The sequence below is a fragment of the Eubalaena glacialis genome, chromosome 18 (assembly GCF_028564815.1).
Source record: "Eubalaena glacialis isolate mEubGla1 chromosome 18, mEubGla1.1.hap2.+ XY, whole genome shotgun sequence".
NCBI lineage: Eukaryota > Metazoa > Chordata > Mammalia > Artiodactyla > Balaenidae > Eubalaena > Eubalaena glacialis.
Genome location: NC_083733.1, coordinates 54,899,264 through 54,968,259, shown reverse-complemented (window position 1 = coordinate 54,968,259; position 68,996 = coordinate 54,899,264). Strand labels below are relative to the sequence as shown.

At 37.3% G+C, this 68,996-nt stretch overlaps 2 protein-coding genes across 4 annotated transcripts; one reads left to right on the top strand and one right to left on the bottom strand.

The window, feature by feature from the left end:
• Positions 1-9,121: 9,121 nt before the first annotated feature.
• On the bottom strand, positions 9,122-30,588 carry LOC133078896 (zinc finger protein 790). The gene is made up of 5 exons (XM_061174099.1): positions 30,272-30,588; positions 22,279-22,358; positions 21,146-21,269; positions 20,796-20,891; positions 9,122-11,014 (listed from the first exon to the last, which is right to left on the bottom strand). The coding sequence occupies exons 2-5, from the start codon at positions 22,285-22,287 to the stop codon at positions 9,336-9,338; spliced, it is 1,908 nt and encodes a 635-aa protein (XP_061030082.1). The 5' UTR covers positions 22,288-22,358; positions 30,272-30,588; the 3' UTR covers positions 9,122-9,335.
• A 6,128-nt stretch (positions 30,589-36,716) lies between these two features.
• LOC133078919 (zinc finger protein 345) lies at positions 36,717-51,759 on the top strand. 3 transcript variants are annotated; one of them, XM_061174136.1, is made up of 3 exons: positions 36,717-36,786; positions 38,021-38,093; positions 50,171-51,759. In XM_061174136.1, the coding sequence occupies exon 3, from the start codon at positions 50,249-50,251 to the stop codon at positions 51,698-51,700; it is 1,452 nt and encodes a 483-aa protein (XP_061030119.1). In that variant the 5' UTR covers positions 36,717-36,786; positions 38,021-38,093; positions 50,171-50,248; the 3' UTR covers positions 51,701-51,759. The 3 variants fall into 3 exon arrangements, 2 of the variants coding, with proteins under 2 accessions (XP_061030119.1, XP_061030118.1); XR_009697973.1 differs by lacking the exons at positions 36,717-36,786; positions 50,171-51,759 and adding exons at positions 37,068-37,172; positions 38,622-38,746; XM_061174135.1 differs by lacking the exon at positions 36,717-36,786 and adding an exon at positions 37,068-37,172.
• Positions 51,760-68,996: the final 17,237 nt, after the last annotated feature.

Genomic DNA, 68,996 nt, shown 5'->3' with positions numbered 1-68,996 from the left:
GGTATATTCAGCTTTTTAAATGCTAACTATTCTAATAGGTGGCATAATATTTACTTATCTGTTTTAATTTGCATTTCTCTAATGACTAATGACGTTGAATATCTTTAGATGCCTTTATTTGACATCTGTAAATGTTCTTTGGTTATATATTTGTTCAAATCTTTTGCTCATTTTTAAATTGGAGTATATTATTGGGTTTTGAAAATTCTTTTCATATTAAAATCCTTTATCAAGTATGACTGGAAAATATTTTTCCCAGTTGGTGGCTAACCTTTTCATTTTCTTAAGTGTCTGTTGAAGAACAGAAATTTTCAATTTTCATGAATTATTATCAAATTGTTCTTTAAATTTCAGTATAATGCCCAAGAAATTTTGGCCTAACCCAAAGTTCTATAAGTTTTATGGTTTTAGGTTTTACATTTTATATCTATGATAAATTTTAGTTATTTTTAATATGGTGTGAGGTATAAACCAAAGCTTTTTTTTGCATATGCATATTAATTTCTTCTAGCACTAATTGTTGAAAAGACCTTTATCCATTAAGCCACCTTTGCACCTTTGCCACAAATCAGTTGTCCATATACATGTTTGAGTCTATTTCTGAACTCTTTTCTGTTCCATTGACCTATTTGTCTATCTTGATTACAATAACACACAATCTTGATTAGTTTAGCTTTATAATAAGTCTCAAAGCCAGGTAGTCCATGTCCTTCAACTTTGTTATTATTTTTCGAAGTTGTTTTGCCTGTTTCATGTCCTTTGCATGTCCATGTGTATTTTAGAATCAGTTTCCACACAAAAAAAAAAAAAAAAAAAAGCTAAAAGCTTCCTGATATTCTGGTTGGAATTTCATTTCATCTACAAGTCAATTTGGAAACAACTGACACCTTAATAGTATGAAGTCTTCCAATCTCTGAACATAGTCTCTCTCTCCCCCCGCTTATTTAGGTCTTCTTTAAGTTCTCTCAGCAGTGTTCTTTAATTTTCATGGTATATACCTTGCACTTTTTCTAGATTTGTCACTAAGTATCTAAGGCTCTTGAAGGTGTTCTAAGTGCCATTTTTAAAATTCAAGTTTCAGATTGTTCATTGCTAGTACATAGAAAATAATTTACGTATACTAATCCTTATCCTGCAACCTCACTGAACTCACTTATTAGTTCTAGTAGCTTTTTTTGTAGATGCCATCAGAGTTTTTTCATATAGACATTCACATTTGTTAATGTAGTTTTATTTCTTCCCTTTCAATCTGGATACTTCCCCCCTCCCCCTGCACTGGCCAGAGCCTCTAATACAATGCGTAGTATAAGTGTTGAGACCAGACATCTTTCTGTTGTTCCTGGTAGTAGGACTTTCACCATTAAGTATGATGTTAGCTGTTGGCTTTTCAGATACTCTTTATTGCTCGAGGAAATTCCTTCTTTTCCTCTTAGCTGAGTTCTCCTCATTAATGGATGTTGGATGCCTTTTTTATTGGATACCAGACATAAATTTTGTCCTGTTAGGTGCTGCATATTTTTGTATACCTATATTTTTTATCTTTGTTTGTGATGCTGTTATTTGATCCTTTTGAGGTACACTTTTAAGCTTTGTCAGGTGGCCTCAGAGTAGGGCTTAGTCTATGGCAAAATTTCCCCACAACTGAAGTAAAATCCTCTGAGTACTCTACTTGATCCTATGTGAAGTCTCAGGTTTTCCACTTTGGCTGTTGAGAGCAGGAATTATTCCCAGACCTCTATGAGCTCTGTGTAAGTTCCCTCCAATTCTTTCAGGTGGTAATTTTTCCCTGGCTTAAGGTAGTTTTTTCACATAAATGTATTGATGAGTACTTAAGGGAAATTCTCTGCAGATCTCTGGAAATCTTTGTGTAATTCTCACCTTTTTGATGTTCTGCCCTGTAAATTCCGATGACATTGGCTTCATTGGACTCCTCATCCCATTTCAACACTAAGAGATCACTGGGCTCCACCTTGGTTACCCCTCCCAGCTATAAACTGTGCAATCATAGGGGTCATCTCATTTCTTCTCTCAGGGATCATCATCCTTCATTGGAATTGAACATTTAAAAATGTTCAATGTCTTGAAAACCATTGTTTCACCTATCTTGTTCACCTTTTTAGTTATTTCAGCTGTACAAGTAAATCTGGCCAATTTTTCCATCTTGGTCAGAAGCAGTCAACTGTTCAGTCTTTTAATGGTGACTGTTGATTAACAGGATTAATAAAATTAATGCAAACACATCACACTTCTCCTTTCTGGTTAAATTTAAAATGTTTTGTTTAGGAACCATACTGTACTCTGTGGTTATGAAACATTCTCAGATGTTGTGTTCTAAAAGTTTTATTTTGTCTTTTGCTTTTAAATCATCAATCCATCTGGAATTCATTTCCATGTATTATTCCATGACTGTTTGATTACATTCTTATATGGATACTCAATTGTTCTAGAACATGTTACTGAAGAGGTGTTCATTCCCCAGAGCTCTGTATTGCCACCTTTATAATTAAGTGGTCCTATAAGAATGGATCTATTTCTGACATCCTTGTTTGGTTCCATTGGTCTGTTTATCCATATGCATGATACCATCCTGTATTACTATCTATACATTTATTTCTTAATATATGATAGAATGTCCTTCCCTGTTGTTCTTATTCTTTAATAGTGTCTTTCTTATTCATGACCCTTTGCATTCCCATATAAATTTTAAATTTAACTGGTTAAGTTTCGAAAAATTCCTGTTGTCATTTTTTTTATTGGGTTTGCTTAAATCTCTAGGTCAATTTTGAGAACAAGCAACTTTACAACATTGATTCTTTAACATATTACTGGGGTAAAGAGCTCATTTTATCCAAGTCTTTGAAATGTTCTCTTAGTATGCTTTCATTGTTTTCTGTAGAGGTCTTTTGTTATACTTATTCCTATCAGTTATTTTTAATGCTATTGTAAATGTGTATTTTTAAATTTTAATTTTCTTTCTTTCCTTAATAGGAGAACCAAAGGAAGAACCCTAGAATTTTGAAGCAAACACAAGACCTCTTCCAGATGCCTAATTTTACCCTAAGAGAGACTGCATGGCTAACCAGAGGACAATACATGACCATACATGTCGAATTATTCACCATGAAGTTGGTATTATTTGTTCTTTCAAGACATCTGGGATGCGTGCAGAAGTCCATCATTAATTTTTGAAGATACAGTTTCACAAGTAATTGGCTCAGACTCCCATGTGGCATCTATTCTCATTGCTACTTCTCCCACAGATAACATCTATAGCCCCATGGGCAACATGATCAGTTGACTAAGGAAGAAAACTTGAGCATGTTATGTTGGCCGAGCCATAGACTTCTGCAGCATTATATTTCTTCATGAGCACAGAGTATGAAGATATTTGTGTGCTATGTGCATGCTCACCAAAGTGCATCCATTTTAGAGAAGACTCCAGAGAAGTAGATAGAATGTCAGTCAATCTCTTTACCCAGCTCCACTACCATTCACTCAGTTGTAATGAATGGCAGGGATGGAGGTTATACATAGGAACATTGACTTCCTTTCAACGAAGCTAATCTGGATACTGCCACTGCTGAGTGCCCAACCTGCAAAAGTTTAAACAGAAGCCTGATGTCACTTTTCTCTAGAAAAGGCCAGTCACCCTTTTGGTGATATACTGACTACACTGGAACACTTTCATAATGGAGGGGGACATGATGGCCATATGGGGTGGGGGAGAAACAGGTGATTAAGGATTTTCTATTACTATCCACCGTTGAGGGACTTACTGAATGTATTATTCACCATCATTATAATCCCATGTAACAGTGGTTCTAAATGAATACATAATTTTAAAGCAAAATAAATAAGGTAGTGGTGACATAACAATGAGATTTACCTGTCTTACCATGGATCCCATCAACCCAAAGTAGTCTGTCTTAATAGAGTGGTAGAATAAGTAATTGTAAACTTAATTATGGTGCCATCTGGCAGGAAAAAACCCTTGTTTAGGTTGGAGTACTGTTCAGGATGTTGCTGTTTCTCAAAAAACCAGAATAGATAGGTCTAGGAAACAAAGAACAGAGAAGGTCCTTTCATTATTACATCTCACCAGGCCCAGTAACTAGTGTTCATACCCAACCACTAATATTTTTGCTTTCCATTCCTATTTTGGGCTTTGCTATTTCTGAGTTCTTAGTTCCAAAGGAACCTTCTGCTAGGGGACAGAATGACTCCAATGACCTTATAACTGAATCTGCCATTTTGCCATTTGGGGCTCTTATAACAGTAACAAAAAGGCAGAGGAAAGATGTCAAAGAATGACATCCACAGAAAATCATCCTGATTATCAAAAAGGAGGCAGGAAAGAGTATATTTGGAACCCAGAGAAATCCTCTGTGGTGTTTCTAGTACTTCCATGTTCACTGGTAAAAATTAATGGATTACAATAGCAACTCCAGAGAGACAGGATGAATAGCTCAGACCCTTCAGGAACAAAGGTGTCAACCCAACAATAACTCCCAGCTGAAAGTACAATAAAATGTTAATGGTAGAGTCTAGGCAGTGGGCATATGAGGTCTACTGTAATATTCTTTCAGTTTTTCTGTATGTTTGAAAATTTTATAATAAAATCTTGGACAAAAAAAGGGATGGAGGGAATATAATCTGCGATGCTGTTAGCAAAGGGAACATGAAATAAGTATCTGAAGGAAATATTAAATATCGATTATAGTCTCAAGACTTGCGAAAAGGAGAATTATAGTAGCTCTATATTTTTTCTTCCCTGATTTGTACTGTGTGTGTGTAAAAATGATAAATGCTTACTTTTGTTCCTTTACTTATCAAAATTTCAGAATAAGCTGGTACTCTGGCAAGCTCCATAAAAGGTTCTATCAAAAAAATTTTCATTTTGAATTTGGAAGCTTTACCTACAATCACTGTTTCAGTCCACTGCAATAGCTTTTACGTGCTCAGATTATCCTACCTTTGGTCAGTTCCTTCAGGTTGACATGATTCTACAGTCTTTGACAGCTTTCTTGCTTTTAGGCATAAAAGATATGTCAGGATAATCATATATATATCTCCTACCCTTGACCTGTTCATATGCCATTTCTCCAAGGAGCCCTTGCTTCTTTTTATAGAAAACAGAATTTAGGAACCACAGATTGTATACATGAAAACATGGTGCTCACTGCTTCCATGTCACTAATGTTTTTAGACTCCTTCATTGGACAGAGGTAGGAAATGCACACTTTCAATTCACATGAAAGCCTACAAGCATTTTACTTCTTTATTTTTAATTTTGCAAAAATTGAATCCTCATGAAATTAAGTTAGGTACTTAATTTTGGACTCACCTACAATAATATCAATATTACCATTAACAAAAGGCTAGTAAAGCAAGCATAGATTTCTTTGTATTTCTCTTTGTCCTTGAGATATAGCTCTCCTACTACGTCAAAATATTTTAACATCATTTGAAATTATTCTTCTTTACATTATGTAATAAGCTGATGGTGAATCAAATTCACTGGTTTTGATATTAGGATTGCTATTTCCCCTTTGACTTCTTCTTTAAAATAAAAGTCAGTATGTAAAGTAACTCCATGGATCCAAAGTAAAAATATAAAACAAGGTTCAACCAAAGATAACTACCTTCCATCCTTGCTCCCGCCCAACTGTTGTTTCACTTTGATTATTTCTTTTTGAAAGTATAGGTATATATAGTATTCCTCTCTTCCTTTCACAAATGTTAGCATAATATACATATTATTTTCCACTTACCTATTTTTTCATTTAACCTATCATGAAGATCACTCCATAGAAGTATACAGCTGCACGATATTCCACTGTTACATAAATATGTTAATTAAACCAGTTTATGCTGGACATCTGGATTGTTTCCAGTCTGCTGCACTTATATATAATATTTAAAAAATTTTTGTGCATACCACATTTTATAATTTTACCAATGTATCTTTAGGATAGAAGCAAGGGTCTGGGTCTTATGGGATATGCATAGAGATTACACATGGACATTGCTCAATTCCCCCCTATAAGAGTTGTACTGTTTTACATTTTCAGCAGCAATGTGAGAGTCCTTGTTTTTCCAGTCTTGCCAATAGAACATTTTAATACCTTGTTGGATTTCTGTCCATCTGATTGGTATGAAGTGGTATCTCAATGTAGTGTTACTTATATTCTCATCTCAACTTTTAGACTCTTTATGGTTATTAGTTCGTGATATAGTTGCAAATATCTCCAATTTGTAATTTTCCTGTATCTTTGTTAATATTGCTTTAGTCCTACAGAAAATTGACTTCTTCCTCCTTATTTCTACTGGATTTTTGATTCATAGTTATTGATATCTCAATTCCAAGGTTATAAAGGAATTCACTCATGTTTTCTCACAGTACTTGTTAAGTTTCTCTTTTTTCCCCCCTTTTGGATATTTAGATCTCTTGATTAGCTGGGAATTTACCCTGCTTTACACTGCCAGGAATGAATCTACTTTTATCCCCTACATTTTATCCAGATGCACTAAGACTAATTATAACAAGTTCTTTTCCAACGTGGTTGTAGTAAAATGGCTCCTGAGAAGAAAGGTGGTTAGGGAAAAACTAAGGGCCTTCTGTCATCTATAAGATAGGCTAGAGAAGACATTATCAATATTCACAAACATATCAATGGAGTGGAGCTCAAGAAGCATGTACCTCAGGCATTCAAGGAAATCCAGAAATTCACCATGAAGGAGATAGGAGCAGTAGATAATACACTCAACAAGGCAGTCCAGGCCAAAGGAAAATGGGATGTCTCATACTTATCTTTATATGGATGTCCAGAAAGTTCTAAATGTTTTCTCAGTGTACTTGTCACCTTAAAAAAAGTTTAGTCAGCATGAATGAAATAGCTTGTTTATTAATAATAAAGCAATGTAACAAAAATTTTTTTCATTTTCCCCATGAGTTGTGAAATTCCATAGAAGACAATAATTTGGAGGGAAGTACTGTTCCCTAATACTGTTTCTTTTTTTTTAAATAAATTTATTTATTTATTTTTGGCTGTGTTGGGTCTTCGTTGCTGTGCGCAGGCTTCCTCTAGTTGCATCGAGCGGGGGCTGCTCTTTGTTCCAGTGTGTGGACTTCTCACTGCGGTGGCTTCTCTTGTTGCAGAGCACGGGCTCCAGGCTTGCAGGTTTCAGTAGTTGTGGCTCGCGGGCTCTAGAGCGCAGGCTCAGTAGTTGTGGCACATGGGCTTAGTTGCTTTGCGGCATGTGGGATCTTCCTGGACCAGGGCTCGAAGCTGTGTCCCCTGCATTGGCAGGCGGATTCTTAACCGCTGCGCCACCAGGGAAGCCCCCCTAATACTGTTTAACTACTGTTAAATAACTGAATTATAAACACGCTAAATATATGTCCATATATTCACTACTCCTTAATTCACGTAATACTAAAAGGTACCAAGAAAATGCACATAGAATAAACTTATTAAGTACTGAACTGAGAAGGTTACATTTTCATCATATTTTGCTGTTGTTTAAACTGTAGAATTACCACCCATCCAGATCAGAGGTTAAACATTCTGAGTAAATATCATTTGACTATCATACTGTTTTTTTTCATGTATGTTCATGAATGAAATTACTCTGGAATATGTTGTTCAAGGGCTACATCTAATTTTATTATCAGAATTATGTTATTTAGTCTTTTAGCATGAGTGAACAATTTTTCCATAGGATTTTCTGTTCCTTCAGGGGGTAGCCTATACAATTATCTGGTCCTCCATTTTCTTTTTTAAAGTTTTCTTCCAATTAGCCCTTTTTATTTACTCTCAAATTTTAATCACTTAAGATAATGTTTTCCTAGAAAATAAACTTTATTTTCTATATTTAAAAATTTGTGTCTAATAGTGTATATATATTTACATGACCTTTAAAAATTTCTCTAAACATATGGTTATATCACATTTCTCCTTTCTTATAATGTGGAGGCATTGCCAAAGTCTAGTAATAATTTTCTTCAAAGAAACATTTTGATTTAAAATAAAAATCCTTCAGTATTGTTCTTTATTCCATGATTTTTGCATTATTTTCATTAAATCTTTCCATCAATTCACTTGGAGGCATTTGCTCTTATTCTAGCTTGTTTGAGTAATCATTATTTAACTTGATAAATATTTGGACCCCACAATATGACAAGCACTGTTCTAAGAGCTGGAGATACAGTGGTGACAAGAAATAAACTGCCTTCAATCTTCTTGGTTTTATACACAGAGCAATTTCCATTGAGAAGTGCTATGGCCACATTCATAGGATTTGATTTACAGGAGTCTCATTATCATTCACATCCAAATTGCCTGTAATTTCACTTTTGATCTACTCATTAATCTGAGAATTGTTTATGTATGTAGCACTAAACTTCCAAGAGGTCAGAATTCATTTGGCTGTTTTCTAATTTCCAAAATTTAATTGTGGAGATAAAATGGATTATGCCATTTGGCTTTGGAAATTTGTTAGAAACAAATCTCTTCCAAATGCCTTAAAAAATGCTGAGCACTCAACAACCCCACTTTCATGAAAACCATAAGGCTTTCTTTATAGTATGAGTTTTTTTATGTAGCAAATGAAATTAATACTGAATCAAAGCTTTCTTTGCTTCATCCGATTTTACCAGTTTTTCTTCAGAATTAACATTCTGCTGTTCAATAAGACATACATACAGATGGCATATTTGTCTATAATCTCTTAAGGTCTTCCTCTCATAGAAATGGTCTAATACTATTATTAATGATGGTCATTAAGTCATTTAAATCCTCAAACTCATTTAACCCTTACAATCTAATAAGTAAGCAAACATAGTATTAAGTTACTTTCCAAAAAATTAGGAGGTAAGAGGTACTGAAACTAAGACATACCAAATAAGTTGTATGACACAGCTTAAGGCTTTTCCAGATTAATTACAAAACACAAATTCACCTTTGGTGTGATTTTGTGGAAGTGCAACAAGATTTAAGTAGTGATGGAAAGTTTCCCTACATGAGTTAGACTTCAGTTCTATGCAGCATAATATCAATGATGTGGAGAATCTTTTGAGAATGATTCAGAAGGGATTCACACTATCATCTTACTTGTAGGACTTTGCCCTGATATTCTATAATTGATAACCAATCAGTAAAGCTTTCCTCTATTAATATAGATTGCACTAGGAATTATTTGCTGTTGAGTGTGTTGCGTGCTCTGTCAAAAGGTCTTCCAATATTGTTTACACTACAGGCTTTCTCAAAAGAAGGAATTAACTGACATCAATTAACAAGTCATGAATAAAGATTTTTCCTGCATTTTTACAGATTTCACAAGAGTGAAATAAAGTGAGAGCCTGGAGAAAATGCCCTCTCAAAATCTTTACGTTCATAGCATTTCTCAAAAGTGTAAATACTCTGGTGTTGAGCAAAGTATGAGTCATGAGTAATGGTGCTCCCATAATCTTTCCATTGATAAAGATTCTCACCACTGTGAATTTTCTGTTTAGCAAAATAAGAATGGTGACTAAAGATCTGGCCACTTTCCTTACATTTATAGGGTTCTGCATCAGTATGAATTTTCCTATGTCGTGTTAGTTGTGAACCCCAGATAAAAGATTTCCCACATTCTTTACATACGTAAGGTTCCTCACCAGTATGTATTCTCTGATGTCGTGTAAGTTGTGAACCCCAGAGAAAGGCTTTTCCACACTCTTCACATTCATATGATCTCTTTCCAGTATGGATTTTCTGATGTCGATTAAGTTCTGAACCACGAAAAAAGGTCTTTCCACATTCCTTACATTCATAGTTTCTCTCACCAGTATGAATTTTCTGATGTCGATTAAACTCTGAACCATGAATAAAGGTCTTTCCACATTCCTTACATTCATATGGTTTTCTCTCATTATGAATTTTCTCATGTTGAGCAAGGTATGAGGCCCATATAAAAGTCTTCCCACATTGCTTACATTCAAAAGGTTTCATACCAGTATGAATTCGCTGATGTCGAGCAAGGTGTGAACTCCAGATATAGGCTTTCCCACATTTCTCACATTCATAGGGTTTCCTACCAACATGAACGTTCTGATGTTGAGCAAGATTTGAACCACGAATAAAGGCTTTTCCACATTCTTTACATTCATGAGATTTCTCACCAGTATGAATTCTCTGATGTTGAGTTAGGTGTGAGCCACGAGTAAAAGCTTTCCCACACTCCTTACATTCATACGGTTTTTCACCAGTGTGAATTCTCTGATGTTTAGTAAGATGTGATCGCTGACTAAAGGCCTTCCTACAGTCATTACATTCATAGGGTTTTTCACCAGTATGAATTCTCTGATGTCGAGTAAGGTCTGAGCCACAACTAAAGGCCTTGCCACATTCCTTACATTCATAAGATTTCTCACCAGTATGAATACGCTTATGGACACTAAGTTGTGAATGAAATCTAAAGGCCTTCCCACATTCCTTACATTTAAAAGGTTTTTCACCAGTATGAATTCTCCTATGACCAGTAAGACTTGAGCGCAAACTAAAAGCCTTCCCACATTCTTTACATTCATATGTTTTCTTAGCAGTGCAATCTGTCTGATATTGAGTAAGTTCTGAATCAGGAAAAAAGGTCTTCTCACATTCCTTACCGTCACAAAATTTTCCACCAGTGTGAATTAATTGATGTTGAATACAGTTTGCGTCAGAACAAAATGTTTTCCTACACCCTTTAAATTCATTCAGTTTCTTTACTGTATTAAGTCTCTGAAGTAGATTAAAAGTTGTGTGCTGGTTAAATGTGGGAATTTTTTCACAGGTGAGTATCATCTGCTTAAAACATTCTTCCTGGTTTTCCTGTTGTGTTTCAAACTGACCTTTGCTTTCCCAATCACCTTTAAAACATAAACATTCAAGGCTATGTTTTTTACAAATTTCCATTATTTCCCATTGAGGTAATCCTCTGTCAAAAATGCCATTTTTTGGTGATGTCTTGGTCTTACACCTGGATTGCATGTCTGAAAAATAAGAAAACAAATTCATACTGGTTTACTGTTCAAAAAGAATTAAAATTTCCAATGTAGATATAAGAAGTAAATCCTAAAATAAATAGAGCAGGGACTTCCCTGGTGACGCAGTGGTTAAGAATCCACCTGCCAATGCAGGGGACACGGGTTTGATCCCTGGTCAGGGAAGATCCCACATGCCGAGGAGCAACTAAGCCCATGCACCACAACTACTCAGCCTGCGCTCTAGAGCCCACAACCACAACTACTGAGCCCATGTGCTGCAACTACTGAAGCCCGTGAGCCTAAAGCCCGTGCTCCGCAACAAGAGAGGCCACCACAATAAGAAGCTGTGCACCGCAACAAAGAGTAGCCCCCACTCGCCACAACTACAGAAAGCCCACGCACAGCAACAAAGCCCCAACGCAACCACAAAACATAAATAAGATAAAATAAAACAGAGCATATGAAATGTGAATGGCTTAACAAATTCTCAAATTCTGGGCAATATGAAAAAAGGGCAAGAAATAAATAGAAATTTAAAGGAAGTAAAAAAGCTGAGGCAGGTGATTAAATATATAAAGTTTTGCTCAGGGACTTCCCTGGCGGTGCAGTGGTTAAGAATCCACCTGCCAATGCAGGGGACGTGGGTTTGAGCCCTGTTCCGGGAAGATCCCACATGCTGCGGTGCAATTAAGCCCATGCACCACAACTACTGAGCTCACATGCCACAACTAGTGAAGCTCACGAGGCTAGAGCCCATGCTCCGCAACAAGAGAAGCCATTGCAATGAGAAGCCCGCGCACCGCAACAAAGGGTAGCCCCCGCTCACCACAACTAGAGAAAGCCCACGTGCAGCAACAAAGACCCAACACAGCCAAAAATAAATAATAAATAAAATTTAAAAATATATATATAAAGTTTTGTTCAGGTCAATTTCATCTGAGGAGTTCAACAACAACAACAAAATAAGTGCAGGTACTACCCCAATCATGGGATATCAATTTAAAGACTTAAGAATGTTTTACCCAGTATGGTAAATCAACACTTAGCACATGTTAGGTATTAAAAAAAATTCTGTAAAAAAAAAATACACTACACGTCAAAAAAAAGGCAAAGGGGGGCGGTTATAGGAGGGAGTAAAGGATAATATTACAAAAATCAGGGATCAGGAAGCACAACTGGCATCACGTGATAGCAATGTAATACACCTCATTGTCTAATCCCTTCCATCTCTACTGAAACGAATACACATAATTCCACATTACTTTCTGTACAGATAAGAGGAAACAAAAGCATATCCATGCTAGCTCAGAGAAGTGGAATCATACCTACTTACTCATTCTTCTATTTGCCTATGCACATTTAAATACTTTGCCCTGCTCATTTTCTCCACTGTGCTTATTAGTCAAGTCATATTTTGTCAGATGATCCCAACCAAGGTGTTTTTGTTTTATTTATTTCTTGAGTTTATAGTATTGCTCATCCATTCGATTTTATGCTTTTAAGCCCTTTCTCAAGTGACCTTTACCAAATCTCCATGGGATATCAAATTTATTGGTAAAATATTTTAGAAGAACAAAGCAAGAAAATACTACAACTGCTACTATTTGAATATGCTGAAGGGCTTATCCAATTTCTACTATTGAAATTGTACTGGGGGGGCTTGGGAGGGAGGCTCAAGAGGGAGGGGATATATGTATACACATAGCTGATTCACTTTGTTCTACAGCAGAAACTAACACAACATTGTAAAGCAATTATATTCCAATAAAAGAAAAAAAGAATTTGTACTGGTATTAGCATTTGGCTTAGAGACTGACAGAACATATGACATGTTCTCAAGGCTAAAGTAACAGAGATTGGTATCTAGGGTCTGTCTACAGGGGGCATCCTAAACATCTCTCATGATGAGTTATAACTGAAGGACCATAACCTAGGAATGTGGGTAAAACAGAGGTAGACCTACACAGGAACTACAGCTCAGTTTCGATTTATCCCAGTGACCAAGGAGGGCAACGGATTGAGATAACAATAAAAATGCTTCAGAACTTGGTAAAAGCAAACAGAAATTCTCTATAAAGGAAGATATCCTAGTGATTAGTTTCACATTTTGCAAACAGTGTCTGGCACGAAATTAAAGAAATAACCAGACAACATGAATATAGAAACTATAGAAACAATAGATAGCAGAAATGCATCTATAAAGATTCTAGATATTGGAGTTATGAGACAGAGTTTAAAAATAACTATGCTCAAGAAGCTAAAACATAAAATTGATCATTTCATCAGAGAACAAGAAACCAATATAGGTCAAAAGAAAAATTCTATGAGAAAAAGATTGGAAAAGTCATGAGAAGCATTATGACATAGAAGATTCAGTTAGGAGATTAAACACAAGTGTTAAGTGGAAACTTACACAGAGAAGAATGGAAGAAGCAGCAATATTTGAAAAGATAATGACTGAGAATCTTAAAAACAATGTCCATGAACAGGCATATGAATAAATAAATTATAGCATACCCATGAACAGAATACTACAGAGAAATAAAAAATAAACTATTGATACACACAACAACATAGATGAATCTGAAAATTATGCTAGCAAAAGAAAAAAGGCCAAAAAGTATACACTGTATAAGTCAATTTATATAAAATTCTAGAACATATAAACTAACTAGAGTTGCAGAGAGCAAGTTAGTGATTTCTTTGGGATGGAGGTGGAAGAAGGGATGGATAACAAAGGGACACAAGGAAATTTGGCAATGACTGAAGTATTTGTTGTCTTGATTATAGTGATAATTTCATGGATATATACACATGTCAAAACAGATCAAATTGTAACTTCAAATATGTGGAGTTTATTATTCTCCAATTATACTTCGATTAAGTTGTAAAATAAAAATTTTAGGACCAAAATAAAAGAAAACTAAAATCCTAAAGAAAACAAGTATCATTTTAGTCACTCTAACTAGGCACTAGTGTATTAGTGTTTTCTTTATGTGAATGCCCATTCACACTAAAAATAAAAAGTATTAAGCCAACAAGTGATACAGATAAATCAAGCACAGAGCAGACAGTTATCGAATAAATATGAGTAGCAAATCAGTAAACAACTCAGGGGAAATATTTGTCCTCACTAGAAATCAATAGCCTTTATCCTATTAAATTATTAGAAGGTTTTAATTAAAAATGACCCATTTTTAGTGAGGCTACACTGAAACTTATTTTGTTCCTGACCTCCATATGAACCAATGCCCTCCAATCCTTAAGAAAACACAAGGATTAATGTCCACAATATACAAAAGCATTCAAGTAGTAGCTACCTCTAGGATGCCCATGTGCTTACCATGAATCAGCTGTTTGCTTCCAAACCTGTTTATACCAACTGTTCCTGATATTTTATTTATATTTTTTAATAACATTATGTAAAGAAATATGAGAGAAAGGTTGTCTGTTTTCATGAAAACTAAGCTGAATGCTCTACAAAAACTCATTCAAGAAGGCTACAAATTTTATGTTAGTAGTTTAGAGACTCAAACATAAAGACTGGAAAAAATTAGGAGGGCAGCTCAAAATGAAAACATAGGAAGATTCTGAACTCACCTCCTCCCACAGACACATCAAATTTAGTTAAATACAGATAACCTCTGAAAAAGACCTGACACTTAACTGAAAAGCTCTTCCACAGCAAAGGATCAAAGGGCCACACTGAGACAGGCAGGAGAGGTAGAGAAATAGTCTTTCCAAAAACCCCACCCCTGGTGTGGCAACTCACAATTGGGAGGGATCTCACAAATACAGAGTTCCCTAAGAGGAGCAAAGGATTCAAGCCCCACATTAGACACCCCAAACCTTAGGGCCTACACTAGAGAGATGAGCCCTCAAAATGCTTGGCTTTGAAAACCAATGGGGCTTATGTCCAGGAAAACCAAAGGGCTATAGGAAATGGGGATTCTGCTCTTAAAGGGCTTGTGCACAGACTTATTCACCCCAAGACCCAGGGAAAAAGCAGAAATTTGCAAAGTGCCTAGACGATATATGGAGATCCTTTTGCTAATATTAAAGTACCTGCTGGGATCTGTTGTAACTGTCTCCAGGGATGGAGGTGCTGGCGGGTGCCACTTTACACTCTCCCTCTACTTTGCTAGCACCAGTGGGATGTGCTCCCCACAGTCCCACCCAAGCTGGTGACTGGGCTTGCCCCAGCCTGGTGTGTCCCCACAGCCACACCCAACCCATTGGGCAGTCTTGTCCCAGCCTGGTGCCCTCTGCAGCCCCACCCAACACAAATCGAGTCAACATGGGGGACGTCCACATACCCAAGCCCACATCCAAGGGGACATCCCTTGAATACCTGGCTCTGAGGGCCAGGGGGGGCTTGTGTTTCTGGGTTCCATGGGACTGAAACAATCAGAGAGTTCTTGGCAGGCTATTACCCCCAGGGTACTGCACAGACAGCAGACTGAAACACAGCCCCAGTTTTCCTATAACCACTCCCTCAAGACTGGGAGAGGTAGCTGTTTCACCTAATACATAGAAACAAAAAAAAAAGAGTCAAGCAAAATGAGGGTAAAAGAAATATGTTCCAAATGAAAAAGCAAAATAAAATCCCAGGAAAAATATCTTAATGAAATGAAGATAAGTAATTTATCTGATAAAGAGTTCAAAGTAATGGTCATAAAAATGCTGAGGAGCATCTGACCTTGGGAGAAGAATGAACACTGAGAGAACTTCAACAAAGATGGAAATATAAAAAAGTACCAAACAGAAGTAACAGAGTTGAAGAATACTGAACTGAAAAATAGACTAGAGGTGTTCAACATCAGACTAGATAAAACAGAAGAAAGGACTGGTGATTAGAAGACAGGGTAGTGAAACTCACCCAAACAGAGAGCAAAAAAAAAAAAAGTTTTTAAAACTGAAGATAGCTTGACAGACCTATGGGACAACATCAAGCAGAACAACATTCACATTATAGGAGTCCCAGGAGAAGAGAGAGAGAGAAAGAAAACTTATTTTGAAAAATAAGGTTGAAAACTTCCATAACCTGGGGAAGGAAACAGACATCCAGATCCAGGAACCCCAGAGAGTTCCAAACAAGATAAACTGAAAGACATCCACACCAAGATGCAATATAATTGAAATGTCAAAAATTAAAGATAATGAGAGAACTTTAAAAGCAGCAAGAGAAAACAATTTGTTACACACAAGGGAACCCCATAAGACAATCAGCAGATTTTTCAGCAGAAACTTTGCAGGCCAGAGGGAGTGGCATGATATATTCAAAATGCTAAAAGCAAAAAACTTACAGTCAAGAATACTCTACCTGGCAATGTTATCATTCAGAATTGAAGAAGAGATAAAGAGTTTACCAGACAAGCAAAGGCTAAAGGAGATCACTACAACTACACCAGCCTTATGAGAAATATTAAAGGGACTTTTGTAAGCTGGGAAAAGGGCACTAATTAGGACACTATAACATATGAAAAAAAACCTCACAGGTGAAGGTAATATCTAGTAAAGGTAGTGGACTAATCACTTATAAAGCTAACATAAAAGTTAAAAGACAAAAGTAATAAAAATAACTATAACTACAATAATTAGTAAAGGGATACACAAAATGAAAAGATGTAAAATATGAAATCAGAAACAAAATGTTGGAGGAGAGGAGTAAAAATGTAGAGTCTTAGAATTCATTTAGAGTCTTAGCATTCAACTTAACTTGCTATCAACTTAAAGTAGACTGTACATATACATACACACACACACACATGCACACACATGGTAACCACAAAGCAAAAATCTATAATAAACACAGAAAAGATGATGAGAATGGAATCTGAAAAAAAAAAACCACTAAAGAAATTCATCAAATCACAAGGGAAGAGAGCAAGAGAAGAAAGAGGAACCACAAAACAGCCAGAAAACAATTAACAAAATGGCAGTAAGTATATCCTATCTATAATTATTTTAAATGTAAATGAATTAAATTCATCATTCAAAAGACGTATAGTGGCTGAATGGATAAAAAAGAAGACCCATCTATATGCTGCCTACGAGAGTCTCACTTCAGGTGTAAGAATACACACACACTAAAAGTGAGGCGATGGAAAGAGTGTTCATGCAAAAGGAAACAACAACAACAAAAAAGCTGGAGGAGCTATACTTATTTCAGACATAATAGATTTTAAAAAAAAGACTATAATATAACACAAAGATGGGCATTGCATAATGATAAACAGGTCAATACAACAAGAAGATATAACACTTGTAGATATCTATGCAACCAACACTGGAGCACCAAAACATATAAAGCAAATATTATCAGACCTAAAGGGAGAAATTGACAGCAATACAATAATAGTAGGGGACTGTAATATCCCACTTACATCAATGGATAAATCATCCAGACAGAAAATCAATATGGAAACATGCGCCTTAAATGACACATTAAACCATATTAACTTAATAGATATATACAGAACATTCCTTCCAAAAGCAGCAGAGTATCCATTTTTTTCAAGTGCACATGGAACATTCTCCAGGATAGATCATATAGTATGCCACAAGTCTCAATAAATTTAAGAAGACTGAAATCGTATCAGCCATCTTTTCTGACCACAACAGTATAAAATGGGAAACAAATCACAAAAAGAAAACTGGAAAAATCACAAATATTTGGAGATTAAATAACATGCTCCTGAACAACCAATAGGTCAATGAAGAAATCAAAGGAGAAAACAAAAAATACCTTGAGACAAATGAAAATGGAAATACAACATACCAAAAGCAATGTCTTGCAGCAAAAGCAGTTTTAAGAGGGAAGTTCATAGTGATACAGGCCTACCTCAAGAAACAAAAATATCTCAAATGAACGATCTGACCTTACACCTAAAGGAACTAGAAAAAGAAGAACAACAAACTAAGCCCAAAGTTAGTAGAAGGAAGGAAATAAAAGATCACTAAAGAGACTAATAGAGACTAATTACTAACCCAGACTGAGACTAATAGTGAGACTAGTCTCACTAATAGAGACTAAAGAGATATTAGAGGGAGTTCCTTGGTGGCCTAGTGGTTAGGATTCTGGGCTTTCACTGCTGTGGTCCAGGTTCAAACCCTGGCTGGGGAACTGAGATCCTACAAGCCATGTAGTGCAGCCAAAAAAAAAAAAAAGATACTAGAAAAGATCAATGAAACTGAGAGCTGGTTCTTTAAAAAAATAAAATTGACAAACCTTTAGCTAGATTCACTAAGAAAAAAGGAGACAGGGCTCAAATAAATCAGAAATGAAAGAGAAGTTACAACTGATGACAAAGAAATACAGACGACCATAAGGGACTATTATGAACAATTATTCACCAACAAATTGGACAACCTAGAAGAAATGGATAAATTCCTAGAAACATACAATCTTCCAAGACTGAATCATGAAGAAATACAAATCAGAATAGACTGATTACTAGTAGTAAGGAAATTGAATCAGTAATCAAAAACCTACCAGCAAAACAAATCTCATAGACACAGAGAACAGAACTGTGGTTGCCAAAGGGGTGGGGGGGTTGGGGGAAATGGGCGAAGAGGGTCAAGAAGTACAAACCAGTAGTCATAACATAAAGTAGTCATGAGGATATAATGTAAAGCATGGTGGTTATAGTCAATAATATTATATGGCATATTTTGTGTATGGGGATAGAGGATATCTAGACTTATTGTAGTGGTCATTTCACAGTGTATACAAATATCGAATCATTATGTTGTATACCTGAAACCAATATAATGTTGTATGTCAATTACAGCTCAATAAAAAAATTTTTTTAAAGGTTGGGAAAAATAAAGCATCTACACTTTGCCTAAATTCCCACTCCCTTTAACAAAACAGAACCAAGAAATTAGGAGAATGAATTATTGGAATGGTTGATATAAGAAAGAATAGGCAGAACTGCAATTAGGGCGAACATGTCATGGCCCTCTACTAAAACATGGATAAAACAGTTATGGGTTATAAATAAATAGCACAGGTTATTTAAAGTATTCATATAATTTTGTATGATTTAAAATAACTTTTTTCAATGAAGTATCTTAAATTAGTTGGGCACATGATTTTCTAACTTTGAACCCTTTGGCTAAGGAATCTCATATCTGAAATATAAGTATCATCTAATGTGGAAAAATCCCAGGAATGACTGATGTGTAACAAGAGTGGTAACTTCAGTAGCAAGAAATACAGAACAACCTTAATATATAATAGTATAATACGTGAAAATAAACTAAAATTTAAAATATACGTGGTAGTGTTTAGGGAATAAAAATATGAGAGAAAATTGTATATACCTTATAGAACAAAGTAAGTTTTAAAAGCATTTATTTTGAAATAATTATAGATTCACAGAAATTTGCAAAGATACTCCAGAGAGTCTTGTGTACCCTCTGCCCAGTTCTGCCCAATGAATACATCTTACATAATTATACTACAATATAAAAATCATGAAATAAACATTGGCACAATATATGTGTATAGTTTTATGTCATTTCATCACATATGTGGATTCCTGTAATCACCACAATAATCAAGATACAGAAATAGTCCATCACCACAAAGATGTTCTCTCTCATGCTATCTCTTTATAGTCATAACCACCACCACTACTGCTCCCTGCCCATTCCTAACCCCTGGCAACCACTAATATGTTCTCAATCTCTAACTTTGTGATTTCCAGAATTTTGTATAAATGAATTCATATAGTATGTGAATGTTATATGTCAATTACGCTTTTGAGATTGGCATTTTTCATTCAGCATAACATCCTTGAGATTCATTCAAGTTTTTCCATGTATCAATAGCTCAGAAAAAGAACAATTTTAAAACATCAATATAGGTTCTGGAATTTAGAAACATGATTCCAATAAGGAAATAAAATTTATTTCCTTTCCTTGATATTTCCAATAAAAAAGAAGCTCCAAAAGTAAGTTATTTCAACCTGACTCCTGCCCATAACAGAAAATTCATCAATTACCATCTAGTTGCCAAATATAGCCCTTGCTTCCTTTTGACAGCCAGGACTTGTCTTTTATGACACTGTACTCTCTCCTCATTGTCTTCCAATAGCCCTAACCTCTCTCCTGCCATTTCCTCTTCACTGTAGCAAGAAACCATAAAAAAGCAGCCTATTAGGCCTTCTCTTAATGTAAAGCCTACTCTGCAGAAATTTATGAAAATGTTCCAGTCATAGGAAAGAATACCAAGTTTCTTAATTGATTACAGACTCTTTGTTAATCCTTCTTAACCTAAAATGAAATTATAAAATCAATAAATTTTGCTTAAAAGAAAGAGTTAACTAATGAAGAATATGCAGAAGCAAGGAGAAACTAGGCAAAATAAGAAAAATTCAAGAGATAGCAGGTAAAATGAAAAACAGGGTCAAAAATGTTTTTTTAGAGAGTGATGAAATTTACAAATATCGAAATGGAAAAAAAGAAATGGGAAGAAACTTAATCCAAACCATAGATAAACTGACCACTGGAGAAAAAGAATGGCATTTACATTTTCGTAACATGACAGAAAAATGAGAGCACTGAAATGGAGTGGTATTTGGAGTTGAAGAGGAGGTTCAGTTGGAAATTCATGTTGAAAAGGTTACTTTTATTTCTAGGTCTCAGGCCTTTATCCACAGGCTTTTGGCCTCTGAGAAGGAAATTCTAGACCAATATTACAGAGATGTTACTGACTCACTAAACAGCTGAGTGTTATCTGCAATGATGGCCTCCTTGTGCCTGCTCAGCCCTCACTCACCTGGGCAAGGTCCTCTTGTCTCATCCTTCAAAACCATCCAGGGCTCTTTCCCCTTCTCCAGTAAAGAGAACACATCTGGCTGATAAAGGCAAAGTCCTGATCAGAAAATAAGAAATAGGAAATTACCACGTGGTAAGGGTTCCTTAAGTCCCTTAGTTATTAGAAAGGGCAAGAAAAATGCATAAAGGATGGGGAAGATGGAGTTTCCCAATGATGATTATTGCCAAATTTATAAAGCACAAACCATTTTCCCAGAAATAGGTCAGAAATCCCCCTAGACACTTGAAAGGCAATCCAAAAGTTCACAATGTAGGAATCAGGAATTTCTGGGGTCAAATTCTGAATCTTACCCAGTGAGACCATGTTGCTGTAGTTCTCCAACATCACGTCTCTGTACAGAGCTCTCTGTTCCAAGTCCAGGCACTCCCACTCCTCTTGAGAGAAGTCTACAGCTACATCCCTGAACATCATCAACTGCTGAAATGACAAACCCAAACATCAACAGTGAAGTTAAAAGAAATCTTTTAGATGGATGGGGAAAAGATGGAAAAGGGCACTGCAGGAAGAGGTCCATACATTCAGCAAAAAACTGGAGTTGGCTGCCTGTAGTGTGGGGGGAAATGATATGGAAATTAGTGTCCCTGAAGCCAAGTGCCTATATGCTCTTAAAATCTCCTGTTGCTCAGTCACAACATTGTTATGGCCTTCCTGTAACAAACATCAAGACAACAGGATGGCAGCCCAGAATAACAGATGTCATATGAGTTCTTTGTTGATACCACCAAGAGGCTATAACAGCCTGGAATAATCAACTCCAGATTTACTATGTGAGAATAGTTTTCTTTTTTTCTTTCAGCTTCTTTTACTTGAATTTTCTATTAGTTGAAGTTGAAAGGATTCTTAAGAGATACACTCTCTAACTGAATACCATTTTCTGTGGAGAATGTATAAAATCTCTAGGCTGTCAGCTGACTATCAGCGCATGTCTTGTTAATGATATTACTCTCTCATTGATATCCTGGCAAAATCCCAGATCTCTCTGAACTCAACCTCCTCTTACATTCTCTATCTAAAAGCATGACAAAGTGCCACTACTAAAATGAATACCAACTAACACCAATTCCCATCTTTCTTAATTGAAACACCCCATTATATAGAGTAAATAAAAGCTTTCATGCAGTGGGTCCCTTTTAGTCACACAATTCCACCTTGTTGAGCCACAGTTTTGATTTTTAAAAGTCTCTACTATTCCTTTAAACAATATCTTTTCCTTCAGTGCTCTGCCAAAGTATTAGGTCACAGGAGGTACTGAATGCCATGTTGGAGAGAAGAGGGACATCTAGGGAAGGCACCGAACTGTTTCACAACTATCACTTAACACGCTGAATAGTGACTCAGGTAAGCAGTTTAAGGATAAGGAATAAACATATTGACATGATGTGGTATAAATGGTTATATTTTTGGAGAAGAAATTCCAACTCACATGGGCCATAACTTAAAATTCCAAGAGTTGCTCAGTCTTCTAGATTCCTCTCACGGTGAAGCAGTCTTGAGAAAGCAGAGCTAGAGGGAAGGAATAATGAGAGATCAGGCTTTCCTCAGAGCTTTCAAATGGAGTAAGAATACCATCTTATTCCTTGAAGGAAGGTCAGAGGGAATCTGCAGAAATCCTGGCCCTATCCAAAACCCAAGAGACTCAAATACAGCAGGATGAAGTTTCAGTCCAATCAGTAATGCTAAATCATGACATGGATCAGGATATTCGGGATATGAGATAAGGCCATTCTGACTTGCTCTGAATAACCCCTTTAACAATAAGGACCCAAAGTTAGACATCCCCAGGGAAACTCTCCAATCTGGAAGCCCAGTGCATTTGCCCAGGGCCCTCCTGTGTACTTCCCTGTACGACAGTGGCCTTTCATCTATCTCCTCTATGTCCCACAAAGTGTATAATACTTACTAACTCATTTTCATCTAAAGCACTCATACCACAAAACTAAGGGCAACCATAAACAAAATGAAAAGATAACCTACAGAATGGGAAAAAATATTTGCAAACAATGCAACCGACAAGAGATTAATCTCCAAAATATACGAACAACTCATACAGCTCAATATCAAAAAAACAAACAACCCAATCAAAAAATGGGCAGAAGCTCTAAATAGACACTTCTCCAAAGAAGACATAAGAAACATTCATTCCTATGAGGAGTAGACTACACCCTGAATGAGTGTATGTGAGCAGGAATGCTATGAAAAGGTGATTGATGGTGGAGGTGGTAAAAGGAGGCATAGAGATGTCAGGGGGATTTAAGATGGCAAAACACATAGGCTGTATTCTTTTATTTTTTAAGCAGTTTTACTGACATATAATTCATATACTCTACAATTAATGCATTTAAAGTGAGCAATTTTTTTTTAGCAAATTAACATGTGCAACCACCACAAGTCAATTTTAGAATATTTTCATCACCTCAAAAAGAAATCCTGTATCCTTTAGCTATTACTCCCTGTCCCCTCAACCCCCTACACTCTCCCTCCACCTCTCCCTCAACCCTAAGTAACCACTAATCTACTTTCTATCTCTACAGATTTCCTGTTCTGGATTTTCATAAGAATGGAATAATATAGTATGTGAACTTATTGTGACTGGTTGTCAAAATTGTGAAAACATTTAGTATAAAGTTTTCAAGGTTCATCCAAATTGTAGCATGTATCAGTATTTCACTCCTGAAATACTGGCTGAATAATATTCCACTGTATGGACAGACAACATTTTGTTTACCCATTCATCTGTTAATGGACATTTGGATTGTTTCCACCTTCTGGCTACTATAAATAATGCTGCTATGATCATTTATGTACAAGTGTTTGCTTAATACCTGTTTTGTCATTTTCAGAGTATGAGTTTCACCTTCAGTTGTCAAATTTATTCCTAAACATTTTATTTGTTTTGGTGCTACTGTGAATGGAACTGCTTTCTTAATTTCATTTTTGGATTGTTCATTCCAAGTGTATAATATACAATTGATTTTATTTATTGATCTTGTATCCTGAAACTTTGTTAAACTTATTTATTAGTTCTAACAGTGTTTTGGGGAATGTATTCCTTAGAATTTTCTATATAAAAGATCATGTTATCTGCAGATAGAGATGGTTTTACTTCTTTTCCAACCCAGATGCTTTTTCTTTTTCTTGTCTAATTGCCCTGGCTAAAACTTCCAGTACAATATTGAATAAAAGTGGCAAAGGCAGACATTCTTGTCTTATTACTGATCTTAGGGGAAAAGCATTCAGACATTCACCATTAATAGTTGTAGGATTTTTATAGATAACCTATACGAGATTGAGGAAATTCCCTTTTATTCCTAGTTTATAGTGTTTTTATAATGAAAGGGTATTGGCTTTTGTCAAATGCTTTTTTGGTGTCTACTAAAATGATCATGTAATTTTTGTTTTTTATTCTATTGATATGATGCATTACATTAATTGATTTTTGGATGTTCAGATAACCTTGCATTCCTGGGACACAGTCCACTTGGACATGTTGCATAATTCATTTCATATGTTGCTGGATTTGGTTTGTTAGCATTTTGTTGAGGATTTTTGTATCATATTTTTATGAGATAAGCTTTGTTTGGTTTTGGTATCAGGGTAATACTAGCCTCATTGAATGAATTGGGAGCTTGACTGTATTCTTTAATTGCAGAAAAGAAGACACTGTGGCTCTCAGAGCTGACAGTAGGGGTCTTCCTGAACCAGGTTAGGTTCTGAACAACAAAGAAGGCCTGGATATTCACAGGGGTTATCTTTTAAAGAAACTGTCTTCTATTGTAGTAACAGAGGAAGGAACTCTTGAGCAGAAGAACCTAAAAAACTACCTTTGCCCCGTTCACCTTTTCATAGGAAAGTGCCAGTGACAGGTATACCAAAAAAAAAAAAAAAAAAAATCACACTCCAAAAACAAAATTAGAAACACCGTGTCCAAAGATATTGTTAGATACAAGTTTGAAAAGAGTGTCCAAAGTCCCCATGTATAAAGAAAACTCACTAAAAATTTCAGAGAAGATTAAAATTATTACCCAACATTCCAATATGAATTTTTAAAAGTTATGATACAATCACAGCTCAGAAGCAAGACTACATGCACAAATGGTACAATGATCTCAGGAAAGGGGAGTAAGTGATAGGCAGACCACATATGAAAGCTAGTACAATTCAAGAATGAAAGAGAACCACTTCATAGGCAAAACCACTTTAGAAATGAAGAATAATTACAAAGAGCACAACATATGACAAATACTACAGAAAGTACAGCATGGAACAAAAAATATAAAAGTTAGCAAATGGGGCTTCCCTGGTGGCGCAGTGGTTAAAAATCCACCTTCTAATGCAGGGGACACGGATTTGAGCCCTGGTCCGGGAAGATCCTACATGCCGCGGAGCAACTAAGCCCGTGTGCCACAACTACTGAGCCTGCGCTCTAGACCCCGTAAACCACGACTACTGAGTCCGTGTGCCACAACTACTGAGCCTGCACTCTAGAGCCCGTGCTCTGCAACAAGAGAAGCCACCGCAATGAGAAGCCCACGCACCGCAACAAAGAGTAGCCCCGCTCTCCGCAACTAGGGAAAGCCCACGCACAGCAACGAAGACCCAATGCAGCCAAAAATAAATAAATAAAATAAATTAAAAAAAAAAAGTTAGCAAATGGAACAAAATGAAACAAAGAGGTGATAATTATTATAAGAAAAAAATGAAAGCCAGAAGTGGTCCAACTTGCTGGACAGCCGCATGTAAATCAATGAAGTTAGAACACACGTTCACATCATACACAAAAGTAAATCCAAAATGGCTTAAAGACTTAAATATAAGACAAGACATCATAAAACTCCTAGAAGAGAACATAGGCAAAACATTCTCTGACATAAATCATACCAATGTTTTCTTAGGTCAGTCTCCCAAGTCAGTAGAAATAAAAGCAAAAATAAACAAACGGGACCCAATCAAACTTATAAGCTTTTGCACAGCAAAGGAAACCATACACAAAACGAAAAGACAACCTACAGATTGGGAGAAAATATTTGCAAATGATGCGACCAACAAGGGCTTAATTTCCAAAATATACAAACTTCTCATACAATTCAATAACAACAACAAACCAACCCAATCAAAAAATGGGCAGAAGACCTAAATAGACATTTCTCCAGAGAAGACATACAGATAGCCAATAGGCACATGAAAAGATTCTCATCATCGCTAATTATTAGAGAAATGCGAATCAAAACTACAATGAGGTATCACCTAACACCAGTCAGAATGGCCATCATTAAAATCCACGAATCATAAATGCTGGAGAGGGTGTGGAGAAAAGGGAACCCTCTTACACTGTTGGTGGGAATGTAAGTTGGTGCAGCCACTATGGAAAATAGAATGGAGGTTCCTCAAAAAACTAAAAATAGAGTTGCCATATGATCCTGCAACCCCCACTCCTGGGCACATGCCCAGACAAAACTATAATTTGAAAAGATACATGCACCCCTATGTTCACAGCAACACTATTTACAATAGCCAAGACATGGAAACAACCTAAATGTCCATCAACAGATGAATGGATAAAGAAGATGTGGTAAATATATACAATGGAATACTACTCAGCCATTAAGAAGAATGAAATAATGCCATTTGCCGCAACATGGATGGACCTAGAGATTATCACACCAAGTGAAGTAAGTCAGAAAGAGAAAGACAAATACCACATGATATCACTTATATGTGGGATCTAAAATACGACACAAATGAACATATCTACAAAACAGAAACAGACTCACAGACATAGAGAACAGACTTGTGGTTGCCAATGGGGGTGGGTGAGAGAGGATAGAATTGAGAGTTTGAGATTAGCAGATGCAAACTATTATATATCGGATGGATAAACAAGGACCTACTGCATTGCACAGGGAACTACATTCAGTATCCCATGATACTACCAAATGTAAAATAGATAGCTAGTGGGAAGCAGCTGCGTCACACAGGGAGATCAGCTCAGTGCTCTGTGACCATCTAGAGGGGTGGGATAGGGAGGGTGGGCGGGAGACGCAAGAAGGAGGGGATATGGGGATATATGTATACTTACAGCTGATTCACTTTTTGTTATACAGCAGAAACTAACACAACATTGTAAAGCAATTATACTCCAATAAAGATGTTAAAAAAATATCCTGTGATAAACCATAATGCAAAAGAATATGAAAAAGTATATATATATATATGTATAACTGAGTCACCTTGCTGTACAGCAGAAATTAACACAACATTGTAAATCAACTATACTTCAATAAAATTAATTTTAAAAAAAAAAAGGGATCCAACTTGCAACTAAGCAGAGCCTCTAGAGATGAAATCCAAATCAAGAAGAGAATATTAAAAACTACATTTTTAAGAATAATTTTCTGAAATAATGCATGAATATGCATAATGAAAATACACACTATATTGCTGGAGAAAATGACTCAAATTGTCTGTACCAAAACATTTCCTAATAAAATTATTAGACTAAAATCCATGCGGAATCAAGATAAAAATATCAAGTCACCTATAAGAAAAAGGAAATTCAGTTGTCATTAGACTGCTAAATTCAGTGCCCCAAATAGTGAGGTAGCTCCTACAATATACTTGTGGAAAAACAAATGAGGGAGTCAAAGAATTGACATGCAGCCAAGCTGTCCTTCAGGTACAAGGGACATAAAGAGTTCTAAATGTCTGTCAACTGTATGACAACTGTTGAATGGACAAATATAGTTGGTATATTCATGCACTGGAATACTAGTGCATTTAGCAATGCAAACAGTAAGCTATATTTACATACAATATGGATGAATCTCATAAACATAATGTTGCACAAAAGAAGCCAAAAGGTTATATACTATATGACTCCACTTACACATAAGTTCAAAAACAGATGAAACTGATGCATGGTGGTTACTTTGGGGAAGCTACTGACTGAACAGGAGCACAAGAGGGACTTCTGGAATGCAGGCAATGGTTTATTTCTTGATCTGGCTGCTTATTACATGGGTGTTCCCTTTGTGGTAACTCAAGGTGTACAATTTTGATTGTATTGGTTGTTTGTATCATCATGTATACACTTGTCTCTATATATGGTAAACTTCAAAAAAGGTTTATTTTACAAATTATGGAGAAATATATACAAGGCAAAATGCAAACAAACAAATAAGCAAGGGCCATGATCTTGAGGATGCTAAAATACTAAAGTCTACCATTCACAATAAACATATAACAATTATGAATATCTATATACCAACTAACAGCAGGAAGTTTCATGAAGCAGAAGTTACAGGTTGTACAAGATAAAATTTCATTAATAATAGAGAATTTTAACACATTTCTCTCAATCCAAGATAAACCAAGTGCAAAACAAATAACTATAGACTGACCATATGTTAGATCACAAAGAAAAATTCATTAAATTCCAATGTTAAAAAATATCACAATGCAGCAAAACTGTAAATTACAAGAGGGGGCCTATGTGCTTTACCTCAAGTCCTAAATTTTATCAATAGGGATTGAGTTCCCCTCATGTCACACAGTTCAAAACCCTTCCACAGAGCTGAGGCTAAGAAACTATACGACTATATTAGTTTTCTACTACTGAGTAACAAATTATAAATGCAGTGGCTTAAAACAATACAACTTTATTATCTTACTGTTAGGTAAAAGTCTGACATGGTTCTCACTGGGCTAAGAGCATGGTGTCGGCAGGGCTGTGTTCCTTTCTGCAGGCTCTAGGAGAGAATTTCCTTACATTATCCAGTTCCTAGAGGCCATCAACACTCCTTGGCTCAAGGCTACCTTCCTTTATCTAACTAGCAACTTTGCATCTCTCTGACCACTGTTCTGTGATCACATCTCCCTCTGACTCTAAACTCAGCTGGAAAAGATTTACTGACTTTAAGGACCCAGGTGATTAGTTTGGGCCCAACTGGATAATCTAGGATAATCTCCTCACTTCGAGGTCCTTAACTTAATCCCATTTGCAAAGTTCCTTTTGCCTTGTAAGGTAACACATTCACAGGTGTCCAGACATCCTTGCAGGGGCATTACTCTGCCTACCCCAACCACTCTTAAATGTTCCATCCTCAGCTTCCCTCTTTCGGAGGGAATTCTCAAAAGTCCACCTTTCTAGCCCAACACTACCTCTCCAACACTGCTGTGAATCCAACCAGAATAAGCATCAGTATCCCCTGCATCCACGTTTATGTGCATCATAAAAAGCCCTAGGCTCCTTGATCATTTCTCTTTTCAGACACTCTACTCCCCATCAGTTGGATGTCCCATTTTCTCACCCCTCCTCAACTCCTGGCACTTTCCTCTATGCCCTCTGGAATTCACAGTCATAAACCCCTCTTTTAACCTCAACCACCTCCCTGAACACTCCCTTCACCTTTGGATCTAACAGAAACCTGGCTCTCTCCAGAGGACTCTTGCAGCCCTCTCTACGTTTTTTTTTCCCCCTACAGCCTCTTGCCACTGGGTCTGGAAGTGGGGCAGGTGTCCTCCTTGTTCTTATTACTCTCAGAGTTTTTTCTCCCTTCGTCCTCCACAAAAGCTCTACCTTTGAATTTCATGCCAAGAGATCATATATAACTCACCACACCTCACTGTTGCTGACATCCACCAAACACTGTATATTTCTTTCCCCTTGTTTTTTCAAAACTTGAGCTCCTGGCTCACTCGCTGCAACGCTACTACCCTTCTTTTATTCTTGCAATTTCAGTACACACCACACAGATGAGCCTGGCTTACTCACACTTACCTGTACTTCTTTTCCTTCTCTCATGGCTCATTCCCACCAGCATACTGATAGGTTACTTCTCCCACACCAGCTGCTGTTCCATTTTCATATTTACAGAAAAACTCTTCGAATATGTGGTCTACACTGTCTCCTATTCCTCTCCCCTCATTCTACATTACCCTACTCCAATCCAACTAATAGCCCCACAGAAACTGCTCTCCACACATTCACTAATGACTGTGAATGTTCCTAAACGCAACGCTCAATTCTTTCTCTCTGGCCCCACAGTTGCTGCTACCATATTTATACACACGGTCACGCACATGGTGACGCAGTCACAATCATATACATGCACAGTCACACCTAAATTACAATCACATACTGCTCCCGTCACCATCGCACCGTCCACACACACACATACCTCTACGGTTCCCGTGCGATCACTCCACACCTTGCTTCTTTATCAATTTCACACAAGCACCCAAGGTTCCCTGTCGCGATGGCTAGCGCGCGCGGACACGCATACTCAACTCCCCACCGTCTTCCTTCCCACACCTGCTGGCTGGTAAAGCCTCAGACTCCGAAAATGTTAGCCCCTCACTGCCCTCCCCCGCGGCCTCGGCCTCTCAGGGGTCAGTCCGCTTCCGGGTCTTAGACTCACTCGACTTTGCGGTTCCCTCAAGCTGTGGATGTTCCTCAGGGACTCGCGCACGACCCCTGCTATGGTCCTGAAAGGGCCGGTGTGCGGACAGAACTTTGCCTCGGATACGGCGGACACTGGGAAATGTAGTCTGGAGCCGGGACAACCTTTTAGAGCCCAGAGCCCAGTGGTCTCAATTCACAGGCCTCGGTCTTGGACCCTATCACTTCGCTCGGCAAAGACCATTGTCCTCACACCGCTCTATCTTTGGCAAAGCGAATTCCAAAGATATTCCAGGCCGCGTTTAGAACGCAAGTCTCAACTGACGACTCCACGCTACTCTTCCTCCGCAGATGGCCCTCTCTGGGAACTTGGACCATAAGCCAACTCGGTCTTTCGACGGGAAATAGCCGTGAACGCGATGGCCCCTGGGAAATGTAGTCCAGAGCCGTGGAAAATACCTCTGGAAGGAGCGTGTAATTCTTTTCTTTGCAAGCTCGCCGCCTGGGCATGTGACACATATGATGTGGCAGGAAGGTCTTGAGTCTCGGCCTGGCCGGGTGGATACTTCTTATCCCACAAGCCCCGGCTTGAGGGTAGGATAAAGGGGAGGATCCATGGGGCACCACTAGGGAGAAGGGGAGGGGTGTCCCCTGTCTGTGAAGCCACTGGAGCTCCTCCTTGAACCCAGGTGTAATATCCTTCACATCAGCAGACAAATACCTTATTCCAATTACCCTTAAAGTGGTTTAAATTAATGTTCATGGTTACATTAGTATTGTGTAAATGTTATTCATGTCTGAGCCATTCTTTTTACTGAAGTTAATACTTGCCAGCTTTTCTCATTTGCGTCCTTTCCTATGTGCTTGTCATTTAGATGTATATCTAAACTTTCTGATGGAGGAGTACTTTTTTCAATATTTTCAAAATCATCAGGTAACCTTTAAATATTTTTTCTTTAAATTTTTTTTATTGTGAAATAGAAAACACCTGAAGAAAACTGCATAGAATGTGTAAGTTCAGTGTAACGCCATACAAGGGAAGAAACAGTACATTGTTGTGCTCCAAGGACAAAGAACAAGATAAACTCAAAGGGCCAACATTGCCGGAACAAAGAGTTACAGGACTCTTATCACTCTGTCCCACTGCGACCATTACAATGTCCCAGAGCCCTCCCAAGCAGCATGCCCTGTCCCTTTCCCATCCCATATAAGGAAAGATATTTGTCCCGTTCTTCTCACGCTCTGCCCACTGAAAGTATACATACCCTGCCCAATCAGCAGATGACTCGCAGGTTCCTTTGTTCCCTGGCTATAAAAACAGACCAGTAACCCTTGCTCGGGGTCGACTCTCCCTGGCTATCAGGAAGTCGGCCCGCTGTTCTGGCAGCGCCCCTTCCCTCTAAAAAATTCTATCTTCTTTTCATTCTGCCTTGTGTCTGGAAATACTTTTCCAACCTGCGTTCGTACCATGACAATTGTGGGTACCTCAAGAAGAAACGCCCACCCCATATGATCATTTCTGACCCCTCAGACCCCAGCTGACCACTATCCTGATTGTTAATGTAATAATATCTTGGTTTGTCACTTATCTATCTTTGAAATTTACATAAATGCAATCAAATTGTATGACTCTCTTACCTTGCTTAGTTGTTAAAACTCCTAACTGGATTAACTCAAAACTCCACACTAAAGGCTTTGCAGAAGTAAATGTATGCCCCCATTCAGGCATAAAAACTATTTTCCTCAGTTACTATGGTGTTGCAGGACCCCAAGATCAACCCTCCCTCCAAGGTTCAATGATTCACTGGGAGAACTCACAGCAAAACAATACAAAGCAAAATCAGCAAAAAAGAAAAGGTGCATTGGGCAAAGTCCAGGAAAAACCAGGCACATGTTTCCAAGGATCCTTTCCCAGTAGAGTTACACAGCCCATTAATTCCCCCAGCAACGAGTTGTGACAATACATGTGAAGTGGTACCAACCAGGGAAGCTCATTAGAAATTCAGTACCTAGGGTTTTTATTGGGGCCTGGTCACATAGGCAGTCTCTGCCTGGCACATACCAGAATTTCAGACTCTCAGAAGGAAAGCAGGTATTCAGCATAAATTATATTGTTTGCACAAACACTTTAGGCATAGTAAGCCATCCTTATCAGTGAGGATAATGGGAATCTTCTCAAAATCCAAGTTCTAGTTGCAAGCCAAGGGCCAAACTTCAAGCAGGCCTTTCTAAGGATAAGAAGTCTCAGGTCTGCTATGTTAATCCTTTTCTGCACACTACTGTCCTAAACAAAATGTCTGGCTTTCAATAACAACAAAAACTTTCAAGGCATATGAAAAGGCAAGAAAAATCAAGACGTTCCCAAAACACAAAGCAACAATCAGAACTAGACTCAGGTGTTCTTAGCTTGTTGCTGCATAACTTCAATCTCTGCCTCTGCCCTCACACAGCCTTCTTCTATATCTTCTCATCTTCTGTCTATTGTAAGTGGATTTAGGTCACATCCAGATAATTCGGGATAATCTCAGCTAGCGATCCTTAACTTAATTACATCTGTAAAGACCCTTTTTTCCAAATAAGGTCACATTCACAGGTCTATGGGGGTTAGGATGTGGACATATCTCTGGGGTGTCACCATTCAACCCAGAACAACCTGTTACTATATTTAGTTTTATCCTAATAGATTTCCTTAGAATTCTCCTCTTATCTCACTGATCTCAGTGGTTTAGCAGAGCAAAGACCAAAGTCTTGATCTACCCACTAAAACTTGCTCATTCTATAGTTTTATCTTAGTAAATGACAATTCTGTTCTTCTAGTTTCTTGGGCTGCAATATTTGGGTTGGCCTAGGTTCCTCTCTTTCTCTCATATCACACATCAAATCTATTACCGGATCCATTTAGCTCTATCTTCAAAATATATCTAGAATCCAACTATTTCTCCTAACTACCACTGCTATCACCCTAGACCGAGTCATCATTATCATCTCTTACCTGGATTATTCCAACAGCCCACTGGCTAGTTTCCCTGCTTCCTTTTTTGTCCCCCTACACCCTACTCTCTACTCAGCACCCCGAATGATGTCTTTTAAGATCATGTCACTCTTCTGTTCAAAACCCACTATTGCTTTTACATCTTGCTAAGACTAACCAAACTTCTTAAAATATTCTCCAAGGCCTTACATAATCTGTCCTCTCATTAGCTCTTTCACCTCATCTACTACTCTCTACTTTGTCACGCTGGCCTACTTGCTGCTCCTTGGCTACACCAGGCTTGTATCTAACTTATGGCATTTATGTTTAGCTGTTTTCTCTGCTTATAATGATCTTTATCCAAATATCTTCAAATGTCACTGCTTCTTCCTTTTGTTTTTGCTCAAATATTTTCTTCTTAGGAAGGCTTTTCCTAACCATTCTATTTAAAATCACAACTCCCTTGTCACTCACTATCCTATTTCCAAGCTTCATTTTTCTCTACAGATCTTACCTTTATCTGGAACACTATATACTTCATTTATACGTTCACTGGTCACTTTCCCAGACTAGAATGTAAACTCCTTGAGGACAGGAAATTTGGACCATTTTGTTCACTGATGCTTTTTTAGGGCTTAGAACAGCACCTGGCACAGATAAAGGGCTCCATAAATATCTGCTGAATGAAGAAATACATTTTGACAGCAACAGGAAATAGGCACTTTCATAAATTTTTTGGTGGAAATGGAAAGTGATTCATCTTTTGTGGACTGCAAATACTTATACATAACCTCTGACCCAGCACTTCTTAGAAGAAATCGAAAGATGCACATGCACATCTGTGCAAAGCTGAATATATAAGGATTTCATTCCAAAATTGCATAAACCTGAAAACATCCTAAAAATTCACTAACATAGTATTAGTTAAAGTATGACATTTCCCCAACCATAAAGCATTATACCATCATAAGAAAGAATAAGGAATATATATTAATATGGAATGTCTTCTAAGAAATAATAGTGAGTAAAAAACAAAGTGCTTTATACTATACTAACCTTTGTGAAAAATAAAGATGTTATATATACAGATATGTTGGTATAATCATAGAATAACTCAAAGTAGTTAACATAAGAAACTAGTCACCGTAGATGCATGTGGAGAAGAGAAATACTGAAAGGGAGACTTCTTTTTTCACTATAACCTTATTTAAATTTTTAAAATCGATGAGATGATTCCTTTAAAAACAATTATAAAATAAAAAACTTGGCAGAGAGGGGAGCTAAGAGGAAAGTAGTAATGATTTCTAAGCTAGCAGCTTCTCGTGGTAATGGAGATTGCTGAAATATGACTGTGGGAAGTCAATGACAATGGTAAACTATAACCCTGAAGCTTTTAGCAATGGAAAGATAGAAAATGGAATGTAATAAGAAACAGCAGCATGAAACAATAAGAGTCTTAAAAGACTGCAGATGTATGAAGGACTGACTGCATATGTAGGCTATGAGAATGAAGAGAATATGGTCCTCTAGGATCTGCTTAAATAAAGAGGGCACTGATAGAGGAAGAATGATGAGTGAAGGATTCACAGCAACTAAAACTCAAGAAGAGTAGGGTCTATATAGCAAAACCTGGAAAACATTTTATGGTGTAAATTCCCTCACTGAACATCTATCTGTGCTCTCCCTTGTCCCAGGCACATCTGCCTGGCTCCCACTCACTCACTTGTACAGAAAAGGCTCCCACTCCTTTTCATTTCTTCTACTCACCACCCATGGCCTATCTTCTTGTCCCAACTTGAAGATTTCATGCAGTTTGGTGACGTGAGAGCCTGTATATAGGAAAGTCACAAAAGGCTTGAATTCAAGCACCATCTCCAAACTCAGACTGACCTTGGGCCTTTAAGGAAGTTACCATATAAAGAGGAACAAAGTAAATAACCTTTTGCCTTAAAGGTTGAGCATATACAATCATGTCACAGAGGGCTCGAGAATATCTGAAGCCTACATCTCAAAGCTGAAACCATTATGCCATGTAAAGATTCTAAATATATCAGAGATGTCACTTTACTTTCAAAAGTTGGATTATATGGAGAAGCTATCCATACCTAATGTGGCTATGTTGCTCTAGTTCTCCAGCATCATATACCTATACAACTTCCTCTAAACATCTTTTAATTGTGGCTGAGCCTCCTGGTTGAACTGAACAATCACATCTCTGAATATTTACCTCATCAATGTCTCCCAAGGAACAGAGAAGAGAAAAACGTCTGGGGATAAGTTTGTGGACATAACCCAAAACAGGCACCCCCATAATAAAATACACCCTGTTTAAAAAGCCATACTGGGGCTTCCCTGGTGGCGCAGTGGTTGAGAATCTGCCTGCCAATGCAGGGGACACGGGTTCGAGCCCTGGTCTGGGACGATCCCACATGCCGCGGAGCAACTGGGCCCGTGAGCCACAACTACTGAGCCTGCGCGTCTGGAGCCTGTGCTCCGCAACAACAGGGGCCGCCATAGTGAGAGGCCCGCGCACCGCGATGAAGAGTGGCCCCCGCTCGCTGCAACTAGAGAAAGCCCTCGCACAGAAACAAAGACCCAACACAGCAAAAAAAAAAAAAAAAAAAAAAAGCCATACTGATTCAGTATTCTATTCCAGAACAAAATGTTTGGAATCTTAAGTGTTTATATTAAAATGGTATAAGTTATTTATTATATCAACAGGGATCTTTTTCTCCTTAAAATTGAATCTACGGGAAGACATATCCTATTATCTCAGTTTGAAGAGGAAATGAGGCTGAGAGGATTCAGATTCCTCCACTATCTCAGCCACCCATGCAGTGGCCCACAATCGCGTGATGACACACATACTTTCATACACACACAATCTTGCCCTACCACGCACACACAGACACACACACACAATTACTCCCAACCACACAAGCCCACAATATGACCCTCCATCCTCACAAAGCCACTTATAATCTTGATCCCACCTCTCTCTCACACTCATCAGTTTTACCTGCATGCAGTCTCTCTTCCATTCAACTAACCCCTAAACGTAGTCACACATGCAATCTCATTACGGTCTCACATTCGGGCCCTCCTTCACCCTCTCTCGCATACGTGACTGGGCTTGTGGATTTCTCCCCTTCAAACTCTCTAGGCTGCTTTGGTCCCAGACACTCACGTCCAGCATTCGGGTTCGCCCTTCTGGCTCCCCGACACTTTCCGCAGCAGCTTGCCTCTAGGCATCTACGCGCTCCCAGGGCAAAGCGTAATTCTTAGCAGCCTCCTGGGCATTTAACTGAGGCCACGTACAGCCTCAGCGCCTAGGGAACGCAGTCTATCTTGGCCGGGTCCACTCCGCCGCTGGCAAAGTCCTGGACTACATTTCCCAGGAGGCCGTGAGGCCCAGGATGTTGCAGGGTGAGCGCCAAAACCTGAAAGAACCGCAACCTGAGGCTGGGATGTGTCAAAGAAGTTGCACCAGACAAGGTAAACAGATAAGGAAGACTTTATTATAAAGACTATCGCAATAGGGAAGAGAGATTGAACTCAACTGGGTATGTAACAGTAGCTGGGGATTTATAGCCACTGGGCAGGGTGATGGAGTCACTGCTGTCGACTTGACTAAAGTTTGGTCGAGGGAGTTCTTGTCAGCTGAGACTCGCGGAAGCCTCAGGTGCGCTGCGGGATCCAGGCTTCCGCGGCCAGGGGGAATCAGGATGAAGAGGAGATAGCTTTTAGCAGCCTGTCGCTTTCTGGACTACATCTCCCAGAGGCCTCTAGGCCTAGTGCTCCCTCCCGCGAGAACTAGATCTTCTCCTGAGGAGTGGACGGGATTTTCTGACGGGTTGGGGGAAACGGCCTCAGGGTGCTGTGCGAGGTGCTGGGCTCTATTTGTTTCAAGTAGAGTGGAGCGGTGCTGACCAGACCGGAGGAGTCGTAGGTGAGATGGCCTGGAGCCCGGGGTTGGAGCCGGGAGTGTCTGGAACCTTCGGCCTCTACGGGAGCCAGCTGGGAAGGGGAGATCGTGAGGAGTGTGTGTCTGATTGTGGTTGTGTCTCTGTGTCTGCGTGACCTTGTACCAAACTGTGAGGGCGGGAGACGGGCTTGATTGTGGTTTTGATTGTGCAAGTGTGATGAGGGTTTAATTGTGTGACCGGGTGTGGCACTGTTTGCGAGTGTGAGGTTCCTTGACCGCGGTTGTAAAACTGTGTATACACTTGGTGTGTGTGTGTATTTATGATCATTTGCTGAGCCGTGGGTATGGGATGGCTTAACTGTGAGAGTTGTGACTGTTTCCCCTTGGTGTGTGTGTGTATGTGTGTGTGTGTGATATTGTTGGTGGTAGGGTGCGTGTGAATTTGTCATTGTGCCCCCATAATGTATGTCACTGGGAATGTGAGTACGTGGGGGTGCCTATGACTGCGATTGTGACTGACTGTCCCCGGGGTGTGTATGATTGCGTGGCCGTCTGCAGCCCATTTTGTTGAGGTCTGTGGTGCCTGTGTGCCCGTGGTGTGAGTTCCTATGATTATGTATCCATATAGCAATGTAGGTGTGGGGCGCCTTTGTCTGTGCCTTTGTGACTCCAGCGCTCTGTTACCAGGAGACCTCTGTGAGCTCAGGAACACATTCTGCCCAGAACTGCAAATGACCGTGCTTGTCTGTAATGCTGGTATTGAGCAGGACGCCCAAGACTTGTCTGACCTAATATCTGTAGGTGGTGGGTGGTAGGTTGACTTGGGCTCCCAGAAGAGCCTGGTTTTTCCTGACTCCTTTCTCTTTCTCCAGCTCTTCTCTGCTTGCAGAGTCTTCCAGAGTGGAGTAAAGAATGGCTGTTGAACATCCACAAGGCACCTGCAAGGTAGCTTGTCGTTTCCCCTTGTTTCCTGAAATCCTCTTTTCTATGTCAGGATATGACTTGCTTTCCTTCTCTTGAAAATTCTTGCCTGTCAGGTGACCTGATCTATGGAATTTTTCCCTTGAGAAATGTGATTTGCTTCAAACCCCAACCCACACACGTGACTTTCTCTTCCTAATTTGACAAATGGTTTAATTTTTCTTTATGTTCTCTTAAAAAAAATATTTTTTTATTATAAAAGTGAAATTATCTTAAATAATTTCAAAAGTACAGCAATTCCTAATGAAGAAAATTTAAATTCCCAGTTAAAACCAATGCTAACTTTTTGATAATTTCTTCCCAGTATGTTTTATGTACATATATAAAGTGTGATATTTAAAAATTGATTTTATTCAGCATTTACCGTTTTATAGCCTACATTTTCACATAAAATTATATTTAAGTATTTCCCCACATAATTTAATATTGGAAACATTTTTAGAGGTGCATATTTATTTGAATGCCTATATCTTTTTTTTTCTTTCAAATTAGATACAGAAATGGCATTTAACACCCATTTGTGCAAATAATTATAAAGACCGATGTAAGGACTACCCAGGTCAAGAAAAAGAATACAGCCATCTCTAAAGCAGCCTCTGATGTACCCCTCCACAATCACAAACAATTATGCTCTTCTGGTGATAACCACTGTGATCATTTCTTTGTCTTTCATTAGAGCTTTGATATGAATTCCAAAACCACATAGATTTAGTTTTTGTCTGTTTTCTATCTTTGTATGAATAGACATTCTTTTGTGTCTTTTTTCATGAAAAACGTTTGTGAGCTTCATTCATATTTCCTATAACTACAGTTCATTTTTTTCCATTGCTCTCTATATACTATCTTGTATAATAGTATCAATTTACTACTTATCTATTCTACTCTTCATGGACATTTGACTTGCTTCTAGTTTTTGGCTGCTATAAGCAATGTGACTACAAATGTTTTGTGCACATATTTTGGTACACATGTGCTTGTATTTCTTTAATATATATACTAAAATTGTAATTAAATTGTTGAGGGATAGGGTTTGCGCATCTTCAATCTTACTAGACAGTGCCGGACTGTTCTCTAAATATACTATGCAAGTTTTTTACTTGAATCAGCAGTTTAAAAAGGCTCCTTTTGTTTCACAGTCATGCCAGCTCTTGGCATCGTCACACTTTAAAATTTTTGCCAATTTGGTAGATATCTAGTGTTATCACATTTAATTGATATGCCTGTATTATCAATGAAATTGAACACTAATTCTTGCCCGCCTGGATATCCTCTTTTGTGAAATGCTTGTTCACATATTTTGCCAATTTTTAACTGGGTTGTTTTTCTCTAACTGATTTATAGCAGTTGAATATATATCTAAAATATATATACATAATATGTATCTTCTATATTTTAGTTTACTGTCAGTTGCACATGTGACAAATATTATCTTCTACTCTGACTTGGTTTTTCACTCTGGTGTCTTCGGGTGAATAGAGGTTTTGGATTTCAATGTGATGAAATCTTTTTCAATAGTTAGTGCTTGTTTAAGAAATTTTCTGCTACCTCAAGGTAATGAAGATTTTCTTGTGTTCTCTTCTAAAAGCTTCCTAGTTTTTAGCTTTAACTTGTATGTTTTTACACTACCTGGAATTGATTTGTGTAGGGTAGGGATTCAATTTCATTTTATCCCCCATGTGAGTATCCAGTTGCTCCAGTATCATTTATTGAAAAGTTCATCTTTTCTACACTGAGCTGCAGTGCCATTGTAGTCAAAAATCAAGTGACCATTATGGCTACATCTGTTTCTGGACTTTATGTTTTGTTCCATTGCTCTGTTTGTCTCCCCTTGCAGCAATACTCTGCTATCTTATTCACTGTGACTTTATAATATTTGGAGCAAGTCCTCTTACCTTCTTGTTCCTCAAGAATGTCTTGGCTGTTTGTGTTTCTTTGCATTCCATATACATTTTTGAAATAGTTTGGTTCCACTCAAACATCTTTTGGGATTTTGATCGAATTGCATTGTGTCTATAATTATGTGAGTAGAAATTTGGGGAATCTTCTAATAACATGAATTTCTCAATTGATATTACATTTTCTGCATGTTTCTCATCAAGGTCTTGATTATCTCCTGTAAATAGTCTTTGGCAGGGACTTCCCTGGCGGTCCAGTGGTTGAGACTCCGAGCTCCCGATGCAGGGGGCACAGGTTCGATCCCTGGTCAGGGAAGTAAGATCCCACATACCACAAGGCACTGCCAGAAAAAAAAAAAATAGTCCTTGGCAAATAGGAATAATTTAATCCATCGTATATAGTATTTCCCTTTTGCATTGACTGCCAGGAATTTGAGCACTTCAGAAATGATCAATTGTAGTAATAATCTTAGCCTGGGTTTTTGACATTGAATACCTATGATGTATGACCTTTGTGTATGATTTAAAATTTTTTCTTTATTCTTAGCCTCCTCAAATACATTTTTGGAAGCGGGGGATATAAAAACGAGATATAGACTTAGATACATATGTAGATATTTATTGTCTAATATTTTTATTTTAATAACATTCTTGTCTAATCAAGTCAGTTTTGTATGGTACCTTTTGCTGTTCTCCCTATATTATATTTCTTTTTTAACTACTCTTTCCACTTCTCTTCCCCAGCCCCCTCAACCCCCTTCCCCGCACTACCCTCCATCAGGCAGTTTCTGCCTCTGCCTCTTTGTCATCTATTCTCACTAACACTTTAGTTTAAATATTGGCTCCCTCAGAAAAAAGAGAAACAAATCATCCTTCAGGTTATTTTACCTACACTACTAGTCTCTGTAACATGGTATAAAAATTAGGGATTCTAGTATCAAATGTGACATCTGATCTCAGCTACACCACCTACGAGCTGTTTAACCTGTAAACAAGAGGTTCTCATTCTCAATGTTGTTGAGAATGAAATAAGATATGTAGAACACTTGGTACACATCAGAAATTCAATAAATGTTAGCTCCCTTCTCCTTTATTTCCCATTCTTGGGACCTCTAAACCAATTATGGTATAAAGTGGTTGCCTAAAAAGTCTTTTGGTGGGTCCCAAAAGATCTTTTTTTTTTTAATTGCTGAGGTATAATCGACATATAACATTATATTTGTTTCAGGTGTACAATGTAATGATTCAATATTTGTACATACAGTTGACCCTTAATGTGGAGGTTAGGAGCGCTGACTCTGCACAATCAAAAATCTTCATATCACTTATAGTCGGTCCTCCACATCCATAGTTCCACTGTATCTGCATTCTCGGATTTAACCAACCACAGATCCTGTAGTACTATAGTATTTACTACTGAAATAAATCTGCTTATAAGTAAAACTACTCAGTTCAAACCCATGTTGTTCAAGGGTCAACTGTATTGCAAAATGATCACCACAGTAAGTCTAGTTAACATCCATCACCATACATAGTTACAATTTTTTTTCTTATGAATTTTAAGATTTACTCTCTTAGTAACTTTCAAATGCAATTCAGTATTATTAACTCTACACCATGCCGTACATTATATCCCCAAGCTTTATTTATTTTATAACTGGAAGTTTGTACCTTTTGACCCCCTTTACCCATTTCACCCAACCCCACCCCCTCACCCCCTGTCTCTGGCAACCAACAATCTGTTCTCTGTATCTATGAGCTTGGTTTTTGTTTGCTTATTTGTTTAAATTCTACATATAAGTGAGATCATAGGGTATTTTTCTTTCTCTGTCTGTCTTACTTCACTTAACGTAATACCCTCATGGTCCATCCACACGGTTGCAAATGGCAAGATTTCATTATTTTTCATGGCCGAGTCGTATTCCATTGTGCATTGCCTACCTGTTGTTATGTTATTTAAATAGTTTGTATTATGTATTTGAATTTTTAAATTTTATGTCTCTGTGCTTGTACCTGTGCCATGTTTAGATCATTTCTTTTTTAAAATCTTTGAATACTTGGTCAAATATGTCACTTTTCTGAAGATAGCTGTATTCTCTATTTCTTTCATTACAAAAAAATTATTTATTACAACAAATTTGTAAAACACAGAGAAGCACAAATAAGTAACAAAAGTTATCTGTAATCCTGTCAGTTAAAGACAACTGCTGTCAATACTGAGAATTCATTTCTAAATGTGATCATACTATGGCTACTGACCTGTAACCCGTCTTTATCATGCCAAAATATCAATACATTGTGAACAACTGTCCATGTCTTTACACATTTATCTTTACCATGAGTTGTAATGGCCTTATCATGTTACCATTTTACCAAGCCCCCTTTTTTGAACATGGTTTGCTTACAAATTATTGCCATTATAAACAATGAGCATCTCCTTAGGCCAAATGCTAGTGCTTTCCTTTTCAAATTTTATTTTTAGTTAAATTATATTTAGTTATTAATTATAATTTTGTTATAAAAATAATTTGTATGTTATGAAGGGGTTCAGGTTTGATGTAACTACAATCCCCAATCCAAGGTATCTACCCAAAGTACCCAAAGGTAGCCACTGTTTTCAGTTAATTATTTATCCTTTTTAAATATCCTTTTACATGCATACACATGTAAATGTGTATGTGGTACTGTTTTGTCACTTAAAAATATTTCTATATAAAAAGGATTATAAGTGTATCCTGCAAAATGTGGAAAGTAACTGAATTATAGAGTGGGTCCAAGGATTGAGTTGGTTTACATAAAACACTTAAAAGAGGACCTGCCCATTTACTTAGTGTCAGTTAGTAGTCACTCTGTAGTTATTGTTACTGTTTGTGCTTTTTATTCTGCGTGGGGAATTGTTCACTTAAGTATAGAGCTCATTTTAATTGCTTCATGTAAGGCCATATTTTATAATATGAAATCATGGAGATAATAGAGTACACATATTCTAAACGTCAGTAAACACTTCCAGTACACCCAGCTCACTCTGCTAGAACCTGTGTTTCCACTGCCGTTAGGTTACTTTTGGCTGCATAATGCAGAAAAACACAACTGCAACAAACAGAACAGAGAGTTAATTATTTCATTTAATTTAAGCTGGTTATTCTTAACCTTGGTTACTGATGTCTGGGTCCCACTCCCAGTGATTCTGATTTAATTGGTCTGGGATATAACCTGGACATCATCATTTTTAAAAGATCACCAGGTAATTCTAGTGCGCTGCCACAGTTGAGAATTAATGACTTAAAGTCATACAAGATGACAAGAAAAACATTAAGAGTTAATTGGTCTGGAGTGGGGTTCAAGCTTTAGAATTTTTTAAAAAGCTACCTAATTGATTCTAATAGCAATCAATTCAGAACCACTGGCCTAGGCAAATCATGATTCATTTTATGGAGCTGATGAAAAAAAACTATGGAAAAAAAATTCTTGTAGCAAGGAAGTAGGGGAGGGATGATTTTGAGGGGGGCAGTCAGTAGTATCTGTCATACCTGTGCCCTTACCAGCAATTAACAATAGGAAAATATCACCGTTTGGTCATTTTAGTGGTGTTTTGGGATAAAACCTAAAGGAGATGATATACATACGTGTTTAATCAGCAGTCTTCATTTTTTTTCAAAAGCAAGGTTTGACTTTTGTGAATCTTACATATTTTAAAGCTTCATTAATTTTTTTCTGCTTTTTTTTTGAGATTCTTTTGTTTCAGTATTGAATTCAAATCAGTTTTATTTTTTAAAAGGAGTTTAATGTTATTAAATTTTCTTTTTGGGGGGTAATTTTCTTTCCTGTGTCCAGGTTTTTTACATGTATTGATCTCCTTTTCACTTCATTTCTAGGTATTTTATATTTCTATTTAGTTTCATATTTAACATGAGAATTATTTAGGAATATGTCTTGTTTTGGGTAACTTTTAAATTTTGATTAAGTTTCAAACTTGCAGGAAAGTTACAAGAATAGTACCAAGTATTCTTGGGTACTCTTTGCTCAGATTCACCAATTGTTTACATTTTGTCCCATTTGTATTATCATTCCTGTGTGCACTTGCAATTGTTCTGTGTCTCTATATATGCATGTGAGGACACACACACATACACAATACATACATTTTATCTGAACCATTTAAGAATAAGTTGCAGACATTTGCCTCTTTACCCTTAAACACTTCAGTGTGTTATTTCCTAAGAATAAGAGTATTCTCTTACATAACCACAGTACAGTCACTAAAATAAGAAATTTAAACAACAGTGCAATACTGTTATGTAACAGTCCATATACAAAATTTTTTGCTAGTCTCAATAATATTCTTTGTAGCAATTCATCCTACTTACATCACACCCTCTCTCCCTGACTCGCTATCCAGGATACAGTCTAGGATCACACATTGAATTTAGTTATCATGTCTCTTTTTAGTCTTTTTTTTTTTTTAAAGATTTAATTTTATTTATTTTTGGCTACCTTGGGTCTTCGTTGCTGTGCACGGGCTTTCTCTAGCTGTGGTGAGTGGGGGCTACTCTTCGTTGCGGTGCACGGGCTTCTTCTTGCTGTGGCTTCTCTTGTTGCAGAGCACAGGCTCTAGGAGTGCAGGCTTCAGTAGTTGTGGCGCATGGGCTTAGTTGCTCCGCGGCATGTGGGATCCTCCCGGGCCAGGGCTCGAACCCGTGTCCCCTGCATTGGCAGGTGGATTCTTAACCACTGCACCACCAGGGAAGCCCCTTGGATTCAGTTTTTAATCTGCTCCTTCATTGTGGTTATGTTATTCATTTCAAATACTTTTAGGTTCATTTATTCCCTTTGTATTCTGTTTGATTTTTTAACTAATATTAATCCATTCTTGTTTATTTGATTTTATGAACATGGTTCCAAACGTTAAAACTATACAAAAAGATACAGTTAGAGTAGTGTCACTGTGCTCCCATAACCTTTGTTTTAGTGAATATTGTGCACTGAATTGTGTCCCCCACCAAATTCATATATTGAAGCTCTAACCCCCCAGTACTTTACAATGTGACTATATTTGGAGACAGGGTTTTAAAAGAGATGATTAAAACGAGGCTGTTAGGGTGGATCCTAAACCAATCTGACTGGTATCCTTATATGAGAGGAAATTTAGACACACAAAGAGACACCAGGGATGCTCACAAAGAGGAAAGACCATGTGAGAACACAGTGAGAAAGTAACCATCTGCAAGCCAAGGAGAGAGGCCTCAAAAGAAACCAAACCTGCTGACACCTTGATCTTGGACTTCTAATCTCCAGAACTGTGAGCAAATAAGTTTCTGTTGTTTATATCACCCAGTCTGTGGTATTTTGGTTTGGCAGCCCTTGCAAACTAATAGTAAGTTATTTCCTCCTGGCTCATAGTATCTACTTGTTCCTCTGGAACATGCTGAGGTTGGACCCTTGTTACAGGTCTAGTGGCAACAGAATGGTTCTGGTGGGTCATGAGGAGAATTAGCATGCCTTTTCAGGTACTGCTCCAGGTGATGTTATTATAGGGTTTTCAGTCAGAGGAAAGCTAGTCTCCCAGACACTGGATTGCAAGCTTCTTCCACTGGTAAGAGAGGCCCAAAGCAAGTTGGAGGTTCAAGATTGTCAGTTTCATCTGGGTCCCAACCAGATATCCCAGCTCCATATTTAAGGATCTCATTCTTTCCCAATCAAGTCTCTACCTTTCACATGGAAATCATGGCAAGACTATGAATTCCTATTTATTTCCTTCCTGTTTCTTGGTTTACTCCAAGAAAACTCCAGATATCAAAATGGGTTTTCGATGTAGATGGCATGTAAGAAGAGATAAATGCGTTAAATTTGTTGTGAGTTCTAGCATATCTGAAAGGGCTGTTTCAACCAGTGCATTGGTTCTTTGGCAGGGCATGGGATTCTAATTATTATTTTCTCTCAGAAATTTGAACTTAGGACTTCTGGCTTAGAATATTTTTGGGAACTCCAAAGCTATTTTCATTCCTGGTCTTTTATATATACACTGTTTTTTTACTGTTTGCATTCTTTTAGGGTATTTTCTTTGTTCCTACTGTCCTGGAACCTAATGAAATTATATCTTGGTGTGAATAATTTTTATTCTTTATACTAGGTATCAAGTGAGCCCATTTATTGTGGAGATTTGTGTCCTTCAGTTCTGGAAAATCTTCTTAAATGCTACTTTTAAAAACAATCTGTTTCTGATTTCTGTTTTCTTTGAAAATTTTCCAACATACAGAAAATTTGAAAGAATATTCAGTTCTTTGCCCCATATAGCCATCAGCTAAAATCACCAATTGTTAACATCTTACCACATTTGCTTTATTTTTCTAAATACACACACACACGTGCGTGTGCGTGCGTGTGCATTTTTTTCCCCTGAATCATTTGAAAATAAGTTGGGGACATCCTGACATTTTACCCTTAATACTTTTAGCATGCATCTCCTAAGTATAAGGACATTTTCCAAACAATAACAATGACATATCAAATCTATGAAAATTAATATAAACTTGCTAGTACCACCTCAAACATTTCATGTTCAGATCTCTCCAGTGGTTCCCCCAAATGTCTTTTTTTAGCTGATGTTATGTTTTTGTTTATTTACTTGGTTGTTTGTTTGCTTGATCTCAGATCCAATCAGGATTCATGTATTATTTTGGTTGTTGGGCTTCATTGGTCTCTTTTAATCTAGAACAGCCTCTCATTTTTGTTTGTTTTATATGACACTGAATTCAAGACAGTTGCCTTATAGAATGTCTCACAACCTCCATTTGTCTGATGGTTTTCTTATGGAAACAGGAGGCTTAGATTCAGCTTACCTATTTTGACAAAGGTGGTACGGTGTATTCTATTGCATTACATCAGAAGGCAGAATGTCAGGTTGTTCCACTGTTGATGATACCAAGTTTCATCATTTAAGGTTAAAGGTACTGAGTACCAAACCTTCCAGTATAAAGGTACATGTTTCCCTTTTTAGTTAGTAAATCATATGTGGATTGATGCTAAGAGAGTAAGTGAATATCCCTTACCTTGACCATTCACTTTCTGATTTTAGAATCCATTGAGGATCCTTGCCTGAATCAATTATTAGATTGGTGATTTCAAAATGGCAATTTTCAGATTCCTTCATTCCTTCTGACATCCTGCCTGATACTTGGCAGATGCTTAGCACACTTTCAAGAATGATCTCCTCCCATTAGATGTTGACCTGGCTTGCATGACCTTCCAATGTCTTTCCTATTTTCTGTTTTTTTCTTAATTGAACTATAGTTGATTTACAATATTGTGATAGTTTCAGGTGTACAGCAAAGTGATTCAGTTATATATATATATACACATATGTATATATTTCAGATTATTTTCCATTATAGGTTATTACAGGATATTGAATATAGTTCCCTGTGTTATACATTTCCTATTTTCTACTTCCATATTTTTGTACTTTTAAAAGAGATTTTTCATTTATCTTTTAACCCTTCTAATGATATGTTTTTATTCCCACTTTATATTTTCATTTTCTAAGTATTCTTTTTTGCCTCTTATTCCTTTTATGTTATCCTATTCTTCTATCATGTGAAATGGCTTCTCATATCCCTTTGAAGATATTAGTGGTGGCTTCTGGAATTTTGTTTTCCTATGTGGTTTCTCTTCTAAGTTCCTTTGGGCTTTGTTTAATCTCTTTTATGTTACAGGATTTCCTCAAATGATGATATTTGTATCAGTATTATAGAGTGGACACTGAGAAGCTGATTTAACTTTTTGTATGCCAGTTAGTAGACCTTCTTAAGTATGTAATGCTCCCATTTCTTAAGCCTTTCTGGGGTTTGCAGCATAAATCATCCCCTTCTGGGTTTTCCTTACTTTTGGGTTAGGTTTCATCTTTCTTTGTTAAGTTGTTCGTCATTTCTCTTCACGCTTTCCAGCTTCAAAAGTTTTGTTGCTGCTATTTCCTCTTCAATTTTCTTTGACTTTGTGGGTTCCTTTTGTTAAAAAGCCAGTTCATTCCTTTTAATGAGATTTTTTTAAAGGACAGGAATAACCACATGTGATTCACTTTCACTGTTTGAGAGAAAGTATATCCTTTTCTAGAGAAATATTGTTTTTAGAAGTTTATTTTTAAGAATAATGAATTTTGAGACTAATTTATTATATCAGCCATTCAGTAAATGTATTTTGATCTTTTTGTGTGTGCCAGGGTTCAAGCTGACTAAAGTAACAGACATTACCCTTGCCTTCCTCAATCTTGGCTCTATGGTAGCAGACAGACATTAAGCAAACATTCAAAAAAATATGAAATTTGCTGGGGACTTCCTGGTGGTCCAGTGGTTAAGACTTCGCCTTCCCATGCAGGGGGTGAGGGTTTGATCCCTGGTCGGGGAGTTAAGATCCCACATGCCTTGGGGCCAAAAAACCAATACTAAAACGGAAGCAATATTGTAACAAATTCAATAAAGGCTTTAAAAAATAAAGGAAATTTGCAATTGTAGGGGATAAATGTGTAATCATTCATTACCAAACACTAAACACAAAGAAAGGAAGAAAAAAAGAAAAGTAAAAAAGTGCTTTGAGAAATAATGGCGAGATGTGCAAAATTAAGACTGAGTATTCAGAAAAGATCTTTATTAGGGTATGTCAGTTAGCAGAGATCTGAACAATGACCAGGAACTTGCAGGTGAAGAGTGGGGGCAGTGGGAAGGGAGGTATGGAAGAATATTTCAAGCAGATTAAATTGTTGGGGAGGGGCATGTTACAGTTTAGTGCATTTGAAGAACATAGTAAGGCCAGTGTAACTATGGCTTATTGCTGATAGGAGAGAGGTATCATCTTGAAGAAGCAGGCAGTAGGCAGGTCTCTGAGGAATTTTAAAGACCAAGTTAAGGAGTGTGGGTCTTATCCGAGGGACAGTGGGAAACCATTGAAGCATTCTGAGCAGAACAGTGCCAGACTGAATATCACTCTGGCTGTTAAGGGTGCAAAACTGGAAATGCAAGCAGCTAGATAAAATACTGCTTTCATATCCAAGTAAAAGATAATTTTGGCTAGAATTATCTACTGACAGTGGGGATGGAAAGAACAATTTCAAGACATATTTAGGCCGAGTCTAAACAAGCTTGCTGTTTGAGTATTGTAGGAAGAGAATGGAGCTGAAATGTTTTCACCTTTTGTGGCTTGAGTTATTTATTTGTTCAGGGTCTTAATTGATGTCTCTGAATCCTTTTATTTTCCTGGTCACTTTTATGGCATATAAGTCTTCCAAAATAATAGCTACCAAACACTGTGGCATTACTTTACACAACTGTGTAAATATCAATACATTAATGTGATTTCAGAATTATTTCAATAATCATCAGAGCTAGGGTTCAGAGTACTCATCTATCTGCATCCTCCTTGTAATTTTCCAGAAGTATCACATTACCTCCTATATTCTTGTCCCTTTTCTCTGATTTTAAAACTACATTCTCAATTATTCTGCTTTTGGCCTTTGCTAAGTCCCCTTTTTTGTTCTCCCAAGGTTCTCCCAAGGTTAGCCTCAAGACTTCGGATTTTACCAAATAGCATAAACAAACTATATTCTAACCACAACAGAATCTTCACTCTCTATTGCTCATTCCAGACTTACTCAGTTCATTAATCTTTCATCAAGATACTGCTACATCTGAAGTAACTTTCTCTTCTATCTCCATCAGATTATATGCAATTAATGACCATCTAGCCTAGATTTTTCCTTCCTGGTGTAGTTACTTAAAGCTCCAAACAACCCTAAGAAATGGGTTAAATGATAATTATACTCATTTTTAAATGTATATGACACTAGTTAACAAAATTGAGTTGGGGCCTGGACATCTTTATATTTATTGAGCTCCCCATGTCTTTAGGGTATTTTTATCTAAATCACTATTTAGGAACAATTGACTTAATCTCTTTTCCTAAATAACTCCTTCACCTTCTAGTGTTTCTTCTCATTCTGTTTCCTTATCTGTTTGTCAAAATGCCCAATCATATATGAGAACTGTATAAGCCACTCTATATGAAAATGAGTTTCAGTTAAGTCTTTTCCTATCTATTATAAAAGTTTCATTTCTCCCAGAACACAAAAAAAGTGAATGTTTTTATATTTTCTTTCAGACTGTGAATCAAGGTTGAGACCAAGAATTATTTCTGAAAAAGGATATTTATGGAATAGAATCATCCTGATGGGAGATAATGGAAAGACTTATAAAAAACAGCATTGAGTGTTCAAGTTTCAGAGGTGATTGGGAATGTAAAAGCCAGTTTGAGAGAAAACAGGAATCTCAGGAAGGACATTTCAGTCAAATGATATTTACTCCTGAAGACATACCCACTTTCAATACCCAGCATCAGAGAATTCATACTGATGAGAAACTCCTTGAATGTAAGGAATGTGGGAAGGATTTTAGTTTTGTATCAGTCCTTATTCGACATCAGCGAATTCATACTGGTGAGAAACCTTATGAATGTAAAGAATGTGGCAAGGCCTTTGGTAGTGGTGCAAACCTTGCTTACCATCAAAGAATTCATACTGGTGAAAAACCTTATGAATGTAATGAATGTGGGAAGGCCTTTGGTAGTGGCTCAAACCTTACTCACCATCAGCGAATTCACACTGGTGAGAAACCATATGAATGTAAGGAATGTGGGAAAGCCTTTAGTTTTGGATCAGGCCTTATTCGACATCAGATAATTCACAGTGGTGAAAAGCCTTATGAGTGTAAGGAATGTGGGAAGTCCTTTAGTTTTGAATCAGCCCTTACTCGGCATCACAGAATTCACACAGGTGAGAAACCTTATGAATGTAAGGATTGTGGGAAAGCCTTTGGCAGTGGTTCAAACCTTACTCAGCATCGAAGAATTCATACTGGTGAGAAACCTTATGAATGTAAAGCATGTGGAATGGCCTTTAGTAGTGGTTCAGCTCTTACACGGCATCAAAGAATTCATACTGGTGAAAAACCATATATATGTAACAAATGTGGGAAGGCTTTTAGTTTTGGATCAGCCCTTACTCGACATCAAAGAATTCACACCGGTGAGAAACCTTATGTATGTAAGGAATGTGGGAAGGCTTTCAATAGTGGCTCGGATCTCACTCAACATCAGAGAATTCACACTGGTGAGAAACCCTATGAGTGTAAGGAATGTGAGAAAGCCTTTAGAAGTGGTTCAAAACTTATTCAGCATCAAAGAATGCACACTGGTGAGAAACCCTATGAGTGTAAGGAATGTGGGAAGGCCTTTAGTAGTGGTTCAGACCTCACTCAGCATCAGAGAATTCATACTGGTGAGAAACCCTATGAATGTAAGGAATGTGGGAAGGCTTTTGGTAGTGGCTCAAAACTTATTCAACACCAGCTAATTCACACAGGTGAAAAACCCTATGAATGTAAAGAATGTAGAAAGTCCTTTAGTAGTGGTTCAGCCCTTAATCGGCACCAGAGGATACACACTGGTCAGAAACCCTGTGAATGTAAGGAATGTGGGAAGACTTTTGGTACGGGCTTGAGCCGTACTCAACATCAGAGAATACATACTGGTGAGAAACTTTATGAATGTAAGGGCTGTGGGAAGGCTTTGGAGAGGGGTTCAGAAATTCAGCAACATAAGAAAAGTCATGCTGGTAAGAAGCTCTGTGAATGAGAAACTCTATAAATTGGAATTACGTAGTTAAGGAACCATACAATAAAGAGAATTCATACTAGTGAGAGTCCCTACAAATGTAATTAAGGTACATATACTTATACTTTACCAGTTAGTCAGTCTGAGAAAATTCATACAGAAAATAAACACTCTGAATAAAATATTTGAATATTTTTATCTAAATTCATTACTTTCAGAAAATTCATACTTGTGAATATTATAAGTTGAAAAACCTTTTTGTTGTATATTGCATTTATTTTAAGCATTGAAATTTATTTGGGGGCTAACCCTGCTACTTTCTTTTTAATGTTCTTAATTTTTTGTGAAGTATACAGAATTACTGATGCATTTTAAAATTATTTTAAATTATTGAGGGTCTAATTTACCCTTTTTCTCCCTCCCCCATTTCTCATACTAACACCATTTATTTAATAACCATATCTATTTTTATATATTTTTATTGCATGTTTGATGGTAAGTTTATTTTTATACATATAAAGCTTCGATATCAGGTCAGTCATTGTTTTTAAAATTTGCATATCTGTCTGTGTATCTGTGTGTCACCCTGTTTGTGTTAAGTTACTGTTACTTTTACATATCCTTTAGTATCTTATGGATATGTACCTTTGGGAAGATTGTTTTATTTTCCTTTGAGAAACTTATACTATTCTTTTTGCAGAACAATTTTCCTCCATAAAAATGTAGATATGAGTAAAAAAAAAAAAGAGCTACAGTTATCTGTAATCTTACCAGTCATAGACAATCACTGTCAAATTTTTGGAGCAAATCCTGTAAGATTACATCTGGCATTGCTTTTGAGAGAAAGTGTGATTATGCTATAACCAGCCTTTAATATTCTTTGTCTGTGAATATATTGTTACTATTCCATTGGCTCAAAAGTATTTACCTGTTTTTATCAAACCCCCATTTTGTCAAATACTGAAAATTTTGCCATTATAAAGAGTTACCTTGTTGGCCCCTTTTGAATGTGTCTGCTTTATTTATTTGTTGTTCATTTTAGAGATAATATGTGGCTCTCTTCTGCTTTTACTGATTTATACATTATAGGTAAAATTGTACTTCCCTTTGACTAACATCCCGACCTTAGTTACTTCCCCAACATAACCAACTTACTTATTCTTCCAGATCCTTTTGTATGCATATATGATGTGTTTATGGTAATGTGGGCCTATTTAGCGTACTTCAGAGGCTGGTTATGGGGATTCTACAGTTGTGCCCATCACATAATAAATACTTGGTTAGTTTAGCCATCATCATTGTTATCTTCTCAGTCTTTGTTATTTATGGAAAAACTTTTAACTGTGACCTATACCTTACTCAACATCAAAGACATTATCACGGAAAAAAGACATCTATGTAAGTGAATACAGGAAAAGTTTGATTAACATTTATTCTTTATTGAACAAGGAATAATTCATCTTAAAGAAACGTAAAGACTGTAAGTGTAAGAAGGCAAAATACCTCATGAAACTTATGCTTCTAAAACTTAAAAAATAGGATAGATCATAAAAATCTGAACACTGAAGAATACATCAGCCTCATGGTGGCATAAGATGCCCATCAATTTTGCACACACGTCCCCTTTTAACAACTAAAACTTGGCATACATCCACAAATTGCCTCTGTGGGTGTTGTGGGATCCAACACTATATACCAAGGGACCTGGGAGGAGTCTCAACCACCTGTGTATCAAGTAATAGGTGGACAGTCCTTGGTATGGGCTGTTGAACCAGCAGGAGTCTGTGAATCAGCCCTAGTCCCTCTTGGCTGCAATTAAGGTAAACCTGGAGACTGCTGATTTGAGCAGACACCCACAGATGAGAGAGCCTTTTAGAAGTCCAGGTTTCCTGAGGAGAGATTCCAGCACTCTGTTGAAGCAGTAGAAAAAAAGTTTGAATGCATTGGAAAGAGTAAGATGAACTTTGCCAGCACTCAGGGCCGCATCTGAACAGAGCAAGGGAAGCAACTGCTGGTGTCTGCCTGGGCAGCACATTGGAGACAGCTCAGACCTCTGTCTATAGCTGACATGGGCTGAGCGCCCATGCAGGACCCCCCCTCTTGCTTCAGCGCCCCCCACCTGGGGCAAGGGGCCTGGTGCTGGGAGAGGGGAAAGCACACACCTAAAGAAAACAGAGCCAGCTTGGGCCTGATCCTCAGGACTTTTGCTCCAACAACTTGGAATCAGACCCCACCCCCAATAGGGCAGTGACAGCTACTGAGCAGAGAAGTCCCACCTCACTCCTAGCTCCAGCTCTAGCCCCTCCATCTCCAGCCCCACCTCCTACCAAAGTGATAGCTGCCAGCACACCCTGAGGAAAGATGTGATTGTGTCCACAACAAATCCAGCTCTCCCACCAAAGGCATTGGGCACCTGCAGTCTGTGTAGGGACACTCCCATATAAGAACATCCCTTCAGGACTGCAATAGGTAACTTTCATCTAAGTTTATAGAGGCAGAGAAAGTTAAGCAAAATGAAAAGTCAGAGGGACTTCCCTGGCAGTCCAGTGGTTAAGACTCCATGCTTCCACTGCAGGGGTCATGGGTTAGATCCCTGGTCAGGGAACTAAGATCCCACATGCCATGTGGCACAGCCAAAAAAAAAAAAAAAAAGAAAGAAAGAAAAAGAGGGATTTGTCTCAACTGAAAGAGCAAAAGAAAGCTCCTGAAAAAATAATGAAACAGAAATAATTAACCAGATAAAGAATTCAAAGCACTGGAAATAAGAATGTTAACTGAATTAGGGAAAAGAATAGATGAACACAGTGAGAATTTTAACAAGGAACTGAAAATATTTTTTAAAAAAACAGACTTGAAGAATTAAGTAGCTGAAATAAACACACTAGAAGGAAGAAATAGCGACTAAATGACAAAGAAGAATGCATAAGGGATCTGGAAGATAGACTAATGAAAATCACCCAATCAGAACAGCAAAAGTGTCTACAGCCATACCACCCTGAATGTGCCTGATCTCGGAAAGCTAAGCAGGGTCAGGCCTGGTTAGTACTTGGATGAGAGACTGCCTGGAAATACTGGGTGCTGTAGGCTTAAAAAAAACACACACAGCAAAAGAAAAAGAAAAATTAAAAAATGATAACCCTTTATGGGATCTTTTTTAAAAAATATTTATTTATTTATGGCTGCGTTGTGTCTTCGTTGCTGCACACAGGCTTTCTCTAGTTGCAGCAAGAGGGGGCTACTCTTCATTATGGTGCGCAGGCTTCTCATCACGGTGGCTTCTCTTGTGGAGCACGGGCTCTAGGCACGCAGGCTTCAGTAATTGTGGCATGCAGGCTTCAGTAGTTGTGGCACGCAGGCTCTAGAGTGCAGGCTCAGTAGTTGTGGTGCATGGGCTTAGTTGCTCCGTGGCATGTGGGATCTTCCCAGACCAGGGCTCGAACCCGTGTCCCCTGCATTGGCAGGCAGATTCTTAACCACTGCACCACCAGGGAAGTCCCCATTTATGTGATCTTTGGGATAACATTAAGCATACCAACATTTGAATTATACAGGTCCCAGAAGAAGGGAGAGAGATGGGGATTGAACATGTATTTGAGGGGCTTCCCTGGTGGCGCAGTTGTTAAGAATCCGCCTGCCAATGCAGGGGACATGGGTTCGAGCCCTTGTCCAGGAAGATCCCACATGCCACGGAGCAACTAGGCCCATGCGCCGCAACTACTGAGCCCACATGCCACAAGTACTGAAGCCCGCATGCCTAGAGCCTGTGCTCTGCAGCAAGAGAAGCCACCGCAATGAGAAGCCCATGCACCACAATGAAGAGTAGCCCCTGCTCGCTGCAACTAGAGAAAGCCCACATGTGGCAACAAAGACCCAACACAGCCGAAAATAAATAAATAAAATAAATAAATTTTAAAAAATAATAAATTTTTAAAAAAAAGAAAGAAAATATATTTGAGGAAATTATGGCTGAAAATTTCCCAAACCTGAAGAAACATATCCAAGTAAAGGAAACACAGAGGGTCTCAAGATGAACCCAAACAGACCCACATAAAGACATAAAATTAAAATGATAAAAGTTAAAGACAGAGGGACTTCCCTGGCAATACAGTGGTTAAGACCCTGTGCTTCCACTGCAGGGGGCATGGGTTCGATCGCTGATCAGGGAACTAAGATCCCACATGCCTCGGGTCATGGCCAAAAACAAACAAACAAACAAAAAAGATAAAGACAGGATTCTGAAAGGAGCAAGAGAAAAACAAGGGTCATATATAAGGGAATCCACATAAGGCTAGCAGCCAATTTTTCTGCAGAAGCTTTGCAGATCTAAAGGGAGTGGCATAACATATTCAAAGTGCTGAAAGGGAAAAACCTGCAACCTAGTATACTCTACCCAGCAAGATTATCATTTAGAATCGAAGGAGAGATAAAGAACTTCTCAGAAAAGCAAAAAGTAAGAGTTCATCAATACTAAATCTACCATAAGAGAAATGTTAGAAGGTCTTCTCTAAGTGGAAAAGAAGTAAGAATCTATAGGAACAGGGAAATCCCACTAGGAAAAGCAAATATATAGTAAGGACTGAGGATCAACTACTTAACTAAGCCAAAATGAAGATTGAAAGACAGCAAATTGTAAAAGCAAATATAACTACAGTAAACAGTTAAGAGATAAACATGGAGATGTTAAATATGACATTAAAAATACAAAATGGGGACTTCTCTGGTGGCTCAGTGGATAAGGCTCTGCACTCCCAATGCAGGGGGCCTGGGTTCGATCCCTGGTCAGGGAACAAGATCCCACATGCATGCTGCAACTAAGAGCTTTCATGCCACAACTAAGGAACTCATGTGCCACAGCTAAGGAGCTGGCAAGCTGCCAGTAAGGACCCCCACCTGCCGCAACTAAGGAGCCCACCTGCTGCAACTGAGGAGCTGGCAAGCCGCAACTAAGGAACCCGCAAGCCACAACTAAGACCCAGTGCAACCAGATAAATAAATAAATAAATATTTTTAAAAAAATACAAAATGTGGGTAGGGGAGTAAAAAGTGTAGATCTTTTAGAATGTGTTTGAATTTAAATGACTATCAGTTTAGAACAAGTAGATATAGTTATAGGTCAACATATATGAACCCCATGGTAAGCACAAATCAAAAACCTACAACAGATACACAAAAACTAAAAAGAAAGAAACACAAGCATACTACTAAAGAAAATCATCAAATCACAAGAGAAGAAACAAAATTAAGAAATGAACAGAGAATGACAAAAACAACCAGAAAACAAGTAATAAAATGGCAATAAGTACATACCTATCAATAATTACTTTAAATGTCAATGAACTAAATGTTCCAATCAAAAGACAGGGTGGCTGATTGGATAAAAAACAAGACCCATCTATATGCTGCCTACAAGAGACTCATTTCAGAGCTAAAGACACACACACAGACTGAAAGTGAGGGGTTGGGAAAAGATATTTCATGCAAACGGAAATGACAAGAAAGGGGGAGCAGCAATTCTCATATCACAAAATACACTTTAAAACAAAGTCTATACCAAAAGACAAATAAGGGCATTATATAATGATAAAGGGATCAATCAGAAGAGGATATTACACTCGTTAACATATATGTCCCCAATACAGGAGCACCTAAATATATAAAGCGAACACTAACAGACAGAAAGGGAGAAACTGGTAATAATATAATAATAGTAGCAGACTTTAACACCCCACTTACATCAATGGGCAGATCATCCAGACAGAAAATCAATAGGGAAACAGTGGTCTTAAATGACACAACAGACCAGTTGGACTTAATAGATATCTACAGGACATTACATCCAAAATCTGCAGAATACACATTCTTTTCAAGTGCACATGTAACATTCTCCAAGATAAATCTCATGATGAGCCACAAAACAAGTCTCAATAAATTTAAGAGGATAGAAATTATATCAAGCATTTTCTTTGACCACAACAGTATGAAACTAGATATCAACAGAAAAATGGGAAAAGAACAAATATGTAGAGACTAAACAACATGCTACCATAAAACCAATGGATCAATGAAGAAATCAAAGAGGAAATCAGATAATACCTCAAGACAAATGAAAATGGAAACACAAGTCTCCAAAATCTATGGGATGCAGCAAAAGCAGTTCTAAGAGGGATGTTTATAGTGATACAGGTCTTCCTCAAGAAACAAGAAAAATCTCAAATAATCAACCTAACCAACTAGCTAAAGGAATTAGAAAAGGAACAAACAAACCCCAAAGTGAGCAGAAAGAAGGAAATAATAAAGACCACAGGGGAAATAGATAAAATAGAAACAACACAACAACAACAAAATAATAGAAAAGGTCAATGAAACCAAGAGATGGTTTTTTAAAAAGTTAAACAAAATTGATAAACCTTTAGCAAGGCTCACCAAGAAAAGAGAGGACCTAAATAAATAAGACATGAAAGAGGAGAAATAGCAACTGATACCTCACAGAGATACAAAAAATCATAAGAGAATACTGCGAAGAATTATATGCCAACAAATTGGACAACATAGAAGCAACAAATTTCTAAAAACACAAACCTGCCAAGGCTGAATCAAGAAGAAACAGACAATTTGATCACTTGTAGTGAAATTGAATTTGTAATAATAAAACTCCCAGCAAACAGAAGTCTAGGACCAGACAATTTCACAGAGGAATTCTACAAAACATGTAAAGAAGAGCTAATACCTATCCTCCTCAAACTATTCAAAACAATTGAAGAGGATGGAACACTCTCAAATTCATTCTATGAGGCCATCATTACCCTGACACTGAAACCAAACAAAGACACTACAGAAAAAGAAAATTACAGGCCAATATCTTTGATGAATGTAGATGCAAAAATCCTCAATAAAATATTAGCAAACTGAATCCAACAGTATATAAAGAGGATCATAACACCATGATCAAGTGGGATTTATTCCAGAAATGCAAGGCTGGTTCAATATTCACAAATCAATCAATATGATACACCACATTAACAAAAGGATTGTGTCAGTAGATGCAGAGAAACTGTTAGACAAAATTCACATTCACTCATGATAAAAACACTCATCAAAGTTGGTATAGAGGGAACCTATCTCAATAAAGGCCATTTAGCACAAGCCCACAGCTAACATCATACTCAACAGTGAAAGGCTGGAAGACTTCCCTCTAAATTCAGGAACAAGACAAGGATGCATATCCTCATCACTTCTATTTAACATAGTATTGGATGTCCTAGTCATAGCAGTCAGACAAGAAAAAGAAATAAAAGGCATTCACATTGGAAGGGAAGAGGTAAAACTGTCACTATTTGCAGATGACATACTTTGGGTATGTAGAAAACTCTAAAGTCTCCACCAAACTTTAAACTTCAAGTATTGTCATGTAGTTTCAGCCCTACTCCCAAAAGGCACTTACCCTCAACTAATGGCATTTGCTCCCATATTTCCAATTATTTTCACATTGTAACTTATGAAGCGATTGAATATGTATTCGAATATATATTTTTCTTTCTGCACCATTTTCATCACCAATTTTTCAACCTTATTGGGGCTCCTTGTTATAAGCTTTAAAATAAATAGCACACATACAAACTGCCTTAAGGCAAAATACAGGGTAAGCATGACAGTGTGTTGAAACAGTACATATGCATAACATTCCAAAGAGTGCTGGACAACACTCTCTCTTCACTCTTCTCACCTGCCAAAGTATGCAACAGAATAGTTGAAGTTCATCCAAATGTCACAACATTGTAAATGTGTTCCATATGATGTTCTCTAACTGAAAATGGTTGTATAGAATAAATTGATATTTGACTTTGCCTAAAACCATATAATGTTCTCATATCAGTTCTTACAATGTATTTATTTAGTGTGTTTTGGAGTAAAAGTCACTATTTTGAAAGAAGAAAAGCATCATTGTAGAAAAAGTGCTTTAACTTTTGGAAGCTTTTGAAGCAAAAAGTCATTACTAAATAGTCATCTTGTGAGATGTTTGTATAAATTTTCATTTTTTTCTTAAGTTAATTTTCTGGGTGGATTTTTTAATTTTTATTTTTTGCCTAGCTTTCTAGTAAGTATTGTTCAAAATGTAACAATGTTCCTAATATAATATATTATTAATATTTATATATAATATATTAATAGCATTTTAATATTTATATTTATGTTAATTATATATTATATGTTATATATTATTATTTAAAAAATTTTTTTTATTGAAGTATAGTTGATTTACAATGTTGTGTTAGTTTCTTTTGCTTTTTTTTTTTTTGGCTGCTTTGGGTCTTTGTTGCTGCGCGCGGGCTTTATCTAGTTGCAGTGAGCAGGGGCTACTCTTTGTTGCAGTGTGTGGGCTTCTCATTGCGGTGGCTTCTCTTGTTGCAGAGCATGGGCTCTAGGCACATGGACTTCAGTAGTTGTGGCACGTGGGTCAGTAGTTGTGGCTTGCAGGCTGTAGAGTGCAGGCTCAGTAGTTGTGGCGCACAGGCTTAGTTGCTCCACAGCATGTGAGATCTTCCTGGACCAGGGCTTGAACCCATGTCCCCTGCATGGGCAGGCAGATTCTTAACCACTGCACCACTAGGGAAGTCCCTATGTTATATATTATTAATATGTAATATATATTAATAGCAATTTTCACATAGTCAAACATTATTTCCTGGAGAGTCTCTCATGGTCTTCCATGTGCCCACTGCTTCCATCTGGACAGATTTTTCTTTATCTCTGTTTCCTAGCTGTTGTCCTAGTTTTCCGGGTTTATATTTACACTGAGACCTTCTGCCATGTTGCTTTTTCCCCCCTGATTCCTTGTGTAACTCTTTGCTCTTTTAGTACTTGATCTTAATATAACACAACCTCTACTACTCTCTTAGAAAAAAGAAGTCCACAGGAAAGGCTGAAAGAAAGTATTTCCCTCCCAAAGCCATTCAGTAAAGACTGGAGGAAGAGACTCCTTCAAATGTGAACATGACATAATATGGACTTCAAGGAACACACAAAAAAAATCAAGGAAACATGATACCACCAAAGGAATACAATAATCTTCCAGTAACCATCCCCAAAGAAATGGAGATCTGCAATTTGCCTGATAAAGAATTCAAAATATTTGTTCTTAGGAAGTTTGGTGAGAAAAAAGAAAACACAGAAAGACAATTCAATGAAATAAAAAAAATGTACAAAATGTTTAACAAAGAGATAGAAATCATAAAAAAGAAACAAACAAATTTTTGAGCTGAAGAAAGCAATGAATGAAATGAAAAATGCAATAGGGAGCATCAACAGCAGACTTAATCCAGCAGAAGAATGAATCTGTGAGGTCATAGATAGGTCATTTGAAATAACTCAGAGGGGAACAAAGAAAAAAGAATGAAAAGAAGTGAAGAAAATGTAAGGTCTGAAACCATAAAACTATTAGAAGAAACTATTAGAAAAAACCATAGGGAACAGCTTCTTGACACTGGTCTGGGCAATGATTTTTTGGATATGACACCAAAAGCACAGACAACAAAAGCAAAAATAAACAAGTGGGACTACACCGAACTAAAAAGGTTTTGCACAGCAATGGAAACAGTCATCAAAATGAAAAGGCAACATACAGAATGAGAGAAAATATTTGCAAACCACATGTCTGATAAAGCTATTAATATCCATGATATATAAAGACTTATACAACTCAATAGCAAAAACAAACAAAAAGTGAATAACCTCTTTAAAAAATGGGGAAAGGACCTGATTAGACATTTTTCCAAAGAAGATATATTAATGGCCATCTGGTACATAAAAGGGCTCAACATGACTAATCATTAGGGAAAAGCAAATCAAAACCACACTGAGATATCACCTCATACCTGTTAGGATGGCTTCTATCAAAAAGACAACATATCACAGGGAACTCTACTCAATACTCTGTAATGACCTATATGGGAAAAGAATCTAAAAAAACGTGGATATATGTATAACTGATTCACTTAGCTGTACAGCAAGAACTAACACAACATTGTAAATCAACTCTACTCCAATAAAAATTAATTTAAAAAAATGCAACAGGGACTTACCTTGTGGTCCAGTGGCTAAGACTCTGCACTCCCAATGCAGGGGGCCAGGGTTCGATCCTTGGTTGGGGAGCTAGATCCCGCATGCATATCACAACTAAGCGTCCACATGCCGCAAATTAAGAAGCCCACGTGCCGCAACTAAGACCTAGGGCAGCCTAAAAAAAATAATAAATAAATAAATATTTTTAAAAAAGACAACAGATAAGTGTTGGCGAGAATGTGGGGAAAAGGAAATCTTTGTACACTGTTATTTGGAATGAAAATTGGTAAAGCCATTATGGAATACAGTATGGAGATTCCTCAAAAAATTAAAAATAGAACCCTTATATAATCCAACAATCCCATTTCTGGGTATATATCCAAAGGAAACAAAATCAGTATCTTGAAAAATTATCTGCTCCCATGTTCATTTTTACTGCAGCGTTATTCACAGTAAGATACGGAAACAACCTAAGTGTCCATTGATGGATGAACAGATAAAATGGATATGAGATATTCATCACTCACTGGGACCTTCTCTTGCCACTCTGCTATGTTGATTTTTTTTCTTTTTCTTTTTCTATTGATATATAGCTAGATATACATACATATAATGGAATATTATTCAGCTATGAGAAGGAAGGAAATTCTGCCATCTGCAACAACATGGATGTATCTAGAGTACATTATGCTAAGTGAAATTGGCCAAAGACAAATACTATATGGTTTAATTTATGTGTATATCTAAAAAAAAAAAACGAAAAGGTCCAACTCATAGAAGCAGAATAGAATGGTGTGGTCATTAGGGGCTGGAGGGTGGAGGAGATAGGGATATGCTGGTCAAAGGGTACAAGCCTTCATTTATAAGATGCTCTAGGAATCTAATGTACATTGTGGTGACTATACTGTACTTGAAATTTTCTAAGAGAGTAGACCTTAAGTATTCTCACCCCCCCACCCCACAAAAAAGAAAGGTAAGTATTTGAGGCAATGGATATGTTAAATAACCTTGTTGTGGTAATCATTTCACAAAGTATACGTATGTCAAATCATCACTTTGTATATTTTAAATATGTACAATTTATTTGTCAATTATATCTCATTAAAGCTGAAAAATCTGTTTTAAATAAAAGGAAAAACAATAAAAGAGGAAAAAGAAAGAAAAAGGGTTCATAGGAGATACATATTTGAGCCTTTGCTTATCTAGAAATGTCCTATACAACCCTCACATTAGTGTGAATTTTGGCTGGATAAGTAACTCTAGTCAAGGACTCATTTCTCTCTTATTATTGAAAAATTCATCACATTTTTTTTTGTTTTTCTTCTTTTGTTCGCTTGTTTTTTCATTTCAGGGTACTATTGAGCAGGCCATTGTGTTTCTGTTTCCTGGTGCCTTCATGTGACCTGTTTTCTGATTGTTGAAAATGTTCGGGTCTTCTTTATATTCCCATTATTGTAGAATTTTATCCTTTGATACCCTGCCAAGGGGCTACCAATTATTTATAACTTGAGTTTTCAGGGGAGAGGAGGAAGCAGGAGGGTACTCCTCTTTATTGAGAATATACTATATGCCTGTTGGCTTTTTAATTGGGATACTCATCTTAAATGAATTTAGTATACTTTTAAGTCAGAAAGGGTCTCGGAATCCTCACTGTGCACAGGAGTTTTTGTCTGAAAGAACTGGGTTGTGTGAGACCTGCTCACTGATTAACACTAACTCTCTATTCTTCACTCACATCACAGGCATTGACCCCAACCTGTTTGCTCTCCATTTCTCTTCTTTCCTGTAAAATTCTCCTGTACTTCCTCTACTTTTATCTTTTTTTTTGTCTTTCCTTCCATCTTGAAATCATTTATTTTCATTACACAAGTTTTCATTTCAGGAATTTTTGATATTCAAGGATGTGTCCATAGACTTCTCTCAGGAGGAGTGAGAATGCCTGGACTCAACTCAAAGAAATTTGTACAGATATGTAATGTTGGAGAATTATAGCAACCTGGTCTCAGTCGGTAAGCACAACTATCTCCAAAAAGTCTTAGTTTGCCCTCTGGATTATGTGCTTCCCCCAAGAAGAATTTTTCAACGCCTTTCATATATCCTATGCATTTCTTCTCCCTATTCCTAAAGAAATGGCTTGAGCTTTGCAGAGTCTGGGTAGCATCGTTGGGCCTAAGGCCAAAGTTCCATCTTCTCTGCTTTTTGTGGCCCTTGCAATAGTGACATCCTCCTTTATTTGCTTATCACAGGACAGGATTTGAGTGCTGGAACATCTACAACATAAAAATCTTTCTTCTCTCATGAGTAGGACTTTCCATTGCCAAGCCAGAAGTGATTTCTTTATTGGAGCAAGGGAAGGAGCCTTGGGGTGTTTTTGACAGTGAGCTGACAAGGGGCCTGTATCTAGGTAAGCGACTGATGGTCATGCAAGAGGAGAGGAGTGCAGGATGTAACTTAGTTGTTCAATGAGGAGACCATGTCTTTGAGATATTTTGGGAAATCCCCCCTCAGACGTCCACAACTGTATAGAAAAGTAAACCTCACTATGAGCTTCCAAATGCCCACACCTCCACCTCCAAGATAACCCTATCTCTGCTTCTTTTCTCTCATTTTTCCCTCCTATTCATAGCAGGTGATTCTGATGACAAGCTTCTACCTTTATTTGGGATCTTATTCCTTCTTATTCGTTCACTCTCTTTTATCTTTTGGTTTATTTATGTGTCACTCCCTTGAACGTTTTGGTATTTAGTATATTTAGTTTTTGGATTCATTACTTTATTTATGTATTCATTCTTTCAACCAACACTCCCTTATATTCTATGTTGTGGAGGAAATTTTTCTAGGAGACATAGAGGTTATAAAATAATATGAGCTATTAAGAAATGTATAGCCTGAGGATTGGGAAAGTATCTTTTCAAATCATTCAAAAAGTACAATTAATTGTAAGAGGAGTTCACATTATTGCAACCAGAAGAAATGGCTAAGATTGAAAGGTGGAAAAGCCTCACAGAGCTATAATAGTTGGAGCCTTGGGAGTGATTGCAGTCACCTTGGTAGAGAGTTTGGGGTGTAAAGGTTATGTGCTTGTAATGGGAAGGCAAAGATTGCAGACGAGAAAAGATTGAGGTAAAGGTTGATGATCAAGCAATTGCATTAATGCATGCAATCAATATAATAGAGTGGGAGTGAAGGATGATTTAAGGCAGAGGGCACAGTAACTACAAAAGTCCTGAGACAGGCAGGCTCATTGTGTATGAGAAGCACCAAGGGCCAATCTGTCTAAGACAGAGTAAACAAGGAAAGGAGTATGAGATGTGAACAGAGAGGTGTATGTTGGAAAGAGTCAGTTTATGGTGACCTTGTAAATTGTGGTTGAACTTTTCCTGAGTAAAATGGGACATAAATAGAAGATTTTAAGCAGAGCTATGACATGATTTTTATTTTTTTTAATACTTTTTTTCCCCACTTACAGAAGAGGAAACTGAGGCACAAGGACTTGAAGTAACTTGTCCAAGGTCAACAGCTAGTAAGTTTTGGAGATAAGGTCTGAACCCAAGCTGTACGTGTTCCAAGCTCCTAAGCTATGTTGCCTCTCCAAATCAAATCAAAAGGGTGTAGACATAATGGACATGTTTTTATCTGAATTACAGGTGAACAGATAGAAGTTAACTTTAAAAAATTAATTTGAAAATGAGTTTTTACAGTCCATAAAGAAATAGCTAGCTATAGAACACATATTACATGCATTTATGTATGTGTGTGTGTGTGTCTCTCTCTCTCTCTATATATATACACATTAATGTATATAAATGCATCATGAATTTCCTCTAAAATACTGTATCATATGCCTTCCTATCCCAATAAACTTTTATATATTATATCAGTATTATAATATAGATACATTATAATATATCAATTTATGAATAATTAGGTTGCCTTCCAAATCTTCCAATTTCAATTTCTAATTAAAATTGCCATTTTTCTATACCTTTTGTTGTAAATGGATTTTCCCCCATAATTTCTTGATTCTTTTTTTTTGGCCACATGGTACGGCTTGTGGGATCTTAGTTCCCAGACTAGGGATCAAACCCAGGCCCCGGCAGTGAAAGCACTGAGTCCTAACCACTGGACTTGCCAGGGAATTTCCTTTTGCAGGAAATTTCTAAAGCTTTTTCCCAGCAATGCATATAATGCCTGTGTTCAATTTTATTACATCATCTTCTGGAATGTGTACCTTTTAGAAAAATAAATAAATTCTATGTTTTTCAAAATAAGAACATTTTATTTTAATATTTATTTATTTATTTATTTGGCTGTACTGGTTCTTAGTTGCATCACGCAGGATCTTTGTCTGCTGCGTGTGGGATCTTCGTTGTGGCATGCGGGATCTAGTTCCCTGTCCAGGGATTGAACCCAGGCCCCCTGAATTGGGAGCATGGAGTCTTAATCACTGGACCACCAGTGAAGTCCCCAAAAGGAGAACCTTTTAAAGTGAAGGCCAAACTGTCTTAGAGTGTTTTGCATTCAGGATTTATCTAATTGCCACCAATGATTACATTCCCATTAAAAAATTTTGGGTCTGATCTGATACTCAGGTAGGGTTGTGTACTTCTTAATTCATCTTATTAGGAGGCAAAGTGAAGTGTTCTCATTGCACTGATGGTAATTTTGATCAAGTAGTTATGGAAATGACTGTCAGATCTTTGCATTGGAAGATACATTTTCCCCCTTATCACTACTGAATAATCACTGTGCTTGGAATTAGCCAGCTCATTAAGAAACTTTAGTTTCTTTTAATAGGGAATGGTGTTCATCAAACAATATCTGAGTATCACTACTACTGAGCTGTCATTGCTTCTATACCCATTCAGTGGAAAGAGTCAGGAAAGATGTTTTTGTCATTGAATCATTCTAATAACTCTAATTCAGATCCAAAAGACAAGGTTCTGTCTCACTTTCCTGCATTTCAATTTTATAACTTTCCCTTGAACAGGGAAAAAACCCTATTTCCCACAGCATGAGCATATTTGCTCAAATCTTCTCTCCTAAGTGCCACAGAATACTTTCAGAATTAGAATACCAACACAACTACTGACCAAAAAATTTAAGTCACGTTCAAGATTTCTTGCTCTTTTGTTTTTTTTTCTTCTTTTTTCTTTTTCTTTTGTTTCTTGCTTAGAATATGTTACACTAAGGATTTCCAGAGTACAGTTTGAAAACTTATTACATTAATACTTTTCTCTGCATTTTCAATTTAATATACAGTTTAATTGCTGAGTTTAGATTTTTTTAGTTTATATTTGGAATATATAAAACATATATATGGTTCAAAAGTGAAAACTAGGGCTTCCCTGGTGGCACAGTAGTTAAGAATCCGCCTGCCAATGCAGGGGACACAGGTTCGAGCCCTGGTCTGGGAAGATCCCACATGCCACGGAGCAACTAAGCCTGTGCGCCACAACTACTGAGCCTGTGCTCTAGAGCCCGTGCTCCACAACAAAAGAAGCCACTGCAATGAGAAGCCCATGCACCAAAACGAAGACCCAATGCAGCCAAAAAAAAAAAAAAAAAAAAAAAAAAATCAGGCCTGACAGGAAAATGCTGCTGTTATGGCCATAAAAAAAAAAAAGTCAAAACTATATAAAAATTATACTTAGAGGAGTCATGCTTGAATACTTAACTGCTTCATCCATTGCCATCCCCACTCTAGTTAACCTTTTGTTGTATGTCTAGTCAGATTTATCGTTTTTGTTTTGTTTTGTCAAAGCACGCTCACATTTATATTCTCAATTCTTCTTTCCTCTTTTACATGGGATATTATTCTTTCTGCATCCTTTTTTACTGTCCTGGTTTTCTTTTTATTATTATTATTATTAATAAGATGTGTAGAAATCATTCCATATATATTCAGTGGCAAATTTTAAAAAGATATAAAATTGACTTTTCTTTCTTGGCATTATATGTGTTGATTTTTGTCACAACTCATTAATTAGTAGAATAATAATTAGTAGAGTTTTCACTAAACGTGAAATTTGCAAATATTTTCAGTTTTTTTTCTTGTTTTCCTATGCTTCTAACTTGGATGCTTCTTTCTAGTCTTACTGCAGTGGTAACACCTTTCAGGAAATGTTCAACAGAAGTAGTGTTACTCAGAAATATCTTGCATTCCTATACACTAACCACCAAAGATCAGAAAGAGAAGTTAAGGAAACAGTCCCATTTACCACTGCAACAAAAAGAATAAAATACCTAGGAATAAGCCTATCTAAGGAGGCAAAAGACCTGTATGCAGAAAACTATAAGATACTGATGAAAGAAATCAAAGACAACACAAACAGATGGAGAGATATACCATGTTCTTGGATTGGAATAATCAATATTGTGAAAATGACTATATACCCAAAGCAATCTACAGATTCAATGCAATCCCTATCAAATTACCAATGGCATTTTTCACAGAACGAGATAAACAAATTTTACAATTCGTATGGAAACACAAAAGACCTCGAATAGCAAAAGCAATCTTGAGGAAACAAAAAACAAAAAACAACGGAGCTGGAGGAATCAGGCTCCCTGACTTCAGACTATATTATAGGGCTACAGTAATCAAGGCAGAATGGTACTGGCACAAAAACAAATATAGATCAATGGAACAGGATAGAAAGCCCAGAGATAAACCCATGCATCTATGGTCACCTAATCTATGACAAAGGAGGCCAGAATATACAATGGAGCAGACATCCTCTTCAATAAGTGGTGCTGGTAAAACTGGACAGCTACATGTAAAAGAACGAAATTAGAACACTCCCTAACACCATACACAAAAATAAACTCAAAATGGATTAAAGGCCTAAATGTAAGGCCAGACGCTATTAAACTCTTAGAGGAAAACATAGGCAGAACACTCTATGACGTAAATCGCAGCAAGATCTTTTTTGACCCACCTCCTAGAGTAATGAAAATAAAACCAAAAATAAACAAATGGGACATAATTAAACTCAAAAGCTTTTGCACAGCAAGGGAAACCATAAACAAGATGAAAAGACAACCCTCAGAATGGGAGAAAATATTTGCAAATGAAGCAACTGACAAAGGATTAATCTCCAAAATATACAAGCAGCTCATGCAGCTCAATATCAAAAAAAAAAAACCAAACAACCCAATCAAAAAATGGGTGGAAGACCTAAATAGACATTTCTCCAAAGAAGATATACAGATGGCCAACAAACACATGAAAACATGCTCAACAGCATCGATTATT

What these genes read in the sequence shown, in the direction of transcription:
- LOC133078919 (XM_061174136.1), top strand. Translation starts at nt 50,249, where the DNA reads ATGGAAAGACTTATAAAAAACAGCATTGAGTGTTCAAGTTTCAGAGGT.
- LOC133078896 (XM_061174099.1), bottom strand. An exon ending in CAGCAACATGGTCTCACTGG is followed by an intron (nt 20,892 to 21,145) that starts GTAAGATTCAGA and finishes TTTTCTGATCAG; the next exon opens with GACTTTGCCTTTATCAGCCA. An exon ending in GACAAGAGGACCTTGCCCAG is followed by an intron (nt 11,015 to 20,795) that starts GTGAGTGAGGGC and finishes CTTATTTTTCAG; the next exon opens with ACATGCAATCCAGGTGTAAG.